The sequence below is a fragment of the Schistocerca serialis genome, chromosome 1 (genome assembly GCF_023864345.2).
Source record: "Schistocerca serialis cubense isolate TAMUIC-IGC-003099 chromosome 1, iqSchSeri2.2, whole genome shotgun sequence".
NCBI classification, from domain to species: Eukaryota; Metazoa; Arthropoda; class Insecta; order Orthoptera; family Acrididae; genus Schistocerca; species Schistocerca serialis.
In genome coordinates, this window is record NC_064638.1 from 454,661,917 (window position 1) to 454,734,005 (window position 72,089).

Genomic DNA, 72,089 nt, shown 5'->3' on the forward strand with positions numbered 1-72,089 from the left:
TCATGTATCCCGTGCCACCCAACGTGCTCTAGAAGGTGTAAGTCAACTACCCTGGCCAGCAAGATCTCCGGATCTGTCCCCCATTGAGCATGTTTGGACTGGATGAAGCGTCGTCTCACGCGGTCTGCACGTCCAGCACGAACGCTGGTCCAACTGAGGTGCCAGGTGGAAATGGCATGGCAAGCCGTTCCACAGGACTACATCCAGCATCTCTACGATCGTCTCCATGGGAGAATAGCAGCCTGCATTGCTGCGAAAGGTGGATATACACTGTACTAGTGCCGACATTGTGCATGCTCTGTTGCCTGTGTCTATGTGCCTGTGGTTCTGTCAGTGTGATCATGTGATGTATCTGACCCCAGGAATGTGTCAATAAAGTTTCCCCTTCCTGGGACAATGAATTCACGGTGTTCTTATTTCAATTTCCAGGAGTGTAGTAGTAACTGCGCAGGTGCCCCAGGGAAATGTGTTGGAACGCTTGCTGTTCATAGTTAATTTTAATGAACATGCAGTCAGTATTAGTGTCAACCCAGTCTTTTTGCAGACGGCACAGTCACCTCTGATGAAGTACTATCTGAAAGAAGCAACAGAAATACTCAGACATTGGTAATCTTTCAGAGGGATGCAAAGATTGGCAACATGCTTAAATGATCAGAAACGCATCATCTTACACTTCTATAAACGGAAAGTGAAGTATCCTATGGTTACAATATCACTGAGTCACAGCTGGAAGCGGTCAACTCATACAAATATATGGGTATAGCACTTTGTAGGGATACGAAATAAAACAATCACATAGGATCGGTTGTAGGTAAATCAGGAGGCCGACATCGGTTAGTTAGTAGTATACTAAGGAAGGCCAATCAGTCTACAAAGAAGATGGCTTACGAAACACTGCTGCCGTCCATCTTAAAATACTGCTTAATGTGTTGGCAGAAGAGCCAACACCGTGTTGCTAGAGGAGGCCGAAATGCACGCGTTAAGCTCACGCAGACTGGCGTGAGGTCTGGAATAGTTAAAGGAATTTATAGAAGCAAATAAAGTACGTAGTTGCTTGAATACTTAACTTTAATCCATAATTGGAGAACATCGCTCTTGTTGATACATTCATAACAATCTCAATATAAACTGGTACTGGCGCCTTGCTAGGTCGTAGCAAATGACGTAGCTGAAGGCTATGCTAACTATCGTCTCGGCAAATGAGAGCGTATTTGTCATTGATCCATCTCTGGCAAAATCTGCTGTACAACTGGGGCGAGTGCTAGGACGTCTCTCTAGACCTGCCGTGTTGCGGCGCTCGGTCTGCAATCACTGACAGTGGCGACACGCGGGTCCGACGTATACTACCGGACCGCGGCCGATTTAAAGGCTACCACCTAGCAAGTGTGGTGTCTGGCGGTGACACCACACTGCTCAAGTGTGTAGAGCTAATAGGGGATATTGAGCGTACACAGAGAAGGGGTACAAGTCTGTGCAAACGACTTCGACCAATGGCCACTTGCTCCATTGGAGCGGTACACGTGTATGTAATGTGCTCGATGTCAACACGAAGACGGTATTTGTTTTTCGGTATGCTGGAAGAGAGACACATGGTAAAATTTTGTAGGAGGTTCTATTTAAAGGAGCGGTATGACTGTTTAAAGTTTGGATGCAGATAGTTCATAGTTTTTTCACCTACTCTACATGTTGCAAAATAACGATGCGGACTGCTCTCGAACATACTACATTACTGTATAGATACTGATCTAAATCGGTAGTTCACAGTCTGATAAATGTAATCTGTGCTCTGCACTCGCTGGTAGCACACCTCATCTTGTACTCGTCCAACCCGACGCTCGGAGTCACAGCACCAAGTTCCGATACCTGAAGATTGGCATATAAGAGCCCAAAACCGGTCGTGTTCTAAAAAAAGAACGTTACAACTGCGGCGGTATTTTCAATCTCTGGTGAATGTAATGCTCTCATGCATAACAATTTGTAATTTGAACATGGGGAATGCTTTCAAACTACACCGATTTTGCTCATAAAATTAACAGAAATCGACTGTACCTAATCTCGTGAAATCAAGACTGTATTTATTATTATCTTCATAATTGCTTGTTTAAAAATAGATTTTTCTGCTCGTCATACATCATTTCATACTTCATATCCTCTAATTATAAAGTTGACACCACATGAATTATAGCTTGTAGTGGAACGTGGAAGTGATAGTGTTTTTGCCGACATGTTAGTAGATTGCGTGAAACATGCTGTCCTATGATGGGCAAATTGCTTACGAAACTAAAATGGAATAATAGACTGCTGTTGTGAATGATTGTCTGCTGGATGACAGAAACTTTACACACAGGTCGGAAGATGCGAGGTATGGGTCCAAAAATGTCGGATGGGTATTTAGAACAATGAAGCATTTTTCATTAGCTGTAGTAGTGTGTATTGGCTCCAATTCCTTGGCTGCGGGGTGATTCTTGAGCAATGCAGCGGGAGGCGTCTGTAGCAAACTCCGACGTCAAACAGTGATAAATAGTCTTCAGCTGTATGCTTGCAGGTAATGTACTTATTAAGCTACTCTCTGTCGAACATCAGCATCTCTTCAGTTGAATGCCTTCCACTCCAGCCTTTTTCCCACCAGCTTGCAGGTGAAGGGTAGAGCTTGATTGCATCTGCCAAAAGTTTCGAGTGGAATTCTAAAACTTTTTCCCAGCGGGATAGAACCAGTTTTATGGCATCGTCAATTTTTGATCTGTATTGCGGTTTCAGGCGCGCCTTGTGTAGAACTTTGCATATAGTTGTGTAATTAGGTCCAAGATTAATAATTAATTACATCATTAAGACTTATCTTTACATCCGTTCCCCAACCAAAATACATAACGTACACCTTCCTCTCCTGCATCTGGTCAGTTTCCATGTGGGGGGTGTGCACTTGTGCTTTCCATCCAGAAGCACCGGGGATCGAGTCCCAGAAAGGGCACTGCAATTTTTAATTTCCAGCTAATTCCCAGGGAGGGGGGAGGTGTGACACCAGTATAGTCCTGGGACCAAGAAATTCCTACATAAAATTGAAATTCTCGCCAAATCGAAATTCTCGCCAATACGGTAGGGGGAGGAGGAGAGGTGGAGAGAGGGATAGGGTGGAGATCTTCAAGCCGGCTGGGGAAAATCCATGTCATCTGGGGTTGTGGAGCGGGTAGGGGTGGGATGGAGGGCAGTTGATCAGTTTATTTAAATTCCTTATTAATTTGACATGAAAAGTGCACCATTAACCCCATCTCCATACCACTAGTGCGTTATAGCCCCATCTGGTGAGGCCATCTGCCTACAAGCACTGTTATGTTTCATGATTTACATCATAACGTAAATCATGTAAAGCTGTGCTCAACTTCCGCACATTGAGAAACTGTGGTTTCAGCATGGCAGTGGTTTACTAAGCATGGTGGTGTGCCCTTGACTTCTCCCACCTCTGAACGGATAGAGTCAGTTAGAGGGGGGGATCTACATTTCGACACCTACTCTGAAATATGATGCAACATGACTTGGCATTATTGTCATTGTTATAGGTGAAAGGAGGGGTAATTATAGAGAAAGACATTAGGCCATCTGGGCATCGAACCATAAGTCTAAGTTTTGTGGCCTGGAACTTAAGCCACTGAGCCACAAAGGCACCTTTCTGGACAAACCATTAACAAGTTATTTTCAAACCAGGAACTGTGCTTATCCAAGGGAACAAATACTAAAAATACTAACTTTTAACAAGAAGTAAGCCGACTGGTGTGGCCGAGCGGTTCTAGACGCTTCAGTTTGGAACCGCGCGACCGCTACGGTCGCAGGTTCGAATCCTGCCTCGGGCAGGGATGTGTGTGATGTCCTTAGGTTAGTTAGGTTTAAGTAGTTCTAAGTTCTAGGGGACTGATGACCTCAGACGTTAAGTCCCATAGTGTTCGGAGCCAACAAGAAGTAAACAAACAAAATACAGTGGCATCATATGTTATTTGCTACTTAATGTACAGTTAATTCATGAGTAAATAACTTTGTTCTAACGACCAGCTTATTCGAATTACTATCCAGATAGAAATCTCTTTTCACCACAAGACTTTTCGCTTCCTTTCTTTTTCTGTTCACACGGGGGTTGCTCAGAAAGTAATGCACTGCATTTTTTTCTTCACCATTTCTTTATTGAACACGCGAAATAGTGGTGTTTTATCTGCAGACCCTACTTTTTCACGCAGTCACCACCCCGTTCTATGGCCTTCCTCCAGCACGAAACAAGAGCGTGTATGCCCTGTCAGCACCAATCCTTGCCTCTGTGGGGGTAGAGCCAATGCTTCACCGTGTGAAGCACCTGCTCATCGTCCTCATAATGTCCACTATAGCATCCACAAGGCCCAAACAAGTGGAAGTGCAAGGGGGCAAGGTCAGGTGTGTCAGGTGAGACATCCGTATGGAGCTCCTCCGAATAGACTTCTGATGACATCACCCTCTGCGCCCAGCGACTAACTGTGCTTATGGTGACAGCAGATGCTCCAGAGACTTTGCACAAGCGTTTGTGAATATTCCCTACAGTTTTTTTTCTCTGCAATAGAAATTCACTGACGGTACGTTGCTTGTAACGTACATCACCTACGGACGCCGTTTTGAAACCGTGCTGCAGCTACGCTATCTGTCGGATGTGACGGCAACTTGGCACGCGCACTCAGAAGACTTCAAATAATACATTCATAACGTTTGGCATTCGTTGCATTGTTTTCGGCTGAGAAAATAAATGCACTGCATTAATTTATGGCCAACCCTCGTATATCAAATGTAATGAGTCCTACTATTTCACTTGCTCGATTTATTCATGAAAGCCTATGGTGTGGTTTGAAGCTTTTTAGTTAATTGTAAACAAAATTTACGATTATAATCTGTAGTCTCACTCTCAATGTATCTCTCTTTAATTTTTCTGATAAAATATGTCTAAACGTCAGTGCGATTTAAGCAGCTGTCTGAAAGTGAGCATTGATACATCAGCTATTATTTCACAGAAATATGCAGTTCCACAACTGAAACAATGACCCTCAATAACATTCAATATTAGGTTATCACTTTAATTTTCGTTATACTGTGGTAACACTTGGTGAATCTCGAGCATACAGCACACACATTCTCCACAGAAAAACACGGAAAATCGTCTCCTACAAAGAAATTCTAATTTTAAATGCGTCTGAAGTCTTGCCGGATCCAGTAGTGCTGCTACGTTGTGTCGAAGCTGTGAGTGCCTTTGAGGTAACACGCAGCGGCCGGAGCAGCGTGCGGGGTGGGTGAGCCAGATGAATTCCTGTTGCTGTGTGTTTCCTCAACCGCATGGCGAGGCCACGTGGTTGTTACCTGTCAGTCGGTGAGTGAGTGCCGCGTGATACCGAGTGATTGAACTGGCAGCCGCGTGTTTCCGCCTGCGCGTGCATAGTGAGTGATGTAGACGAGCAGTGTCCACCCGGCTTGGCCACGCACCTGCACTGCTCTAGCTCTTGTTTTCATTTTGTGCTTCACATGTACAAGTCTTTCCGAGTCGATGGGTAAGAGTGTACGAGTTTTCAGTCAGCAGTTATTTGAACACATGTGTGTTCACGTAAAATCCGAAAGTATTCTTCCTTTTCTGATTTAATTATTTTTCTTAACATGGGATTGGAGGTAGGCGGTTATATGGTAACTCCAATAGCAATGGATCAGGTTTTCCCTTTTTGTAGCCGATTGCTGTAATTGTGGGACAGAATGTTTTAATTTTTGGCACAGGGCAGACTTTTATGATAACTGTAGTAAAGGGGGAGATTTGATTTCATTACAAGGTTTTTTCCTTGTCTGGGATTTTTGCTGCTGTTGAGCTGAAATGGAAAGAATGAATGATAATTAATTGAAACCCTCAGTTGCTGACAGGATTTGTTGATATACCTCGATGGGGACAGCTGAAATGTGTGCCCCTACCGGGACTCGAACCCGGGATCTCCTGCTTACATGGCAGACGCTCTATCCATCTGAGCCACCGAGGACACAGATGAATAGCGCGACTGCAGGGACTTATACCTCGCACGCTTCCCGTAAGACCCACATTCCCAACTGTCCACAATCTACATACATAATGTTCCTAATAGATCTGTTCTTTCGAGAACACTTACTATCTTCATATACTTGTATAGTTAAATGGCTACCGGGCCATTGACCTTCGTCTGTGCGAATGCGCACAGGTTGCCCGAAGCCTTACGGGAATCGTCACCTTAGTGTCCGGTAGTAATGAGTGGATGGGCAAATATCTTTTAGGAACATTACGTAGGTAGATTGTGGACAGCTGGGAATGTGGGTTTCACGGGAAGCGTGGAAGGGATAAGTCCCTACAGTCGCGCTATTCATCTGTGTCCTCGATGGCTCAGATGGATAGAGCGTCTGCCATGTAAGCAGACGATCCCGGGTTCGAGTCCCGGTCGGAGCACACATTTTCAGCTGTCCCCATCGGGGTATATCAACAACACCTGTCGGCAGGTGAGGGTTTCAGTTAATTATCATTTATTCTAGAGAAGCTGCGCGGTCATCAATGGTATCTGTTCTTTCGAGAAAAGTTACGATCTTCATATATGGATAAGGATGAGCCCCAACAAATTCAGTTTGTTGTGGAGTTTTTGATACAATGCGCCGTCGTTGCCATCAAAGCGTAAGAATTGATTTAAATAATTAAACCAGTCAGTGTCAATAAATGGGCTTTACAATGCTGCCTTACGGATGACGAGCACCTCGGGATTTGCACATACACTTTGAACGTCGTTTCTAATGCAGCGGTACTAGCAGCAATGCCTAATTATACAGAGTGACTTCTTCCACCGTGTACAAACTCTAGGGATTGATTGATAAGAATATACGATACAAAAATGGTCTAATGAACTTACGTCTGAAAATATATGGTTTTCATGCTAGAAACCATTTATTCCATCAAATGCAATAGGCATGGAACTCCGTCGCACAAACTGACATCCAGCACGTATACAACTCAATGCATACATGTTTGCATGCTGGCATTCAACATTCTGGCGGTTACATCATCTATTACTGTACCAGCATTTCACATGTAGAATAGGATATCACGCGCGTACATTATCTAGTGATTTTACAATGTCGATCACTTAAATATGTTACCTAGACGAATGCATTCCCGAAGTTACATTACTCTACATTGTGTTTTGTTGTTGCGGTTTCTTTCCCCGCCACTGTATTACATTCTTCTAGACGTATGACAGTATTTTGCCTGTCTCTTACGTCTTTCATACCAGTTGGAGTACGAATATCTTTTTCATTGCTGTCTCTCCCAAGAATCTCAACAATTCTGAGGGACTGCCATCCACTCTAACGGCCTTATTGTCACGGAGGCTTTTCAGTGCTGTGTCAAATTCTTCTCGTAAAATGACATTTTCCATATCATCATCTACTTCCTCTGATGTTTGTGTATTAATTTTAACTTCGCTTCCCTTACAGAGAACCTCTAGGTATTTCTTCCACCTTTCAGCCTTCCTCCTAATATCCTTCTTTTGGGTTTCTCTTTTACTCCTAGCCAGGCATGTATCTACAACATTGCATTTCTCGTCTAGTCATTCCTGTTTTGCCATTTTACGCTTCCTTACAACCTCATATAAGAATGTATTCCATTTTGCCTGTTTAGTTTGCAGCAGTTTTCTGTTTTCTCATTTGATGAATTAGATTCAACATCTCGCTTGTAATCAAAGGGTTTCTACGTATTGGGCCTTGCCTTTTTTGGCTTATTTCATACTCTGCTGCTTTACTCATCTCCCAAAGATATCCATTCGTCTTTTGTTGTATCTTTCCCCCCTGTTTCAGTCAATCATTGCTTAGTGCTTCTTTGACACTCTCAACAACTTCTGGTTCTTTCACTTTATCCCGGTTCCATCTCCTTAATGTCTTACCTTTATGTACTATCTTCATTTTTCCCCTGCACTTCATACACAATTAATTATACTGAGATAGCGTTTCGTGAATGTTCATAGATACAGTGAGGGGCTACAGATGCATATAAAGCTGGTTGACCATGACGTCTACAGACGTCAGGAGAATGAACACATACCACAATCTTGAAATCGTTGACAGTGTGCTTTAGGCCCTTGTGGGAAGCGGAACATGATATAAGAAAATTTAATGAATTAATTCACAGTAAGATAACAATGTCAGTGAAGGGAAACTTATAATAACCAAATGAAACAAAATTTGGTATACAGATTTTATTATTTCAAAGGAGTTCTTCATTACAATACAACTTAACAACGCACAACTACTGAGTGTTCTTATCTGTCACTAGAAACATTTTGGATTTCAAACTCTGGTTTCTAAATATCCATCTTACTGTTATATACTCTGTCAGAAACCTACCGTTGTGTCCAGGCCTCCTCTTGTACGTATAAAATTTTTTATAATGATTTTTAAACCAAGTAGCAGCAATGATTACATTGAATTATGTGCAAAATTCTACCAGTGCATTTCCCCTTTCATTTTTTTCCCCCAGTCCATGTTTTCCTACCATTTTTCCTTCTGTTCATTTTTGCATATCCCAATTCCAGTCTTCTATTACAATTACATTGACGTCTCACTTAACTGTCTGTGTAATTACTTCTGTTCCATCATGCCTTCTTTAAATCACTTAATTCTCTGCAGATCTAGTCGGCATATAATATTGTACTATTGTAATGGGTGTTTTGACTGTTCTAACGTGTTCACTTTGCTGTTCATAGCAGTTTTCCTATTCATTATTAGACCTACTCCCGTATTACCCCCTTTTAATTTTATGTAATTCTGTGATGACATGACCAGGAGCCTCTTTCGCCCTACTATCGCACTTCACTTATTCCCAACATATCTCACTTGAGTCAATTCATGTCTCTTCTTGAAGTATCTAACCGGTTAAGCGATCTAACATTCCATTCTCCGACCAGTGAAACGCGTTTTGTTTTTCCTGATGAAATATCCTCCTGGAGATCCGAATCGTGGACTATTTTACCTCCACCGGGAGATCCTAATTGGGGGCTATTTTACCTCCGGAACATTTTACCTTTACAATGCCATTATCAACATACAGTAGAGCTTCATGTTCTTGGTAAATATAACGGCAATGTTTTCCCTCGCTATCAGCTGCTCGCAGTACCAACACAATGAAGATGTGGTGGCCTATGTTACAATGACAAATCATTCAACCATCCAGACTGTTGCCTCTGTATCTACTGCAAATGTTGCTGCCGCTCTTCAGGAACCATAGTTAGAGGAGGAGGAGGAGGGGGAAGGGGGTGGGGGTAGATACGTATAAGAACATATAAATGTTATCTGAAAAGGACTCACATCGGTTGGTTTTCTTTTTCATTTGTTTTCAAAATCGTAGACAAATGTATAATTAATCATCTAATTTGCGTAACATTTAACTTATTCAGAGTATATTCTTACAAACTAGGTTTGGTATTTGCTCTAGAGTGAAAAGACGAAGAAATCTTATGGTCGTCCTACGCGCGAACACCCTTCGTATGGTTTTCTGTGCTAGAACTGATTCGAGTCTCTTAAATCCTCTCTATAATTGGACTGTTTGCTCGAGTTCTTTGTTCATAGCTATAATCTACGGATGGTCAGTTAGTTGAAATGATTGGAATTCGTAGTATAAATAGTAGATAGTATTTTATTTTTTGATTAATGGTTAGTTAGGTTAGTGTTTTTTAACGTCCCGTCGACAACGAGGTCATTAGAGACGGAGTGCAAGCTCGGGGTTAGGGAAGGATGGGGAAGGAAACCGGCCGTGCCCTTTCAAAGGAACCATCCCGGCATTTGCCTGAAACGATTTAGGGAAATCACGGAAAACCTAAATCAGGATGGCTGGAGACGGGATTGAACCGTCGTCCTCCCGAATGCGAGTCCAGTGTGCTAACCACTGCGCCACCTCGCTCGGTCTTTTGATTAATATTTCCGCTAATATCGTGTTGTTTAACTGTTTTGTGCGGACAACACTGAACGAATTTAAACTCTATTGCGAAGTTTACACTTTCATCTTGGTTCATCATTGTATACATGGATTTAAATATTTTTTCTTGCCCTGGTCTGATATTCTGTATTCGCGGATTTTTTTTGTTAAAATACTTCATTTTTTGTCGGTAAATTGTTCGCTCACATAACCATTCTTTGTTTACGTAAGTTCTCTCTGTACTTGGATACTCTTTTTGGTGATTTGTTCCAGTATCTTCACTAGATTACGTAACTCATCGATTAGGACGAATATGAAGGAGTGCGCTGTCAAAGCGATGTCGATATTAATAGACAGGGACTAACAAAATGGTTTTCAATGTTGCCGTCAAGGGACGACTTTGGCAGAGGATGAAGCAGTGGACCTTCAAATCGATAGCAGAGTAACCATATGTTACTTATGCGATTCTTCAACATTTCTCGTTAGACGAACGTAATAGGCATCAAACACACGAACGCTGTTATGAATTTCAGGTAACTAGGAATCTTGTAATAGATATAGCAATCTATGCCATTAGGAAAACCAATAAGTACGCTATAATTTAATTTGAAGCCTGTGGAGTAATTTCTTCTTCGACGCATAGATATGGCTCAGCACTAACTTTTCGAACACAACTGGTGGTGCAGTAGGCGTACTCCATAACTGGCCATATCATGAGTCTTAACAATAATGATACCAGGTTTTTTTATAACATCGGGTGTGTACTTTTATTCCGGCGTATATACTGTTGCTGGACTGCTTGCGATTGAGGTTGTTAATGTACTAAGGTCTTTCCTTTTAAGAAATAATTTTTGTAATAATCAATATTAGATAATTGAGGCACTGACAACCACAAGTGTCCAGAGCACAGAAACAAAATTTTGAGAAACATAGATGTTTGTGAAAATCAAAATTATAGACAAACCACCAGTCTCATAGGTCTACACTGTTTTTAACCAAGACTCAACGCCCTGTACTTCCTATGAAAAAATAAAGTATCAATCTTGTTGCGAAATATTAATTAACATTTAAGATTACATTAAATATTAAAGTTAATTCACGAACTTTTCGTATGTAGGCTATTGACAATAGTACATTTCGATTGGTGTAAATTTTGTAATTAGTGTGTCATTAGAACCAGAACATTCTCCAAGAGAACTTTTTTCGAAAATTACTAATGAGCGACACGTACTAAACTCGCCACACCAAAATTATGACGTGTTGCAGCACTTGATTGTCCTTGATACAATTTCCGTTGAGCACATTCCGTAGCTTGAGGTTCAGAGAAAACTGCTGATACACCTCCGATTATGAAGTGCTACTAGTACTACGTACATGATGTATACACTAAATTATGTTGTCAACCTTAGACAGCAACTGAGCAGCGCTTAGCAACAAAATTATGCTTTGTGCTTCGGTGCTTTATGGAAATGAACGTACAAGAAATCAGTGAGATAGCGTTTCGTGAATGCTCATAGATACGGTGAGAGGCTACAGATGCATATAAAGCTGGTTGACCATGACGTCTACAGACGTCAGGAGAATGAATACATACCACAATCTCGAAATCGTTGACAGTGTACTTTAGGCCCTTGTGGGAAGCGGAACATGATGTAAGAAAATTTAATGAATTAATTCACAGTAAGATAACAATGTCAGGGAAGGGAAACTTATAATAACCAAATGAAACAAATTTTGATATACAGATTTTATTATTTCAAAGAAGTTCTTAGTTACAATACAACTTAACAACGCACAACTAAAATAATATATATTTATATATGTATATTTTATAATTGCACATGTCTTTTATTAATATCATTCTCAAAGTTACAACATTTCATATCTGTTTGTATGCCAAAGAAAAGGGGATTTACTTATCTAAAAAAAGTGTTATTGTTCTTGAACTGACTTACGTCTCCTCTGTCTCTCATGTTTTGTTGTCGAACAAACGCCTTGCCTAAGAGCCCAAATATCGGTATAAAATGTACAAAACGAGTAGACGAAAGACATTTCTCTTCAATGCATACAAGAGTATTGAGTTTACGTTATATATACAGTCAAAAGTCAGAGAATGACACATGAGACGAAACTTCATCCTACATTTCCAGGTATGAATCGAGTCAGTGTTCGTGTGAAACTAAATTCAAATAAGAGATCAGAAACTTAAATACTACTAATAAAGCAGATAACTAAAAATTCTATTCTATTATTTCCTATTGTTAGAAAACGTAATTATGAAAAGAAAGGAATGGTGATAATCACATAACTAAGCTGCCTTGATTAATGCTAATGCTTCAGAAAATACCGTGCCAATTATTGCATTTGTATTTCAGTCATTTACGGTAGGAGCTTTGCACTGAGGGGAGGGGGGGGGGAATATTTACCCATTGAATAATGTGGTATCACAACATTCCCATTATTGGCATCTGGGCCTTACGGAAAGAGATAACTGAGAAATGTCTACATTAAACGTAGGAAAATCAGAGGTGAAGCGCCTCGTACGCTGTTGAGTTCACTGGGTCAAATACAGTACGATAGTGTCACTAGATTTTTTTTTCAGTTACAGGACTGCATTAGCTCCTATATATTTCCATGCACTGATTTTGAGAAGCATAATAATTTATGGCATATCCTTAAGTACGAATCCCCTTCTACTTTATAGCTACATTGTTGCTTATTGTAAAGTACACATATTATTGCTAGGTAAGTAACACAAAAATATTTCGTGGTAAAAATATTCCAGTACAATTATATCACCTTTATAAATTGTTAGCCATGAACCTCAAACTGTCACAGTCACAACTTCTATTCCTGTCTTCGTTCACATTTCGCATATAACAAAGTCCATTTCCAGAAAACAGAAATAATACATATGCATCGTTTAATGAACCTCACCAGTATTAGTAACCAAATGACGAATCACTGGATAGCGACAGGATCAACACTTTGAGTACTCAGTCTTCAAGTATTATGAGAGAATCATTTTTCTTTGTATAAGAAATACAGATGAGAATGGGGTAAAAATACTGAAGCAATTTTAGTGTTTGCGCTATAGAGTCGTTCCTTATGTGGCTGTAATAGAAGCGTTTGTTGTTTTAAGTGCAAAAGCAACAGCGATTGTAGATATTAATTATTATCTGCGTACTATTTAAGTCAAACAGCTACTAAATTGTTAATACACACATTTACAGGTATATGAATCTGTGGATACTGTAAAAAGTGTATACTTGGCGAACTGTAAATACATATATGATAATCGTTTCTCGGAAGCTGGATGTATCCAGTAATGACGCTCATCTTTGGCCTGTTTGCCATGAATCTAATAGTTGCAGAAATTCTGTAAACCGCTTGTACCCCATCTTTCGTTCTCAGTGTAGCCTTCCTGGGAACGGCAGACAATGCCTTAATCAGTTTTAACGTTGTACATCTCATAGAAATTACCTTTTCCTAATGTCTCGTACATCTAAGGTAATCGCGTAAAGTATTCAAGAACAACAGACAATTAAGAAGCCAGTATTCAATGCATTCTGTGGAGCTCAACTAGGGGAAATCATACATAATGTATACCGCTGTATCACCAAAATCATGTACATTCGAGAACAACAGACAATTAAAAAGCCAGTATTCAATGCATTCTGTGGAGCGCAACTAGGGGAAATCATACTTAATGTATACCGCTGTATCACCAATATCATGTACATTCGAGACCTGACCTAGGGAAACGTCGTATAACATTAAAAAACTTTATCAGTTGGAGAACTGTAAAACGGAACAGAACGTTAGTCTCACCATAAAGAGGATATGAGGTAGGTATGTGACTGAAAGGCCTGAGTAAGGAGAGATATACAGGTGGCAATCGTATGGAAGGTATACAGTGACATTTTTTGAACTTTTTTTGGTGTAACGGCTCTTTTTGCACTGACTTTATGAAGGAAAAAAAAAACATCCTGAGCTGTCTCTTAGTCCTCTATATTTTGGTGGTACAGGTTACCAACAGGACACTGCTTTTAGCTCTAGTAGGAACGGTGGAGGAAAAGCGACTCACTTTTTCTAAAATAACTCTTCTGATAACTACTTTTAATGAGGCAACCAAAGGATGGCTCGTTTGTCAGTGTATTTATATATGTATCCATTCTTCGACTTGAGTCTTTGGGTAACATGAACAATAGATCAGGGATCATGCAAATGAAAAAGTTGTTTGAGGTAGGTATTAAATAAATGTTACACTAAGGTAATAGGAGTAGATAAGATTGTTATTATAGTTAAAAATATCTGGTGTTTACACAAATATTGTGCACAAAATTACAGAAAAGCTCCTCTGAAGGAGCCCATGCATACCGGAATATCAGTGTAGCAGATTTTTGAGTAAAGCGTAACTATCTAAGGTTTTCTGCATATTTAGAAACCTCTAGAGACAGCACTTTATTTCGGGGATGGCTGCGATACGTAGTTTAATGCTACCAGAAGCAGGAATTGACAAAAAAGAAAGTGTTAATCTGCAGGCTCTAGTGTTCATTGTCAGTGAAGGTAAAATTTTCTAGGTTGTTAGTCTGCGTCATATTTCTGATCGATCGACGTTTCGATCCCTCTGCTGGAATCATCTTCGGGATCTTGTACTGTTTAGCTTACCGTGAAAGCCACAAGTTCCTCAAGAAAATCTCAGCATAGGATCGAAACGTTAATAGTGTAGAAGAAATACGACGCAGCCTAGCACAAAAGAAAATTTTACATTTAAGATACAAAGTGTTTAGCGTAGCAGGGAATGTAATATCTTGCAATCACTATTCACTTGAAGAGAAACATGTTCAAGGTGATAATAGTAGCTAGAGGACCGAAACACTTGTTTCATTCCATTATGACAACCACCAAATAATGTTCACGAGTGGTAGTGCTGATTCTGTTTGGCAATTACTTAATGGATGAGGAGGAAATAAAGTGTCACAGTAGCACTGTCGGAAAACGTAATACGCATAACAGCTTGAAATGTAGCCGCAGTTAATGAAAATGTTAGCTAACTTAAACGAAAGATGGTGGCATTGCGGAATGGCACGTTTGAATACGTTTAAGACGCGAGTGCATAAATAATTGTCTTTCCGGGACGAATTTGCAATATCCTCTCTGTTATTGTGTCCTATGTATGTCACAGGTATAGCTTTGTTCTCTTGAACAACAACCACATGCAGGGGTTGTTTTCTTTCGCAAATATTATGTCAGACGCACGACGATACTCTTCTTCTGAGAATCCACAATGTCCCCAGAGTTGTGAAAAGAAACGTGACATTTTCTTCACGTGTGCTCAACTTCTCCGAGATTACTTACCGGAAACAACTGTTTGAGAAAACTTCACACACTCTTGCTTACTCATTTGCAATCTGGGATTTGTCAGTCACAAACTATGAGGAATTTTAAGCGCCTAGCTTCACCACTGCATTCCTAAAAGCTGAAAACACACGCTGCTCAGTATGGAAAATGACATTTTGCAACAAATCACGTTTCACTTCTTACAAATGTTAACAACTTTCTTTACAGTCTGGAAACAAATTCCTATAAAAAGCACGACCAGTTACAAAAATATTTTAATGTACCACAGTCCAGCAAGATTCTCGACGACTCAGAAAAGAACAGCACTTCAATCACTTCTTAACAAACATAGGGAATCTAATTATTGCAAAGTAACAGCGGCAGGCGGTCGCACATCTCCACGGCCGTGGGCTCAACTACCGTCTCTGCTCGCTTACGTAGGCCTACGACACAGAACACTGTGCGTCGGGTTGCACTTACTTGCTAAACAGGAAGTAGCTATTTAGAATACATTTTTTATGGAAATGGTACTTTAATATATCAAATAGTTAGAAATATCACGCTGTTTCTGAAAACAACGAAGAGTAATTTGAGGGCCCATTGGAGGAACGAGACCATGCCACTTAGCAATAGATTTTTAGTTTTTTGGATTCATCTTCGAAATATGATCGTCTGTCATCCTTTCTGTTACATTACAGTCTTTACCCTATACATAGGTGTCTACGAAGCACGTCCAATGCACGAGTGTAATGAACCGAAATTTGAATATTTCATCACCATTGGGAGATCCATTCGTATATTATGTTTTTAATGGTACACGAAGTAGAGTACTAGTTGATGAAAATACATTCTTATCACTAAATCTCGTTACCCTTCTTACACTGAATATAGGATTACAAAAGTCTGGCAACGCTCGTTACTTCTCAAAAATGTGACAGAATGTAGTACTTCTAACTGTGCCCGTTGTGCTAAAGGTTCCACGAAGACACCTTTCTCTGATGTGAATTTTACAGTGATAAGATTTATTTTCCCTTTGGCCCTGCCACTTATATAGTGTTGCTGTATTAACGTTTTCCTTGCTGCCTATTCTGAGAGTAATTCAAAGTATATGCTTTCATAACATCAGAGAAGCACCGAGGACAGCTTGTCATGCAAGAAAATGATTCACAGAACTTCAGAGTTAATAACGTATCGTGAACAGCTGAATAGTAAAGCAGCCTAAGGATTAGTAAACATATTTAAAAAAAAGAAATTATGGTGGTGAATACTGTAATCATGTTGTCAAAGGCGATCAATGACGCATCAAATCTGCCTCTCGTATTTTTATTTTTTTTTTTATTTTAGTGTAGTTCGTAAAAGCAATGGCAGCATATATCGAAGGAGGAGATTATTAACAAGGAGCAGAAATAAGGACCATAAAGGGGCGTTGAGGAGGCTGAAGAGGGGGTTGATATGTCTTCTGATGAGCAGATTTTTCATCTGTTTTGGAGATGCTGACCGAGTTTAAATCTCTGTGACGATAGATCCACAGGTCTGAAATGTTGGTCCACTTAGAGTATGACCAGAAGATGAACCTGGAAACTGCTCTGTAAACTTGAATGCTACAGATTATTTCAATAAAACCTTTATTTGATAACATTGCAATGTAGAAAACTGATTACTTTTTTCAACCACTTAATCGGTCATCTCCATATCAGGATACAAATATGCGGTATCTACATCAACTGTCTTGATGTTTGTATCCTGGGTGAAGAAGAGCGTTTGAAACTAGCTGTCCCAGTTCTCTGCGTTGCTACCTTGGGAATAAGGGTTTCAAAAAGATCAAACGTATTCAAGTGTTTTCTTGTTTTGTAGAAGACTGGCTTGTTTGAACAGTTTTCTTACATAAATAATGCTTTATATGCAAACTGTAGTTTCAAGCAATTATGCTTGTCTGCAAGTGAGTATTTCAGCTCCACTTGGTATAGTTTAATATTATCTAATATATAGTTAATTTTCTTCGGACACCTCTGTCGAATGAATGAGAACAGGCTAACGAAACAAATATTTCTTAATTTCTGCAAAAGGAGCCAAACGTTAGCATGGATTACAGAAATAAGAATAGAACTAGAAAGAAACAACATCAATGAACCTAAAGTGAGAAAAAGTTTCGAACAAATATTTGTATTTCACGTGTATGAGCACAAATATTGTAGGTTGTCGGACAACCGGTTTCGGCCAGCAGTGACACATTGAGATATGCTGCAAAAATAGAAATAAAACTAACGAATGTCTACAGCTTAAAACAATAAAACAGGCCATGAAGGTCATAGGCGTGAAATAAATTTACTGTCAGTTTTCGAATTAGTGTTCCATTCTCGACCATGTCGAAACTTGTGGGACAAAAAGTTTCTTTTTAAGAATAAAGTCTCTCAAGGTACAAAAAATAAATGTGGAATAACGTGGGCGGAAGAAAGGAAAATACAATATAGGGAGAAAATGCGGTACTGCAAAAATAGGAATCAACATAGAACGTACGTGATCCTAGTTGGTCAATAGAGAGGTAACTAAAGGTTGCAGCTACTTTTTTTAACCTTCTTTTGGCAGCTAAAATTATTTTATTGTAACTAGTTATTACATCATGTATTGAATTGCTTTTGGAAGTGGATAATCTGTTTCTAACATCTACCAGAACCCTTACTGTTTGAGCGTATTGATCCATTTTGTCTCCTGTGTGTATAATGTTTTTTTCAAATTTTAAATAATTTAATGTATATATGGCTCGATTGTTTAATAACGTAACAATGTTCAACGGACGCTTGAAGTGGGAAGACTTATCATCCAAGATCAGTCGCCTTTAATAAAAAGAAAGTGGGCAGAGGCAGATTTTAAGTTACTGGAAGTAATAGCTGCCATGTGTGATGAATGGAAAAGCTTATGTTTGAAAGACATACTTGTGAAATAATAGTGGAGAAGACGGGAGCTATAGCTGCACGCTCAAAAATTAATATGTCGTCCTCTGTATGTACTACATAGGGAAGACTATTTCGGTACAAGAGCAAACTCACATTTCTCCCTGGGCAACAAAAAATCAGTGTAATCCTTCAGGTTTTCTCGGCGAAATTTGTGGTTTACAACACTTCGAATGCGCAGCAGAGTTGTTATTCCATCTTTCAAAAGATATTTCAACAATATCTTTAGTTCCCTTCGTCGGTTGAGGTGATAGTTTCGTTACTTTTTTGTTTTGATTCTAGTTGGCTGTGCCAAACGGTCGCCGTGTCATACTTTGCCATGTGTCACCATTTACCATTTGGACGCGAAAGGGTTGACGTTCAAGTGGGTCTTCAAATGGTCTGACGAGGCCGAGATCATCCCGTCGCAGCCTTCCCACCGAGAAAAAAAATTCCTGCTAGTATCGGGGAAGGAACGTAGATCCTCATAATCGTAGTCAGACACGCCAATCTCTTCGCTACACAGGTGGACTTCCCAGAGAAACACTTGTACGACAACTGCTGGACTTGCAGAACGCTTTGTGACATTACCCTGTTTTCCAGTGGGCCCTCAGCGGTAATTGGCGCGCACGTGTCGGTGCCTAGCGTCCTCAGACGTAGACGATATGCGCGGGCTTCTTGAGGGAGCCATTGATGGCGCCGGGGTACTGTGGCGGTGGCGGCGTGGCGGGGGAGCGGTACTGGTGCCCTCGGTAGAGCGCGGCCGCGGCCGCGGCCGCGGCGGCCGCCGAGCGCTCCTCGTCCCAGCACGGCGGCAGCGGCCGGTGCTGGAAGCCGCCCGACATGGCGGCCGCAGCCGCTGCCGCAGCCTCCTCCTTCTTCGCCTTTATCCGGAAGGTGTCGACCGCGGACGGCGCGTCCGGCGGACGGTCCTTGCCGGACACCAGCATCAGCACGGCGCCGTTCTGCAGGTGCGAGTGGTGGTGCGTGTCGGTCGTGGCGGCCAGCTGCTCCTCCTTCTTGCGGCACCACTTCCAGTTGCCCATCACCAGCAGCAGGCCGCACGTCACCGCGAACAGCGCCATCACCACTACTGTCACGATGATGACCGCCAGCCACGACGCGTCGCATCGCACCTGCCGGGACAAACGCAGATCTTCAGTGGCAGCTACGAAGCTCGACCAGGGCCAGTTAATAAATGTCCTATACAACCAAATAAAAAAAAAGGATTTTATTTTTGTAGCAGGAATGACGCCTTCAGTTCACTATGTACACTATCTGATCACAGGTATCTCGATACACATTAGTGGACATTAATATGGGCTGTGTCCACCCGTAGCCCGTATGACAGCTTGAACGATGCCGGGGACGCTATCAGTGAGGTGTTAGAATGTCTGTGGCGGAATGACAAATCATTGTTTCTCAAGAATGAAACCAGAAAAGACAGACTGAGTATTTATTTCGGGCGCTGGGGGTTTCGCGGGGGGGGGGGGGGGGGGGCGGCGCGGGAGCGGTGGCAGGGGCAGTTGGGGGGGGGGGGGGAGGTAAGGGAAGGTGGTCCGGCACGAAGCCGACGTTCCAGATTAGCCGTACTAAAATTTGCTGTTTTGAAGAGCGCGCCGCAGCGCGTAGCATAAGCAGTCGCCACGTCTACATGGCGGTGGCGCCGCTGTGGCAATCGCAGCTTTGGTGTCTCCCTCTGGTGGAAAAGGGAAAAAGTTGCCTGTTTATGTGCATTTAAGGGGCGCTATGAGCTCGGCAGATGGGGGCAGGCTGTGAGTCTCGGCGAATCGGTCAGTTGGTCAGCCGGGTCAATGTGGGGCAGTCAGTGTCTGTCGTTCGGAGTGCCAGTGTGCTCCGAGTTTGTTAAGGCAATGGACATTGGCGGTTGGATTGATCGGTAGGTCGGTCTCTTCCCGCGGAAGGGGTGTGAGGTAGCCTGAGGGCATGTTTCCTCTGCAGGGTTGGGTCCGACCGAGTGTATCGCTTAGTCAATGTCGGTCTGCCAGGAGTGCCAGGATCTCTGTCGTTCGGATCGACCTTTAAGGCCGGTTGGATCGATCAGTTGGTCGGTCGTGCACTGAGACACAAAATGCTTTGTCCGTCTTGAGCGTCGGCGCATGCGAGGTCGCCACGTCAGTCCAGTGGGCCGCGCCGTATAGTGAGTAGTAGTGGCTTCGCAGCCGATACGAGAACAACAGGAGTCAACCCACGACATCGGTCTGGCCGGCGCGAGCTGCGACGCCGTGAGACGGGAGATCGGCGTGCCTTCCTGCGTCCGTTGAAGCGGCTCGCAGCGGACGGCTCGGGAGAGCGTTTTGTGGGTGCTAAGCCAGGTCTTCGCCAGTTATCGCATAGAAGTTAAGTGATTCGTGATGTGTGTTTCATTGACTTGTTAAATTCTATTTGTTTTCTTGGTCAGTCTCTCGTCCCCAACTTGTTCGTATGTTTCCCGCCCGCATTTGTTATGCAGTTAGTGTCTGTCTGTCGGTCTGCCGTACGTTAATAGCTGCCTCTCTCATGTTTCTCGGATTCGGTTTTAACGAATTTATTGCTTAATGTTTTTATCTTGCCTATCATCTTGCGAGGTGGTATATGTGTAATGTAGAGCATGTTGTACATTTTATGTAAGTCTGCATTTTATGGGTTTTATTTAAATAGCCATTTTAGGTTATAAGGTTGCCACCCTTCCACCGTAAGAGTCCTTTAAAAAAAAAATGCACTCTCGGTGGCAAATAATTTGAGTGTTGTACCATTTTCATCCCTCTTACGGGGTGCATAGTTTACGTGTTTGTGTGAGTTGTTAAAAATTTTTTAGTTTAAAGTAATCTGGTGTGTTGCAGATTTGCACCAGTGTACTCTTTCAGAAGTTGTTGTGAGCGGTCATGACTACGGCCGTGTTGAAAAGGAGCAGGCAAGCTTCTCAGCCCGGAGGCTCCTACTGTTAATATTGTTCTTTCTGCCTCTATATAAAATTGTAACTTGATATTCCGAGGGCACTTTTCTGCTTATAATTTTAAATCTGTTTGTGAAAAGACTTTTAAGAATAAAATTCACATTTGTTAAAAGTAATTTCATTTTCCATCAGTTACTTCCTGGCAACTACTTCCACGCTCACCTAGTATGATTAAATGTGTTAATATTCTTGATGAATCGCTAGTAAATAAAGTAAATTATTTAAGAAAAAAATTTGAAAGTAAATTCACTGTTCACCAGATGTTCCACTGAGTTCACATCAGGACTTTGGACTCGTCTATTCATTTCAGAAATGTCCGCAGACTATTGTCTCACAGATGCTGCTTTACGACAGGGTGAATTGCAAGGAAGCTAAAATATAGGGGAGATGATGTTGTCTATACCGAGTACAGTGTCAATTGAAGGTTGTCCGCCAGCTCTGTGTTAGAAGCTGCTTGTCCATTAAAGTCCTCTATTAAACCAACCCACTTAGAGTTAATGCGTTGAATTGACCTACTTCATCAGTCGAAGACGTAAAGTCTGCGACTGAGTCCGCGATCATATTGTGGAACTTTATTTGTAAAGGTCCGTAGCGATCACACTGATTTTGCAATTCACTATTAGCGGTTTCGGCGACAGCCATCTTCAGATCCGCTACAAGTAAAAAACTGAGATGCGACCAACTAACTTCAATTAGCTGGAGAAAATATATAAAACGCCTAGTGATATATTAGAAAAATATAAAAAAATGATCAACAGCCATTCTTACCAGCCATACATACCACAAAACATTTTGATGTAGGTGTCAATGTTAAAATCTATACACGTAGGTAAATAATAAATGCTGGTGACGTCTTGGATGCTTGTGATATTTATACAAATAACTGAAACCAGCAGAGGGCACTACACCTAGGGTACATAAGTAGCCAGTATCGTAAATTTAATAGTTAAAATGCAGTATGCGTAGTCCTCAACTGAAATTTCTTCACATGGCAAAATGAGCGTCTGACAATAAAACAAGAACTGATATTCAATATGCGGAATCAGAACAATACCTAAATTCCAAATAAAAGATATAAAGAGTAATAATGGGGAGCTCCTAGCCTGGCAAAATAAATAACACACAATTGTGTAAAAGCCAGAATGTATAGTTTAAAAATAACATCACATCTATAAATCGAAACCTTCCAGTATGAAAAGAAACAACTAAACCATAAACTTAAGTATAAGGTAACTATGGAAAGAGTGACTGTTAATTAAAAGCTTGATATTTGTAACAGATCTGAAGAGGGCAGTAGCCACCACCGGTATCAGTGTGACCAAGATGGACTTCTACAAATAAAGTGAACTGACAGTCAGCTACGAGTATATGTTTTGAAACAATATACCTTCGTGGATGAATGCTCATCATCAGACAGTTGAAGACTTAATAATTAAAGCCAACTGTAGCTCTTCGAGCAAGACGTACATCGCAGTAAAACAGCCTAAAGTTTTATTGCTGTTTTAAGTGAGATCGAAGAGCAGCACTGCAATACGAACGCTTCACTAAGACTCAGCAATTTGGCAGAGACAGGTTCAATTTTTCGGCGAAAGAGCATCTACCTATATTCTAACCTCCTCTGTGCACTGTCATGCTGACAGAAACAATCTTACCCTCCGAACTGTTTCTCTGCTGTACACATTATTGTAAAATATGTTCTCTAGTTTCCACTCACCCACTGTCCAGTGGCGTTGCTCTTTACACCGCCTACAGATTCTCTCTAACTCTGCTCTTTACCCCGCCTACAGATTCTCTCTAACTCGCTAAGTACAGTAACTGTGCTAGCTGCACTACTGGTAGCACTTAGAAACTAACTCGTGATTCTTTCCGCTGACTTCATGTGATTTTTTACAACAACTCTTGGCACTGTCCGACGATTCCTGTCCGCCATTACATGAGGCCCGCTGGTCTTTGTTGAGCTCTGGTCATTCCTTCGCGTTTCCTGCCCACAATCACATCGCTAATTGTCGATTTGGGTAGCTTCAGAAGGGTTGACATGTTCCTGATGTATCTGTTACTCAGATGACATCCAAAGTCTAGTCCACGTTCTAAGCCAGTGTGCTCGCTTGACCAACTCATTGTGCTCTTACAACTTCTCTACTGACAGCAAAATACACCCCCTGCTTTCTTCCATACTGTCGAGTTCTCCTCTCGTGGCGTCTAATGGTCAATTCCGCAGTATATAAGGGTGTCAGTATTTTTGAACAGACACCAGGGTCTTAATTTTATTGCAGTCGATTTCGGTGTTTCATTACACTAACTTCAACCCCCTATATGACGCCAGTAAAGGAACCTGGAGATGTTGTAATGGAACACAGAAATCGATTGCAATGAAATTAAGACCTCTAATTGCAGCTGAAGGTAGCATCCCTAATACATAAAGCTGCACTAAGAGTTGTCGTCACATTACCCATCAGAAGATGGAAGTACTGTAGGTAAGAAATAATCGTCATTTGGTTTTGAATTTATAACAGTAGCCGAATTTGGAGTCTAAATTATGGTAATTCGGATCTCCAGTACGACTACGTTACCAGTTTCGGATCTTCAGCTTTACAATTCATACAGTCTCCGCCATCTTCGCTTTGCATCACCTCATTTCACAGATGTATGTATAGGGATCATGGAATACACTGGACGTTAGCATGTCATAATAAAAATAACTGTGTATACAAAACTGCACTGACTGACATTGTTGATGTTCATACCACAGCTGAATGATATGAGACGATACAAAGCGCAGATAGGGGAGATTGGGTGAACTGTAACGTTGAAGATCCGAAGATGGTAACATAGTCTTACCGAAATCGGTCATCTAAATAAATAATTTACTACAGATCTTAGCTGTATGGAATTTTTACGGATTTCGTTACACTAAGATCGCCCCTATCCTGGAAATGTCAGGAATTTGTGAATAAATATGTATGGTCAAAAATTGAATTGAAGTTATATCGCACATAAAAAATGAAGATACTGAATATTTTTGAGTTTAATATATGTGCATGTTATGAATGAATATAAAACACTTAACCTTGTGTCTTTGAAACTTAAACTTCTGTCACAAACTATTGAAGAACCATGCAAATAAGTAGTGGACTTTTCAGTAAAATACATGTACGAGCTTGGTTGTTCAAAGAACTTAGAACTAATTGGTATGGGAAGTAAGCAGCAATTTAAATGCAATCCAAGCAGAAAAACAGCGACGCACCCCTAAGGAATTTTCCGAATCGGTAGATGTAATGTACATTTACAAACAAATGATCACAATTTCAGAAAAATTTGATGATTTATTCAAAAGAAAGAGCTTCACAAGTTGATCAAGTCAGTAACGCGTTGGTCTACATCTGGTCCTTCAGATATTCGGCTTGGGATTGATTGATAGAGTTGATGGATGTCCTCCAGCGGGGTATCCTGCCAAATTCTGTCCAACTGGCGCGTTAAATCGTCAAAACTCCTGAGCTAGTTGAGGGCCCTGCCCATAAAGTTCTAAACGTTCTCACTTCGGGAGAGATCCGATAACATTCCGGCTCAAGGTAGGGTTTGGTAGCACGCAGACAGGCAGCAGAAAATCTCGCCCTATGTGGGCGGGCATTTGTTGCTGAAAAGTAAGCCCACGATGGGTTGCCATGAAGGGCAACAACGTAAGGTGTAGAGAGTGTCGTCAATATACCTCCGTGCAGTAATAGTGCTCTGAAATGAAATAGTACCCCTGGTTGTCGGGCTCCATATCGGGTGACCATCAGGTTCGTATTCCTAGGGTATCCCCAGCCAAGTCTTAGGCCTGGAATCTCATTGACTGGAGCTTCGAAGTGAGCCCCGGTGACTGGCGAAAACCTGTCTGGAGACGCCTTTGACAGTACTGGAATACCAGCGTGACTGTCGCCCTTCCTTCTGCTCGACAACCAAGAGTGGTGGTCTCGGGTGCCATTCCCCGAACCTCTCTGCCATTGAGAACCTCTGGAGCATCATGGGTAGTGTCTTCCAACCATTTCGGGGTTTTGACAATCTAATGTGCCAATTAAACAGAGTTTGGCACGATATCCCTAAGGAGGACATTAAACAACTCTGTCAGTCAGTGCTAAGCCGAACAACTGCTTCCATCCGTGCCAGGGGCGGACGAATTCGTTATCGACTTGCTCAATTTGTGAAACTCCTTTTCTAGAATAAATCATCCAATTTTCCTGAAACTGCAATAATTTGTTTGTCTGTACACGTGCATCACGTTCATCGATTTCCGCCCCACTTGCATAATTCCTTCATGACGCGTGGTTTTTTTGGCTTAGAGTGTTCTTTGTGTAGGACGAGATATTTGTTTGTTGTTTCGTACACTCTTCACTAAAAGTAATGTAACATGCCCCATCAGCTGCAAATAATATTGAAGGCAAGAAAACATTTTTATTGTGCCCTTCTGTTCTGACAAAAGTAACTCGCAAAACATGTCTCGTACATTTCTTGCCACCAGTGATATTTGACGCAGTTGTTTAAATTGTTTAATATTATTTTAGTTTAAAATAACATAAAACATCATTGTTGAATTCAGTTTAACCTAAATCAAGGTACCCATAAGCTTTTCCACTAGCGATATAGTTGAATGGAATTTGGTGTAAAGTACTCTCAAGCGCGCAGCGTTTTTTAAAAACGCAATCAAATGTAGACTCAGACAACCTCGTACATTCATGGAATTTATCACAATATGATCGTAAACTCTCATATAACGTATTAAAGTCTCCAAACAATTCTCTCCGTGTCACTAGAATACGCAGAACTTCTTTTACACTGAATAAATCGACGTTCATAAATGTATTTAAGACTCATGATTGAAATCGACGAGGGAAGTTGAAAATTTGTGCCGGACCAGGATTCGAATCCGGGTCTCATGTTTACTAGGCAGATGCTCTGACCATCAAACCATCCAGAGATAGTGATCATCGCAACTGCACGACTACCCAAGCACGCCTTCCATCAGACCCAAATTTTCAACACATCCACACACTACTGAAGTACTGCCCCAGGCCCATTATCCTCATTATTCGCGGCATTTCGCCGATTCCCTTTAGAGTTCGAGCCTGGTGTGAACCTGCACTGAAGTGATCATTCGCCGTCCCGCATTGCCACAATCACATCGGATAGTAAACCGTCCGGCTCATGTTTGTCTGCTCTCTGCAGAGAGCCACTACACAAAGCCAAACAAGGTATTGATGCTCAGGGCACTAAAGCGTCGACTCGCGTGCTGACCTCATCGAGCGCTCTAGCCGCTCCCTGCCATGCTGCACTCACGCTGCAGCCTCGTTGTTTCTCAGAAGGGTGTGCATGGGATTCTGGCAGTGAGTGGACTTACATCGGACTCTGGCACGTCGACGATGAGAAGGCCGCGGAGCGCCTCCGGCTCGTGGCAGCGGATGCCGTCCACGTCGAGCCTAGGTGTGATGTCGGGCGCAGGGGTGGGCGGCGGCGGCTGCTGGCTGGGCCCCGCCGTGGCGCCGGGGGCGGATGCGGCGGACAGCGTCGTCAGGTTGGCGGCGGACGCCTGCAGCGCCGGCGGCGGCGGCGGCGCGTCGCGCTGCTTGCGCGCCAGCAGCCACAGCCAGAGCAGCGAACAGTTGCAGTGCAGCGGGTTGCCGGCCAGCGAGAGCGCGCGCAGCCGGTCCAGCGGGAAGTGCTCGGCCTCGAGCGCGGTGAAGGCGTTGCCGCGCGCCGACACGCGCTCCAGCGCCGGGTTGCCGTGGAACAGCCGCGGCGGCAGCGACGACAGCCGCTCGTTGTCGTCCAGCTCCACCGACTGCAGCTTGATGTTGTCCACGAAAGCCCGCACGTCCACCCTGCACCGGCAGCGGAATTTCTTATCAGTACACAATAAAGTTCTCCACGCTCGAACAGTAACCACTGATTTTGTTTCCATTTCAATTATTGCATATTTAAAGACTTGTTGCCTAATTTTTAATAACAAGTGGTGTATTTTACAGTTCTTTAGGTAATAACACAGATGGTTCCGTATTACTAGCAAATATTGTTTTCAGGAACAAAAAATAAAAGTAATGTCAATGACTTTAAAAATGAACACAATCAGAATCGACCGCAAAACGTATATTATATGGTAACAGGTTTCGGTCAGTTTTTGACCACCTTCAAACTCTCATCCTTTAATTGGCAGATACGGAGAGGGTGTTATAACTTCAAGAAATTCCACGGCTGAGTTAGTGGGGTTACAACACCCACTCCACTCATTGCCATAGCCTACCGTTATGGTGTGAGAATCTTAAGATGATCAAAAACTGACTAAGACCAGTTATCATAAAGGAAATATTTTTGCGGTCTAGACTGTTTGTGTTCATTTTTACTGTTCTCCACGAGAAAAATATTCTCAGTAATTAATGACAATGAGTTACTATGTGTGAAACACCGACTAGAAGGAGGGACAGGATGACAGAACATGTGCTAACACATCAGCGAGGTACTTCCATGGTACTAGAGCTGTAGAGGCTAAAGACTGTAGAGGACGAGTAGTGATAAAAAAGAAACATCTGCAATTTTGTTTTGGAAAAATTAGACATTAATTTTATTATTACTGAAGCTCTATGTTGTCAAATCTTCGCCAAGGGGTTTGTTTATATACTACAATAGAAATTACTGAGGTGTTTGATGACCTGTGCGGTTACGTAATCTCAAAAGTTGCGTCCCATAAAACAAGCCACCGTCTTCTCCTTTAATCCGAAATTCAGGAAGATATATACCAGTCGGCTCCCGCCGACTCCTCCTCACGCTCCCCCCCCCCCCCCCTCTTACCCAAATTTAAAATTTCTGTGGCGCCCTCAGTCATTCTGGTGATATTATTTGGGCGTTTTCTTCAGGAACACAATGACGGAATTTCTAGCCCATTCTTGTCGAGGGAGCGAGTGCTACGTCTGCAATGAATAAGCTTCCTCGAGTTTTACTTTCCGTTAGCGTGAAGGCCTGAGACGTTCATACGAGTACTTGGCCCGTAGTCACACTCGAACTGAAATGGACCAAAATTTTCGTTGCCTAAGTCACCCTGCAGGGATTTAGGGAATTTGAGGAAGAATCAAATCTGGACGGTCCTGTGAGGATTTGAAGGCTTCTATCGCTCTTACACTTCCCGCTGAGGAAACCCGTGTCAGTTCAGCGTGCCAGCACATCTCTTTTAAGACAGGTTATAAAATCAGGTAGCTAAGACATTAGTTTCATACGCGGAAAGAAGTTGTGGAAATAATCTACTGGAAAACTCTAAGGTGCGGCGTCTACCTGCGTAGTTGTCGGAGCCGGCTGAGACGCAGCTGCCGCAGCTCGAAGAGACTCTGGAAGGAGACGGCCTCGATGGTGTCGAAAGTGTTGCCGCTCAGGTCGAGGTCCACGAGATCCGCCAGCTTCGACAGCTGCGACGTCGGCACCGACGTCAAGTTGTTGTCGCTCACGTCCAGGCTCTGCAATATAAGAAGGCGGCGAGCCGCTGTGAAACGAGGGCCGGCGCCTGTGTGTAAGCGTACCGTGTCTGCTCAGGCTTAGTTCTTTGTTAACCCGGCAGACGGTTGTTGAGCAATGTAGTGTCGACAACATACTTTTCAGTTGAGAGCAGATGCGTTTTCGTACGCTTGGGTCGGGTGGAAGCAATTAGAATTTTGAGTTCGTCGCTTGGAACAGTAATGGATACGAACAGTAATCGATGCATACTAAGAGTAATGCAGTGTAACGCCATTAATGCAAGAATTAGTAGTATGTGCTAGGAGATTGTGTTAAGAAAGTTTTATTCTGATTAAAAATGCATAACTGAATAAAGTTAACCACCACATATGAATAATAATTATCATACAATGTATTACATAAAAATTTTCGTAGTTTCCGTGGGGATAATGCAGACTGACGCACACCATCCGTATCTTCATCTGTACTCTACTAGCCACCTACTACGCAAGGTTGTATTTTAACCACAGTAACGAGTGCGAACTTCAACCGTAAACTGTAAAAATGCTTGTTAAGTAAACAGAGATTTATTTATGCATTCTGTTCGTTCTGAGTTACGAACATTGAGCATTCTCGTACTATTGACAGTCTCAACTGAATTTAATAACAGCCAAGCTGTATTTAAATCGGAACAGCACTAGATGGTTAGTAGACTGTCTCAGCTCTTAAACGTCGCCTGTCTACCTGTTTGTGAACTCTGCACCTCGGTTGCATTAATTTTACTAGCCTTCAACTAAATTTGGAGCATCAGGGAGTCACACCTAGTGATACGTGGCTGGCGACCACGGGGCCCCGAGCTGAGTCCTGGCATTGCTTCCACTTACTTATGCCAGGCTCCTCACTTTTATCTTTCCTATCTGGCCACCCTCGGCCATCTCTTGTTCTTTTCCGACCCTGACGCTATTAGGTTTCGAGGGCTAGGGATCTCTCATTTTTCAACCTATACTTCAGTGTCCGGAGGTAAAATAGTCCCCCATTCGGATCTCCAGGGGGGACAACTTGAAAGGAGACAAAAAATCAAAACGAGAATTGGTACCTGGAATGTCAGTACTCTGCTACAAGCAGGAAAACTAGAAAACCTTAAAAGAGAGATGGAAAAGAATCATATAATAGAGAGAATAATGGACGAAAATAAGAAATGCTGCAAAATAGTAATGGGAGACTGGAACGCCATTGTGGGAGAAGGGAAAGAGGGAAACATAGTAGGCAGTCATGGTCTTGGAAAGATAAATGACAAAGGTGAATGGTTAATTGACTTCTGCAGGGAAAGGCAGCTGATAGCGGCAAACACATGGATCAAGAACCACAAGAGGAGGCTCTACACTTGGAAATCACCAGGGGATAAATACAGAAACCAAATCGATTTTATACTGGTAGAAGAAAGATACAGGAATGGAATCAAGAAGGTGCACACATTACCAGGTGCAGATATTAATAGTGACCACAACTTACTTATGGCAGAAATAGAAATAAGAATGAAAAAACTGAAGAAGGCGACCATGGTGAAGAAGTGGGATTTAGAGAAGATAAGATCCAACAAAGAAAAAATTACAGAAATGCTGTCTCGGGACTCTCTAAACACATTACGAGACAAATAAGCACCTGATAATGCCAACGAGTACTGGAATATGCTGAAAGAAGGAATCATTAAGGCAGGACAGCAAAATATAGGATATGTAAAAGGGAAAAGGTAAAAAAAACCATGGGTCACACAAGAAATTATTTCCAAGATGGAGGAGAGAAGAAAATTGAAAAACAAGAACACTGAAGATGCAAGAATGATATACCGAAGGTTAAATAATGAACTGCGAAGAGAAACAGAGCAGGCTAGGAAAAACTGGCTAAAAGAGGAATGCGATGAAATTGAAGAACTGGACAGGAAGGGAAGATACGTCTTACTACACAACAGAGCAGGAAGTGCTACTATGGAAATTTTGAGTAAAGACGAAGAGGTAGTGTACAAAGATCGTGACGATGTCCTCCAGAGATGGGAAGAATATATAAAAGAGCTATATGACACAAATAGCAAACCAGAAACTCTGGAACTTGAATCACACAACAGTGTAAGTGATGACGAGAAAGGACGGATCATCGTAATGGAAGAAGTAAAGTCTGCCATAGCTGCAATGAAAAATAGCAAAGCGGTAGGTACAGATACAATACCGGGAGAAATACTAAAATGCTTGAACCATGATGGAATAAGAGAAATATTGAGGTTATGTAATAAAATATATGACAGTGGTGAATGGCCTGAGGACTTTCTGACAACAGTAATGATTCCATTACCGAAAAAACAAGGAACCAAGAAATGCAGCGAGCACAGGACAATCAGCCTCATTTCACATGCAGCCAAAGCGATGTTAAGAATAATTAATAAAAGACTTGAAAAAGTAATGGAGGAGAATCTTGGCGAGGAGCAGTTTGGCTTTAGACCGAATACGGGCACTAGAGATGCAATAGGGCTCCTACGAATCTTGGGAGAAAGTTTTCTTGAAAAAGGAAGAGACCTATATATGTGCTTCATCGATCTAGAAAAGACATTTGACAATGTGGTTTGGGACAAGCTGGCGACTATAATGAGGGAAAAGAGAGTGGACTGGAAAACCAGAAGACTTATGAACTCATTATATCTTAATCAAAAAGTTTCAGTTAAAGTGAGAGGAGAAAGTGCAAACTGGATCAGACTAGGAAAAGGAGTAAGACAAGGATGCTGTTTATCACCTACTCTTTTCAACCTCTACTTGGAAAATATGATTGACCAATGCTAATTAGATGACAAAGCAGTAGAAACTGGAGGAAGAAGAGTAGGGTGTTTGAGATTTGCTGATGACATGGTCCTTCTAGCCACAGGGGAAAAAGAATTACAGGATTTGGTGGACACCATTGCAACTAACGGAAAAAAATATGGAATGAAAATTAACACAAATACAACAAAAGTATTGGTACTAGGAGAAAATAAGGAAATAAAAATTATGCTGAATGGAGAAACACTAGAACAGGTGCAAAATTTTAAGTATCTTGGAAGCAGGATAGACACCGACTGGAAGTTCACCACAGAAATTAAAACAAGGATAGCAATGGCAAAAGAGGCGTTTTATAAGAAAAGGAGAATCTTCTGCAGCGGTCTTGACAGAGAACTCAGAGACTCATAAAATGTCTTGTATGGAGTGTTCTTCTATATGGCGCTGAAACATGGACTATGAGGAAAAAAGACAGAGAAAGGCTGGAGGCTTTTGAGATCTGGACATGGCGGAAGATGGAAAGAATAAGTTGGATGGACAGAGTAAAAAATGAAGAGGTACTGAGAAGAGTGGGAGAGAAAAGACAATTACTAGATGTAATAAAGAGAATAAAAAGATATTGGATTGGGCATATATTAAGAAAGAATGACGGACTGATAAAAACAGTTTTAGAAGGTTATGTAGAAGGGAAAAGGAAGCGAGGAAGGAAGAGATTCCAGGTACTGGATGACATTATGGACGGCACAAATTACAGCAGCCTTAAGAAGGAAGCAATGGATCGCAGAAAATGGAGAGGCAAAGGACCTGCTAATATAGCAGATAACTGATGATGATGAACTAAATTTGGGTGGATACTGGCCATGAAAAATCGATCAGAACGGCAACTGGAAGATTATAAGCCGTACATTTGACGTAAAGCTGATCACTATTGCACAAAAGATAGCCATAGTTCATAGAGGGATATACAAAAGTTCAGACGCGAGCCCTCAAATGTAATGTGTACTCAGCTACTGCGCCACAAACAGGTAAAGCGATTCTTCAATGTAAAACGAGTTAAGGAATATCAGAGGCTAAATGTTACTACCATTTTACTCAAATTATCGCCCTGTGTAAAGTTCAGTACATCGTTATGAGCGAAATATCTCTATCTTAGGTAATCAGAAGCCGAACTGCCCTGTTCTACGGCAGGTATGTAATGAGAGAGTTATCGCTGCTGTTTTTCAATTATCGGACCACTTTCCAAGAGTCACCACTACCGGGAGAGAGGGGCGGGGGGGAGGAGGGGGCGGGGAAGGCGATGCCGTAGCGGTGAGAGTGGAGAAACAGGGTGATGTGGCGTTAGGTTTTGGGAAGTGGGGGAGGTGCGAGCGGTGGACTGGGAGAGAGTGTGTGCACGAACCTGGAGGGACTGGACGCCGTCGAAGGCGGCGCGGTCGATGGAGGAGAGCACGTTGCGGCGCAGCGAGAGCGCGCGCAGGTCTCTTAGCGCGGGCAGCGCGCCCTCGGCGACGGCCTCGATGAGGTTGTCTGCGAGCCCGAGGCGCTGCAGCGCGGGCAGGCGGCGCAGCGCGGCGGCCGGCACGTCCAGCAGCTGGTTGTCGTCCAGCAGCAGCTCGCGCAGCTGGGGCAGGCGCTCGAGCGCGCGCTCGCCCACCGCCGACACGCGGTTGCCCGTCAGGTTGAGCGCGCGCAGGTCGCCCAGCTCGGACAGCGCCGCGCCCTCCAGCGACGACAGCTGGTTGTAGCTCAGGTCCAGCACCTGCACCGACTTCAGGCCCTTGAACGTGTCCTTGCTCAGCGACGAGATGTCGTTGCGGCTGAAGTTCAGCGTCACCTGCGTACACAAAAGCAGCCTCGTGTAAAGGCTCGGCACCTCGTAATCAACACTGTTGAGAAACCTTGAGAGGCCGATATACAGTAAGTGCTGAAACAGACGATAAGCACATATCATTCAGCCACAGCAGCAAAAACACAGCTTAAAATAATTATATCTAAAGGCTGTTATTGAAGACAAATACAATAGTGGCGATTAAAATTGCTACACCACGAAGATGACGTGCTACAGCCGCGAAATTTAACCGACAGGAAGAAGATGCTGTGATATGCAAATGATTAGCTTTTCAGAGCATTCACACAAGATTGGCGCCGGTGGTGACACCTACAACGTGCTGACATGAGGAAAGTTTCCAACTGATTTCTCATACACAAACTGCAGTTGACCGGCGTTGCCTGGTGAAACGTTGTTGTGATGCCTCGTGTAAGGAGGAGAAATGCGTACCGTCACGTCTCCGACTTTGATAAAGGTCGGATTGTAGCCTATCGCGATTGCGGCTTATCGTATCGCGACATTGCTGCTCGAGTTGGTCGAGATCCAATGACTGTTAGCAGAATATGGAATCGGTGGGTTCAGGAGGGTAATACGGAACTACGTGCAGGATCCCAACGGCCTCTTATCACCAGCAGTCCTGATGACAGGCATCATATTCGCAAGGCAGTAACGGATCGTGCAGCCACGTCTCGATTTCAGAGTCAGCATATGGGGACGTTTGCAAGACAACAACCATCTGCACGAACAGTTCGACGACGTTTGCAGCAGCATGGACTATCAGCTCGGAGACAATGGCTGCGGTTACCCTTGACGCTGCATCACAGACGGGAGCGTCTGCGATGGTGTACTCAACGACGAACCTGGGTGCACGAACGGCAAAACGCCATTTTTTCGGATGAATCCAGGTTCTGCTTACAGCATCATGATGGTCGCATCCGTTTTTGGCGACATCGCGGTGAACGCACATTGGAAGCGTGTATTCGTCATCGCCATACTGGCGTATCACCCAGAGTGATGGAATGGGGTGCCATTGGTTACACGTCTCGGTCACCTCTTGTTCGCATTGACGGCACTTTGAACAGTGGACGTTACATTTCAGATCTGTTACGACCCGTAGCTCTACCCTTCGTTCGATCCCTGCGAAACCCTACATTTCAGCAGGATAATGCACAACCGCATTTTGAAGGTCCTGTACGGGCCTTTCTGGATACAGAAAATGTTCGACTGCTGCCCCGTCCAGCACATTCTCCAGATCTCTCACCAATTGAAAACGTCTCGTCAATGGTAGCCGAGCAACTGTCTCGTCACAGTACGCCAGTCACTACTGTTGATGAACTGTGGTATCGTGTTGAAGCTGCATGGGCAGCTGTACCTGTGCACGCCATCCAAGCTCTGTTTGACTGAATGCCCAGGTGTATCAGCGCCGTTATTACGGTCAGAGGTGATTGTTCTGGGTACTGATTTCTTAGGATCTATGCACCCAAACTGCGTGAAAATGTAATGACATGTTAGTTCTAGTATAATATATTTGTCCGATGAATACCCGTTTATCACCTGCATTTCTTCTTGGTGTAGCAATTTTAATGGCCAGTAGTGTAGTATACAGTGCTTAATCACTCATTAACCCAGCATTAGCGGATAAGGTCATATTAGTCGGGTTACATAATTTAGTGTCGATATGGCAAAATCAAAGCCATCCCAAATAGGAAAAGTCATCCCATGTTAGAAGTTGCGATATTAATTGGTAACTTATACCTCAGACAGGCACGAAGTTTACAATTTGAAATTCCTTAAACACCAAGCTGCGTTACCAAAATGCCATGAGCGAAATAGATGGCACGTGTAAGAACACAACAACAGCCGGGGCTGCCTAGCACAGTGGCCTCCATTCAAGAACATTTGACATCAATTACAGGCCAGTAAAATAATCCAATTAGCTAATAAAAAAGTCATTCCCAAGGCATATCAGAGCAAAAGTTCCAGTACACAACTTGGAAGTCTTACGGAAACAAAATTTAATAGACTTTAATGTCAAATCTCTCTTTAACCACGGGAAAGCCACTGCAGTGTATCACCACGGAGACGAAAATAACCGCAGCGTAAACACCTGTCTGTTGTGTTGAGCACACCTCTGGCAGCCCGCTACCTCCGTCGTAACCAACTCCATGCTCCACTGAAGTAAATGTCGTGTGCCTAGGGTCTCCCGTCGGGTAGACCGTTCGCCGGGTGCAAGTCTTTCGATTTAACGCCACTTCGGCGACTTGCGCGTCGATGGGGATGACATGATGATGATTAGGACAACACAACACCCAGTCCCTGAGCGGAGAAAATCTCTGACCCAGCCGGGAATCGAACCCGGGCCCTTAGGATTAACAATCTGTCCCGCTGACCACTTTTTTTTTTGCATTTTTGTTCGTTATTGATCGTTGTGTTTGGTCGTTGCGAACGTCACATGACATCAGTTCATGTTCGTTTTGTTGATCCTTCCACTCAGTTTTTTATTACAGAGGCAAAGCAGCTCTGACCGAACACGCTGAGCTACCGTGCGGGCAACCACTCAGCTACCGGGGGGGGGGGGGGGGGGGGCGGAAGCTCCACTGATATGCTTAACGATGGGTACAAGGTTCCTTCAGGCCGCGGTCAGCCCTTTTCCCCTATTGCACCGATAGACCGGATGCCGCCAGATAACTTGTTTTTGATTCCGCTCCACATGCCTTATTGCCACGACCAAAGAGGACCAAACCCCTTGTTCGTGACGGTTCCCTCCAAAGGGGGCCACTCGTTTCAAAGACCAGCGGTGAAAGATCAGAGGCGACTACCAAAATAGATAAACCGCCACGGCTCACACTGTTTCAAAATACGCGTAAGCTTTCCTTATTGCAAGACATTCGAACTCAGAAATAAAGGGGTACCCGTCCAGAAACATAACCGATATGTACGGAAGACATATCTCGAAGACGGCGTTCCTCGTTCTGGACACACTTTCAGAGTCACTACGCTGACATATTTATTACAAATTAAACTATATGGTTCCAAATACCTATTGAAGTCTCACACATCTAGGATTCACATATGCAGACTCATGCGACGAAAGAAAATTGGTACTGAGGCCGGCATTGGAACACGAATCTCTGGCTCACTAGTCACTTGCGCTATCGACTACGCCACCCTGCCGCGGTGGCTTTGAACAACTGCGGGGCCCACCCTAGTTGGCCCACTTCTCAACCCCAACACTAAATGGGCTGCGCTGTCAATGGGAATTTGGGTTGAGGAGGCGGCATGCTGGGGTAGTCCCTGCAGTCGTGCAAAGCTACTGTGCTAGGTTGGCGTAGCTGTTTCCACATCTGAATATTGAGGAGGAGACACGGGTTCGAATTCCAGCCTTAGTACAAATTTTCATTCGTCACTTCATTCTACATATACAGGGTGAACATTAATAAAACCGACAATCTGCAGTGATGGATTCCTGACTGGAAATGGAGCAAAAAAGATCCTATGAACATATATCCGGAATGGGTCGGTGTGCACGCAACGACTAAACGACCCGCGGCAGAATCTTCCCATAGAGGGATTTCCGCTGGTGATAATCCCTGCACTCGTTGCCGGCGATAGGGATAGTAGCGGTTGTCATGCAGGACACGCAGAATCGTATTTTGGCTTACACGATGTTGGCGGGCCACTTGCCTGGAGTTTATACTTGCGTTTGTCTCATTATTGTAGAACCTGGTCCTCCAAATCTGGTGTACGCACCAACATAGCTGCAATTTACTGATGATTATTTTCTGCTTACTTGTGTCAACAGTCCTGCAGTTTTTTTTAGAAAGAACAGTCTTATTAAAAAAAAGTCTTCTTAAATAAAGGGAGCCCCAAAAAAAACGACTTTCTGAAATGCCTGCAAATTCTGTTCTAGTAAGTTGGCTGCACTGAACGTTGCACGATTTTCATCTCTTTTCTTTGTGGTTAACAACGGTTGTTCTCGCAGTGAAAACTTATTACAAATGTGGTGAATGTTGTGCAGAGACCCATCGCAAACTCCATGGAGTAATTGGTCACCGTAATACACCCAATAAATCGACGTGATGAACCGCTAAATTTCTGTAAAACGGTTCGCTTGCGGACATTAAACTCTCGAGTTATCTTCGAGTAAGATGTTCTGTGGACAACATCACCATGTGAGTGATAATGTTGGCTTAAGTACGGTGAAATATTTCCGACGACGTCCACAACAATTGGATTTCTCATAACCAGCATGCAGCGAATTTTAAAAGTAGATCTTCACCTTTCACTTACAAAATTCAGTTGGCACAAGAGCTGAAGCCAAACCATCACAAAAAGTGGCAAGCATTTTCCCACTGGATGTTTGACAAACAAAGAGCGGGAAGCGAAAATACAGGGTTATTACAAATGATTGAAGCGATTTCACAGCTCTACAATAACTTTATTATTTGAGATATTTTCACAATGCTTTGCACACACATACAAAAACTCAAAAAGATTTTTTAGGCATTCACAAATGTTCGATATGTGCCCCTTTAGTGATTCGGCAGACATCAAGCCGATAATAAAATTCCTCCCACACTCGGCGCAGCAAGTCCTCATCAATGAGTTCGAAAGCATTGTTGATGCGAGCTCGCAGTTCTGGCACGTTTCTTGGTAGAGGAGGTTTAAACACTGAATCTTTCACATCACTGTGCGTGAAACTTGCCCGCACGCGTTCAAGCGTTTCTTCGCTCACTGCAGGCCGACCCGTTGATTTCCCCTTACAGAGGCATCCAGAAGCTTTAAACTGCGCATACCATCGCCGAATGGAGTTAGCAGTTGGTGGATCTTTGTTGAACTTCGTCCTGAAGTGTCGTTGCACTGTTATGACTGACTGATGTGAGTGCATTTCAAGCACGACATACGCTTTCTCGGCTCCTGTCCCATTTTGTCTCACTGCGCTCTCGAGCGCTCAACGGCAGAAACCTGAAGTGCGGCTTCAGCCGAACAAAACTTTATGAGTTTTTCTACGTATCTGTAGTGTGTCGTGACCATATGTCAATGAATGGAGCTACAGTGAATTTATGAAATCGCTTCAATCATTTGTAATAGCCCTGTAAATAGTGTTCACTGATCAGGTGCACTTTCTACTGAATGGCTTCTTAGCAAACAAATTGCAGGATCTGCGGCACAGAAAACCCTCGAGTAAGTTTGGAGAAACCTTTACAACGAACGACTGTGTGACGGGGAATTTGAGCTGAGGGCGAAAATGGGCCGTACTTCTTCCAAGATGGCGCCGGAAACGCATTAACTGTGCACTGCAAACGCTACCGCAGTATGTTAGGAGTGCTTTGTGGTCTGAGATGGATCGTAGGAATGCTGGACAGTTATGATCTGAACAAGATGGTGCAGTCTGTCACTTACCGATTGCAACAATAGACTTGTTACAAGAGAAATTTCCTACCTGTGCGATTCCACGCAGTGGTGACATGAATTAGCGAGCAAGATCTTGCGATATGACACTATGTGGTTTTTTTCATGGGGGTATTTGAAATGTCGTATGTACATCAAGAAATCATCATTTTTAATTAGATTACATGTTTCGATAAACCAGGATCATCTTCAGATCTAAGTAGTTGCGTCAGCAACCCGTTTTATCTTCTCAGAATTACATACTCAGCAACCCGCCGTATCTGCTCAGAACCATGTGTCAGAGGACTGATGATGATGATGATTGGTTTGTGGGGCGCTCAAATGCGGGGTCATCAGCGCCCATACGAAGTCCCAATTTTTACACAGCCCAATTTTTGTACACAGTCTAGTCTAACCACTGTCACTAATGATGACGATTATGATGAAATGATGAGGACAACACAAATACCCAGCCCCGGGTTGCAAAAATCCCCAACCCGGACGGGAATCGAACACATTACAATAGAGAATACCGTGTTCTAATGTACTTGAGCTAAGTTTTTGTTCGTTTAGAGTATTTTATCACGGATGCATTTCATTTCCTGTGCTGTTGCTATGTTGTGAGTAAATCGGCGTTTTTGATCGACGTTTCAAAGGCTTGTGCTCAAATGGTATTCCTGTTTGACAAAATTTGTTTTCTTTGTTGTTATATGTCTTTGTTCGAAATATTTTGGTGAGGATAATTTTGTATACTTTTCGCGTTTTGTTATGATTAGATACTAATGAATTTCAGACGTACAACCAATCTAAATAACTTGACTGCATTCAATAATTGATCGTTTGAGTGAGAAGCAGCAATAATGGTTATTTTTGACACTCGTAAGTGGTGGCGAAGCTCATGATACTTCAAGTTTCAAAGCAGTGTACTGTTACTATAACACGGTCTGTTCTTTGTTTCACCAACTGTATGTTTCAATGGAAATTTCAATATTAGTCGTGTAGTATTTTACACATTGTTTGAGAGCTAGCTGTTTGTCTGCACTATCACTGCACTATGCTGCTCGGCCTCTCAAGGGAGGTTCTCTGAAAACTCCTAAGTGCTTCCGAACCCAATTTTAATAAAAGTGTTCTTCCAAAAATCATTACTTTTGGAATGGGAGGTTTGGACCGCGACTGTTTTATCATCGCAATTCCGAAATCAACTACTCTACCAACGAAATGTGAGGGACATTTAATAGATAATGCACAAGTTGGTATTACTGTGGATTGTTTGTTGCAATAACAATCAAAGTTACATCAGATGTTGTTGGGAGCTTGAGGAAGAAGCACATGTTTTTATTTTTTTGCTGTGCACTCTTAACATAAAACTGCCGAGAGGTAGAAACGGACCCTGTAGGAGTCAGGTAATGTGACTGTCGTAGACTAGAGGTAGTACATCGAGATCAATACTTCACGCGGCAAAAACCCGACGGAAATGCACAGTGCAGTCTAAGATATTTAATAGTGGATCGTAGTACAGTTTCACACTGGGTTCATCGTTTTAGTGGTGGACGTATGAGCACAGACGATAATACGAGATCCGCAAGGCCAAAAACGTCAGCAGATGAAAGAAGAGTGAAACTTGTAGCATTTGCTCTTGAAGAAGATTGCAGTGCGGTTTGTGAGGATCGCAGTGCGAATTTTGAGAAACTCTCCGAAGCCATGGGAACTCCCCCGACATCAGTATTCGGTATTCTCACAAGTGATTTGAAGAAGAAAAATGTTCTGCGAGATGGGTCCCACACTGTTTGGTTGCTAAAGAGAAGTAGAAACGCCTAGACTTTGCAACGTTGCTCAAACAACGATTCGATCGTGAAGGTAAAGGATTATAGTGCCGAATTGCCGCTATTAATGAAACCTGGATTAGAGACTTTGAACCGGAGTTGAAATCACAGTCCAATGAGTGGAGAGCTTCAGATCCTCCACGCCCAAAAGAAATTTTGACTCGCTCAAAGCACAAAAAAAAAAAAAAAAAAAAAAAAAAAAAAAAAAAAAAAAAAATTCAAATGCGTGTGAAATCTTATGGGACTTAACTACTAAGGTCATCTTACACATTACTTAACCTAAATTATCCTAAGGACAAACACACGCACCCATGCCCGAGGGAGGACTCGAACCTCCGCCGGGACCAGCCGCACAGTCCATGACTGCAACGCCCTAGACCGCTCGGCTAATCCCGCGTGGCTCAAAGCTCAAGCAAATGATGATTTTTGCTTATAATCATCAAGGAATCATCATGACAGATAGAGTCCCGTTTGGAACAAGTATCACAGCAGAGTATTGTCGTAACGTGACGTAAAACCTGGGCAGAAAAGTGCACAAAGCGCCACCTCTATTGCTCGAGGCTAGGCCGCTCATTCTCCACGACAATGTTCGCCCGCATATCAGCAATGTTGTAGCCCAAAAACTGCGCAGATACGGCTGGGAAGTATTGCCTCATTCTTCTTGCAGCCCGGACGTGAGTCCACCAGACTTAGACTTCTTCCTGAAGTTGACAAACCGTATGCGTGAACTTCGTTATCTTTCTCCGGAAGAGCTTTCTACCACCGGTACCCGAGCCATTCGACAGACGAACAGACGGGGTGTCCTGGATGGAATAATGGAGCTTCCAAGACTTTGGTATTCAGTCATAGAGAAGTGGGGAAACTATATTGTAGCGATGTAAAGAAATAGTGAAAAAAATATTGTAAGATGGCAAGAACTATGCCCCTTACATGAAGTCATTAAAGATCACCTAACTCACGTTGATCGAACAGTAGGGCTGAACAAAAAAGACTGACAAGGCACAATGCATCTTGCAGAGGATATAGTATGGACGTATTGGAATAATTAATGTAGGGTGATGGTTTTAAAGTAATTCACACGACATGAAAACTTTGTGGAACCGTGTCGGTTTACTGGAGGCTAGTTTACCACAGGGAAGTACTCAAAATTGACCGTGGCCGACGGGGGAACGGCTAAGGGAAGCGACAATAGGCAGCTTAGGGCGGCTCAAGCTCTGAGAAAGCGGTAACGGTGCGCGGCCTCCAGCCGCCTTAAGATGAGTGACAGTGAGTGGGTGGTTGACCCCGACTCCATGCTGGTGTACCGGGAAACAGACGGAGAACTTGTACGCCTGTTGATAAATGTCTGTCGTCCGGTTTTCTGTGAAACATGCGAGAAAGCCGCGCAAAGCTACGGTGGAGCGGTCAGCAGAGGTCAAAATATGCGTCTTCGTGACTATAGCAACTTCACGCTGAATTCACGGTCCGCAGAGCCTGAAGTAAATCAGGTGAAGAGCGACAGAATGAAATACGCCGGCCTCCGATGGGAACGTAGGACCAAGGAATTTGAATTACTTTCCTGGGCGTCAGAATTCCGGAAAAATTGGTGTTTGTGCAGACGCTAACCTTGATGGGTGGCCTGGGAGGAGCGAAATAGCGGAAGTTGAGAGGAAGGGAAATTTTGTGGGAATTTGTTCACGTTCCAGAGGAGGCATTGGTTGGCGCTGGGAAGCGACGCATAATTAAAGAGACTTGCGCTGCAATTGGCATAAGTGATTTTGCTGGAGGGGAAACCGAGGCGAAGAGCAGACTGTGAGAAGTTTCCGTAGAGGTCTTCCGTTCCCAGCTTGCCTAGAGTGCGGACGTGGCGTTCTTTACTCAGCTTGCCTGAGAAAGAGTGAGCATCTCTGCAGTTTAGGACTTAGCAAATAGAACGATTGAGCTTGGAGATAGAAAGTTTTGGTTCAGCTATGTACTGAGCAAGATAGCTAGGAGTGAATAGACGAGCGCAGCCTTGCAGCACCACGAGGTCGGCCGACGTCCACACAACGACGCCGCTCCGCCACGCTGTATTCGGTGATATTGCGCCCGCTCCGGCCACTGATTAATGTGTTGGATCATGTCGGCAAAGTTTCTACGAGGGTTTCATGGGCCGTGTATTGTAGAATTCTTCTCGCACTTCGCATTACGCCTGGGTCAGTCGATAGGAATTACTTTTGAGTTATCGAGCTTTACTCCACGCAAACGCAATTCATTACCACTGCCTGATAGGAGAGTCTTGTAATGAGATGATTGAAGGTCGGGAGTTAAAATAAATTTGTGCTAATCGACTGCATCTGTTTTCAATCAAGTAGTTGAAATCCCAAGTCACTTTCTTAATTAATTTTATGTTCAACATTTGCATCAGGTGGTAAATAGATGAATATAACATCAATGTGCACCCCCTTTGTAATTAAAAGTGATCAATTCAGAATAAATTAATGTCAACACTGCCACCGCAGTTCAATCAGGAGTCACAGGGCCATATTACTTTTTTGCGTTATCCGATATTGCGGCAGTTTTGCACTCTCTGTTGATCTGTTAGTCAATTAGTTGGGGTGAACACACGCCAGAACCAGCGAAGTGACGGGTGGGGTGTTACAATATTTAAAAAAATAAACGTGTAAGTAAAAAAAATAGCTTGCGAGATTTATAAAATGTCCTTCGTATCATTGTAAAGCACAACTCAGAAAAAAACACAGCCGGTAGCACAGCTACTCACCAGCTTGGTCTGCAGTTTGAAGTTGTGCGTTCCGAGCGACGATATCCTGTTACGGGACAGGTCGAGATGGCGCAGGTTGGAGTAGAGGTCGAGTGTGAAGTGGACGTTGCTGATGCGGTTGCCCTGCAGGTTGATGCGCTTGACGTCGGGGTTCAGCTGGATGGGCACGACCTCGAGGTTGGCGTCGGTGCAGGAGGCCTCGAGAGTCTCGTCGTCGCACTGGCACTTGGACGGGCAGATGGCGGCCGCCGCAGAGTCCGCCGCCAGCAGCGCCAGCGCCAGCGCCGCCCCCAGCACCGCCAGGGGCCGCCACCGACAGCTCGCCGTCCGCCACCCCGCTGTCCGCCTCTGCCGCGGCGGGGGCGGCTGGCCGCTACCTGCACTCACCGCCATTCTCACGTCATGCTGGAAGCCCCTTTTGTACGAGCGGTTTCCTTATGCAATACCAAGCGACTCTAGAGCAGCGCCCCTGGCTTTGTATTCCTCCACTGAGTTTCGCCTGTTAGACGTGGTCGTTTTTGTTTACACATCAGCGCCAAAAATGTGTGTCGTGTGAGCTGACATTTGTTTAGTTTGGCACCTGGACGGTGAAAGCGACGTCACGAAAAAACCGTAATACGGTAATAGAATGTACCAGGTGTACCGGTAAGAAATGAGCGTATTTTTGTGAAAATGAAACACTAATTTTGAATTGAAAAGTAAAGACATTTTATTCAAAGTACTGACCATTGCTTTCTATCCATTCTGACCAGGTTTCTGGTAATTTGTGGACACCACGCCAATAGAAATGTTCGTCTTTTGAAGCAAACCAATCAGACACCCAATGTTCGACTTCTTCATAGGAATCGAAGTGTTCCTCAGCCAACGCGTGTCCCATTGATGAAAACAAATGGTAGTCGGAAGGGGCCAAGTCTGGTGAATACCGCGGGTGGAGTAGCAGCTCCCAGCCAAGTGTTTTGATTGTATCCTGAACCAGTTTTGCTTTGTGTGCAGGTGCATTGTCGTCTAAAAAAATTATTTTGCCATGTCTTCTGGCCCATTCTGGTCTTTATCCGATCAATGCATAGTTCAAATTGACCGTTTATTGTCTGTAGCGATTAGTATTCACAGTTTCACCGGATTTAGAAGCTCATGATACACCACACCTTTCTGATCCCACCAAACACAGAGCACTGTCTTCTTGCCGAATCGATCTGGTTTTGCAGTCGATGTTGATGGTTGTCCCGGATTAACACATGGTTTTTCCCGTTTAGGATTCTTAAAATAAATCCATTTTTCATCGCCAGTAACAATTCGATGCAAAATTGATTTTCTTTCATGTCTTTGAAGCAAAATTTGACAAATGGTTTTTCGGTTTGCCATCTGTCTTTCATTCAATTCATGTGACACCCATTTACCACACTTTTGGATCTTTCCCATAGCTTTCAAACGGTCAGACATTATTTGTTGTGCAACATATAGCATTGCTGCCATTTGCTTCTGACTCAAAGTATCATCTTCACCCAATATTGCTCGCAATTCGGCGTCTTCAAACTTTTCTGGTGGTATTCCACGTTCTTCATTTCTTACATGAAAATCATTATTTCTGAACCGTTGAAACCATCTTTTGCGTGCTGCTTCTGATAGAGCATGCTCACCATAAGCCTCGACAAGCATTCGATGCGACTCTGCAGCACTTTTTTAAAAATGAAAACAAAAAATTAATGCTTTCTGCAAATCGTCACTTTCTGTTACAAAATTCGACATTGTTAACACGATGAAAACATATGATGTTGTTTGTTCCATGACTTGATGTATACTAAATATCTTTGACAGATGTCATACCAACCAAACAAAAAAAATTAAGGCTCGTTCACAACAAATGTTCCCTATCGACACATTTGTATCTTAAAGCTCATTGCATACCGGTACACCTGGTAGGAACCGGCAATGTGCGCTACTTGTACCTGACTGCCGCAGTGCTCGAGTCGCGGGCAGTCTAAATGAGAAGAGCTCACCCCCAGCTAGTGCCAGAGATACATTGAAACGCCAAAGAAACTGGCATAGGCATGCGTATTCAAATACAGAGATACGTAAACAGGCAGAATACGGCGCTGCGGTCGACAACGCTTATATAAGACAAGTGTCTGACGCAGTTGTTAAATCGGTTACTGTTGCTACATTGGCACGTTATCAAGATTTAAGTGAGTCTGGACGTGGCGTCTTGTCTGCGAACGAACGATGGAACACAGCATCTCCGAGATAGCGATGAATTGGGGATTTTCCCGTACGACCATTTCGTGAGTGTACCATGAATATCAGGAATCTGGTAAAATATCAAATCTTCGAGATCGCTGCGACCGGAAAAAAAAATCCTGCAAGAATGGGACCAGCGACGACTGAAGAGAATCGTTCAACGTCCCAGGAGTGCAAGCCTTCCGCACATTGCTGCAGATTTTAATGCTGGGCCATCAACAAGTGTCAGCGTGCGAAACATTCAACGAAACATCACCGATATAGGCTTTCTGAGCCATAGGCCCACTCGTGTAACCTTGATGACTGCACGACACAAAGCTTTACGCCTCAACAGGGCCCGTCAACATCGCCATTGGGCTGTTGATGACTGGAAATATGTTGCCTGGTCGGACGAATCTCGTTTCAAATTGTATCGAGCGGATGAACGTGTACGGGTATGAAGACAACCTCATGAATCCACGGACCCTGCATGTCAGCAGGAGACTGCTCAAGCTGGTGGAGGCTCTGTAATCGTGCTGGGCGTGTGCAGTTGGAGTTATATGGGACCCCTAGATACGTGTAGATAGTACTCTGACAGGTGACACGTACGTAAGCATCCTGTCTGACCGCGTGCGTCCATTCATGTACGTTGTGCATTCCGACGGACTTGGACAATTCCAGCAGGACAATGCGATACCCCACATGCCCAGAATTGCTATAGAATGGCTCCAGGGACACTTTTCTGAGTTTAAACACTTCCGCTGACCACCAAACTCCCCACACGTGAACATTATTGAGCATATCTGGGATACCTTGCAACGTGCTGTTTAGAAGAGATCTCCACCCCCTCGTGCTCTTACGGATTTATGGACAGCACTCCAGGATTCATGGTGTCAGTTCCCTCCAACTCTACTTCGGATATTAGTCTATGCCACGTCCTGTTGCGGCACTTTTGTCTGTTCACGGATCCCCTACACGACATTGGGTATCTTTGGCTCTTCCACGCAAATATTGGTGGGCCATCGGGATGTCATGTTAGGATTCTACATAGTATCAGAAAGGCACGGACTACGACCTTACTTGTAGAGAGCCACTAATTTGGATGGCTAATGGGAAAGTGGCAGAAATGGCAACACTATTAAATAAAGGTGCAAAAAATAAACAAAGACATCCATTGTGAAATCAGTACAGAACGTGTTACGCCGATGCCAAGGTAGCCCCTGAGGGCTGGCAACCCATATTACACCACAAAGGACGGGGTTGTCTTTGTCCAAGGCGTACCAAAAGCACCATGGTAAAGACCGGCTATTTTATATACAAGATAATGGAAACAGACATTCCGAGCACTACTTCCTGCAGGGGGAGCTCGAGCCACGGCCTGCTGGAAGTATCACTACGCCAAAACCTGATTGGCTGCAGACAGCTATTTAGGGGCTAGAACCAGCCCCAAAGTTCAGTTCACTCCGGAGGCCGACCTCGTGGACTTCGACCGCTGAAGATTACGTCTTCGTCTCTGAATTTCACTTTTATTAGTGTGTATGTGCTACCACGAACCTCTGTGGAAATTTAGAAAACTTTTGTTTGCCTCAATTAGGAGACTTTTAATGGCATTTTTATTGTCAGCTTTCTTTTGCTGTTCAGTCGTCAACTTTGTAAATTTACCTAAATAAAAGTTGTGTTTGTGAAAAATTGCTAATTGACAGTCACAACAGACCGTGGTAAACTTAATCGAGGTTAGCCTCCCTGATATAAAAATACTCAACCGCGAGAATTAGGTACAGACAACAAAAGAGCGTTTGCTGGCACTGCTGCTCTCCCGTAGTATCTTGCGAGCGCCAAACCGAAACGGCAATGGAATCCGAGCGTCATTACTTGATTTGGCCCGAAGTAGCGACCGATAAACTTTACCGCAGAATGGCGAAGCGTACCTATAGATAAGATGCGTTCCCGTGCGAGACGGCAACTGGAGGACCTTCCAGAGAGGCGTTGCAGAATGTCACGGAGCGGCGGTTTGTTAGCTGGCCGGTCCCTCATTCTAGCGGGCCTACGGCTGGTGTCAACTTGCTGGGTGGTCAAGTGGCTAGCTGTCGTCTGCTGGCCTGTAGAACTGGCCACTTCGTTTTTGACGCATATGTTTTCTAACATGGTGCAGCTTCCGCCATTATATTCGTGTGCACCTCAAGACCGAGAAGACACTACGTTTAAACTTGAATCTTAACAGTCGCGGCCACAATGAACAAATTATTAATTCCTCTCCAATTGACGGCAACCGAAATCTGTTTACAGATTTCGTTTTCTCTGTATGTAGGGAAGTATTATTAGAAGTTTTCTTTGCTTTCTGTAATTATTTCGATATTTTAATTCGAGGTTGAATTTTTAGATACATCGAAATATTGATGGAGCAGCAGTTTATTGTTCATCAAAAGATACTGAAGCTGTCACTTGTTTTCCTATTTATTAATGACTTCTCGACTCACCCTGTCTTCTTTGCCTTGAGCGGTTGCACACGCTCTTGTCACACCACGTAGCGTTCTTGGAAGGGTTCGTAACAAGATGAGTTAGAAATGATGATCGAACCTCTGACGACACAATGGCAGAAATCATTGAATGCTTATGATTTAATCCAAAGTCGACACGTCAAGTGCACCGAGAATATTTTAACCAATGATGAAATCTGGAGGATATCTTAGTGTGTAGATTGTACGAACAGTTATTCAGAGCTAATCTCTGTGCTTTATGGTTCTTTAAACTATGTGTGTTAGATTGTATTAGGTTTGAGATAACCTGGGCTTTATTTAAACAGTTTACTAGTTACAGCTTGGTTATCTTATATTGCTAAAATTGTTTGTGCCACAGTTGTTCGGAACTAGTTGTGTAGTTCCTGTCTATAGGGTTTGAGTCCTGTTGGCAATTTGTGAATATTATATATGCTGTTTATATATAATTTATTTCGTACTGTGGCTCAATGTAAGGTTCATTTTTGCTATCTGCTATTTTAGTTTAACCCATGTTGGCTTTGTAGTTTAAATTTTATTTATGCATTCTTTTATACAACTAGCCCGAATTACCACAACTCAAAACCGAGCTACGTACATTGGTTACATTCTTTCTCTGTTGAGATTTGCTTTCTACATAATTCCAGGCTTGTCTGTGTTTCCTAGTCTTTGGATCTTTAAACAGACAAGCGCTTCCTATCTAAGAGAGTTCGAATAATGATACTCTGATTTACGTAAAGTATAATTTCGCATTGTTTTTATAGTTGTTCAGTGCCTGTAGTGATCTGGTTTGTTCATAGGTGTTAACTGAGCCGAAAGGATAGGGAACATTCATCCGAACATTTCAAAACATCTAGATTGACCCTGCGGGAAAATAAATACTCACAGACACATAAAACATTACTCTGGAGGCAGTAAGAAGCACCTTTTTACTTTATCTTTTTAATTGCCAAATAAGATAAAAATTATTTTTCTCTGTAAATAGATCTGACTTTCTCACTGTTGAAACAGTTTTCAATAAAAGGTGCATATCTAATTACTTTCTTATTGTGTCATAGTGGAGGCTTCTTCTCTGCCGATTTAATGTATAACGTAAATATCTTATTGTTTCTGGATATTTCGTGTCACTTACGCGAGAACTTTCGAGGGAAAATACAACCTTGCAATGTGTCACAAAAACGAAGCAAACAACGAACTGAAGATTGAAAAGACACAAAAGCATGAAATCCATGACTATAACATGAGTGAGCTTGGCGAGAGTTGGTTAACTGCGATATTGTTGTACTGTGTTGTTCAGAAATACGATATAAAGTTCCTTCGGACATTCATGACAACAGTTAAACTGTCTCCTCTGTACAAGAATACTAATGACTGTCGAGTGCACTTTGTACACACGTGGCTCACGACGTATGGACGTTTGAGTGAAACCATGAGTCGTTCTCGGAAAGCCTGATGGTAAGGAGACTGCTCGCGATAAGCGGAAAACCGGGGCTCCCGCCATTTCATTATACATCTTATGGTTGTCCATATTTACGACTGCGAGTACATTTGATGAAAGAGTTGGTTAAGTTCCGATGTTACCAGACGACGCCACAGACACGTCTTTCCGCGCATGCGCAGTCTGCGGCACACTCAATATTCTAGAACACACTCGCCACAATCAATTGCTCATTTACGTCACAGACTCACTTGCGACGCGGTTTGCGGCTGATTTACACGATGGCACGTGGCCCGCGTCCACCACGATCAGTCGATTTTGACCATAAAGTCGCTCGTGCTAAAAGGGCTTTAGAGGAGCAACTTTCTCGTCAAAATGTACTGATCGTTGAGGGTATGCGTTATGTGCCAGCGTGTAAATCAGCCGCGAGCCGCGTCGCGAGACGGTCAGCGACGTAAATGAGCAATTGTTTGTACTGAATATGATGTTTTAGTTCCTATGACGAACAATCCGCAGGTTACAAACAAGAGATGGAGTCTTCTTCTGTTAATATAGGAAATTAACCAGTTATCGCTTCGTTGCGTCATAGCAATGGATTATGTGTCTACATTTCACTGTTACCTTTGTTTTAACGACGTGTCGTAAAGTATGGGCGAGTAATTGATTATTTTTCCTACGACTGTTTGTAGCAGTTTGTTTCCAAAACGTGAAATAAGGTATTGGGCTGCCCTTCCTATTTTTCAATGCAAGAACCAAAATGTGCAGATTAATAGTAAATTGAATGTTAATAAGAACCACCATAACTGTAGTCCAGGAGCATTTATTAAGCCGCAGCCTGGATTGTTCTTAATGAACTTCTTTAGGTGACACCTGAAGATCACCAGTAGTCTTCGTAACTAATTCTCGCGATGTGGTGGAAATGTGCCGTTGTCATAAACCAAAAATGTCTAATCGCCATTCGTAACGCTAAACCACACATTCTAGAACTCGATACATTGGCGTAGTATATAAAGTGCAGTAGGCTAGTATAGTGCAGCACATTGTTGTTTCCTGTATAAACTAATGGCCTTGTTTGTACAAGGCGGTCGCTGAAGTGTTTCAATGTGCTAGTCGTGTACCACAATGTGCTTTTTAGCGTCATGTGTACTACACTGCTTTTGGCGACGACGGTAGAGGAAGCCGATGAAACGAATGTGAACTGGCAAGTAAGCCGAAAAACAAAAAAGTGAAAAACTATATTCTGTAAATAACAAAGTTTTGTACTCACCGTTGTGGTGATGAATGAGACGCAATTTACTTCCCGCTCAATTTTCTTAAATTGTCTTTCCAGACTCAACAGGGAAAGACAAGGGCAATAAACATACAGAAACAAGGATATCTTCAGGAGTGCCCCAGGGAGTGTGATAGGACCACTGTATACACAAATGATCTGACTGTGAGCAGCAATCTTTGGCTGTTTGCCGATGATGGTGTGATGTACGGGAAGGTCTACTGGGTTACTGACTATACGGGGATACACGATGACAGACAAAATTTATAGTTGGCGTGATAAGTGACACGTAGCTCGAAATGTAGAAAAATGTAATGCAGAAAAATGATAATGCAGATGACTATAAAAACATATTACTCGTATTTGAACACAGCATTAGTATTGCGCTGCCTCTCACAATCGCGTCGGTTAAATATCTAGGCGTATCGTTGCCAAGCGGTATGAAATAGAACGAGAATGAAATGACTGTAGTAATAGGACAAGCGAGCGGTTGATTTCGGTTTATTGCGAGACTCGTAGGGAAGTACGGGTGATCTGTGAAGGAGACCGCGTATAGATCACCACTGCGATCTACTTTTTAGTACTGCTCGAGTGTTTGGGATCCCCACAAGTTCTGATTAAAGGAAGACATCAAAGCAGTCCACAATGGGCTGCTAGATTTGTTAGCCGGTCGCGGTGGCCGTGCGGTTCTAGGTGCTCCAGTCCGGAGCCGCGCTGCTGCTACGGTCGCAGGTTCGAATCCTGCCTCGGGCATGGGTGTGTGTGATGTCCTTAGGTTAGTTAGGTTTAATTAGTTGTAAGTTCTAGGGACTGATGACCACAGCAGTTGAGTCCCATAGTGCTCAGAGCCATTTTTTAGATTTGTTACCGGTGGGATTGATCAACACGCAGGAATTAAGGAGGTGCTTTGGAAACTGAAACGAGAATCCCTGGAACGAAGGCGACTTTCTTTTCGAGGAACACTGTTGACAAAATTTAGAGAACCAGCGTTTGAAGCTGACTGCGGAACGATTCTACTGCCGTCAAAGAAGAAAAGAAATTAGGGTTCGTGCGGAGGATTATAGGCAGTCGTTTTTCCCTCGCTCTATTTGCGAGTGGAACAGGAAACGAAGCGACTAATAGTGGTACAAGGTGTCCATCGCCACGCACCATGCAGTGGCTTGCGAATTTTCTACGAAGGTGAGGAAGTCGCTCAGACGCTGATATAATTATGTGTCTATGAAACTGTAGTTGTTACATCTGTTACACTGTATATCGTAATTTTTTTCTGTTTCCGTCTTTCCCTTAGTTGCTCTAAATTCGTGGAGGTATGTACCGTCTATGCAACTAAATGAAGGCAGTTCGTTTATTGCCATTCGCGTTTCGCTTCTTTTATTTGGGAAGCGTCATCAGTGGCCTGAAATACATGTTTCCTTTTATACGTACAATAATCGTATTATGTGGTAGATATAACATGCTGATATATTACATTTTGTCTTGTTTTTCTCTTGTTTTTTACGTTAGAAGCAACATTTGTAGCACAAGGTCCGTACTGTGAATGCATCGTTCGGTGTTTTACACAGTACTGAACTTGTGCTACAAAAGTTGCTTCGAACCTAAAAAACAAGAGAAAAACACGAAAAAATGTAATATAGCAGCATGTATATCTACCACATAATACGTTTATTGCATGTATAAAAGGAAACATGTATTTCAGGCCACTGATGATGCTTCCCAAATAAAAGAAGCGAAACGCCTATGGCAATCAACAAACTGCCTTCATTTAGTTACACTGTATATATTTAGACAATGGCTAGGCGTGCATTGTATCTATCTGTACGGCCTGTCCCATAGTAGTTACCGTACGCTGAAAGCAGTGTACAGATGAATGTGACATTAAATCGTATCACTCTAGTGCCTGTGAATACATGTAAGCTATTACTTCTAAGCATTTTGTTTTCTGTCACCGCAACTGTGACTATAATGCGCGCAGATTGCTAGTAGATGCTACACACAGGACACATGTATCGTGGCAGATGACCCACAGCTTAGCATACGTAAGATTCTAGTTACTATCGACGTATGTAGACCTCTATGCTTATCTTCGGTTGTATAAATAAACAGTGATTAGTTGATAAGTATTCTGCGTGACATGAATCTGTTCACACTGTTAACACTATTACAGTGCTAACACAAATGTGTACACTCCGTAGCACAGTTTTTTGTAGATTGACGACGTAATTAATATTACGATATGATGACCGTACCATTGTGAACTATTGACGTCTTTATGTTACGTGGCTTCCGTAATGAATCCATCACTGTGTTAAGGTACACTTTTATTTTCAGTGTATTGTTGTTGGTTTTATCACATGCATGATTTTATATTTCGTCTAACATGATGCTGTGACTACTTTTATGTAAGTGACATTCCATTACGCATGTGTTGATGTTAACACTTACATCAGTTAACAGATTTGTGGCATTTTAAGTCTGTAATGTTACTTATGTATAATTTTGTTTGGTAAATAGAAATCTAATCATGGATAAACGGCTGAAACTCACTGTATAAATAAAGTATTTTACCAGCAGCTCAGGGTGGCAATATGACGTTTTTCAAGCACGAGAAGAGAAGACAGGACAGAAGAGGGTTTCAGTTTCGGTTCGTACTATGGCCATGCATAGAAAGTTTTTTATACTACAACGATTTTCATCGTGCATTCACTCACAAATCTACCCTGCGGAGAAACTGAATGAGCAGTATTACCAAGGCTAGCACATTCTAGATTTGACTTACGCGGGAAATAATGAAATTACTGCATTTGCTGCTGCAGTAGTGATTATCTACCTTATTGTTTGGGAAGTATATCATCAGCCGAATTGTGGAATTATACATGTCGTATCGGTTTCTATCAACGCACGACTCTGTTACACAGTAAAATGTAGACAGGCGGACTTACCGAAGCGCGCACCACGGGCGTCACTGGGCGTTGATGCCGGGCTCTGCTGCTGTGACCCATGATTTAAGGAGGCGGGCCGCGGGGACCCGGCGTGGGCGGCGCCCTGGGGGCGCGCGTCGCCCCACCACCGCCGTGTTGTCTGCTCATCCTCCATTCCACGGCGTCGCTGCGATCATGGGCTCCTGCAACACCAAAAGCCGTGGTATTGGCAGCTTCGTCTTCGTCTCCGTCCTTCGCGCCGGTTTGCGCCAGTCCCAGATCAAATAGCGCCCTGTAACGAACCGAAACATCTCCGGGCATAATAAGGAACCCGGAGCCGGCAGCTCTGTGCTGCGGCGCGCAGCAGCAGGGCACGTACGCGGCCTTGTTTTATGTCTGGGAACCAGATTGCGCCAGCCGCCGGCGCGGGATATGACATTCAGCATGAATTTAAATTGGGAGATGGCGCGGTGGCAGCACCGTCGAGAGATTGGAGAAACAACTGAAGGGCGAAATAAGCTCCGGAGAATGGGGGGGGGGGGGGGCGGCCGCTCGATAGCCTCGGAGGAGTGCACGTTTTTATAGGGGACATAAAATAAACAGACTCCCGACACAATACGATCGGATTCCGTATAGAGACGGGCATAAACCGCTCTCCGTCGGCCTGGGACCTCTTCCCCCGACTTCTTCCTGCCACTGCGGCAGGCGATGGTCCCACTATTCTTGCTTCTCTTTCTCGAGAATAAAGTCGGCTGTACGAAGTAACAATCTGTCTGTTCTTAGCGTATTATCACCGACACTTTAGTCTGGACGTAACGGACTGCAACATCCCTGGAAATATAAAATGATGCGAAACTGCTTTGGATCTTCTTCCTTACTTGACTTTTCGAGAACTTGCAATAAAACGGATTAAAATTGTTTGACAATTGAAGTGTGTCACTTGCCGCTACGGTGTTGCCATTCGGCTGGTGGTTATCGCTCGGTTATAGGCGACACACAAACACGGCGACTCACTTCACGAATACAGTTAATGCGTAACGCGGAGCAGTGTTGGAAGCGGCCGCCGCGAGGTATGACGGGATTGCGATACGCTCTGTCGACTGCTGATTTTAGTGACCAATAACTGAACTGCGGGGGGCGATGCGTTTTGTAGCCCTGAATTGAAACTCAGAGTAACGTAACCTCAACATAGTGATATGGAGCGACAGAACTAAAACTATAATCGTTTTTTCGCGGCGATAAAGGTTACCTTTACGAGCAAACTCATGAAATAAATATTTCAGTTTCAGCGCTAAAAGCAAACTGTAATTTCTCGCTGTATTTGATTACTTAAAACTATCCTCACACTGGCTACAAAGTTGCAGCGTCACGAACCAATGAGCAGTCCTTGTTGTCAGTTGGTTACAGATTATAAGCAACGCAGGCAGATTCCAAGCGAACAAAAAACGATAGGAAGGAAAGTAAGAGCAAATAAAAGAGTCAGTACAATGATGAAAATGACACGCAAAGTATTAGAAATAAAAAGAATTGCATTTAAACCAATTAACGGAATAGTCTGTTGATTAGGTTAGGAAATAAAAAAAAAAATAGTGCATTTGACGAGGTTTGAACCTACGACCTTCTACACGTTAAATTCATGCGGTGGACACTTTTTTTTATTTTTTTAAATTTTTTTGTGAAGGGAACCTTCCAGGCGCCCAAACGTAGGGGTGGCGGCAAGGTGGGCAGAGGTCGCAACCCGAGGCCTCGCCACCATGTCCCGTTCCCATCCTCCAGGAACCAAGGAAAGCGTACGGACTGTGGAGTAGAGGTACAATGAACATCGTTTATTTATTTGTTTTTTTTTCGTTTTTTTAATTTTTATTTATTTTTTACTTTTGTCATTAATACGACTGAACGACCGAGAATATCAGAAAGCAGCGTCACGCGAGGAGGGGGGCGCAACAAGACGTCAGACTAACTGAGACTATTAAACATTGTTTCTCCGAACGAACATTCCGATCACTTGTGAATATATCGGTTCTAAGTATGGAAGAGACGGGGATCAACTCTTCATGACAGGAATACCCCAGTTCTGGGGTGGTTTAAGGAAAACACTGCAGAGGAAATTGGAACAAAATTGTCCTTATTTTGGATTGCGGACAACTGCACAATGATGTTCATTAACGAACTGCCAAAAGCCAAGTATCTTTTCTCGCCATGAGCAAGCAAGTAGTGTGCTGCGGGTCCACAAATCCACCCCACAGAGTTCGTTTTCGCTTGCGGGAAGTGTCCCGCGTCCGGAAAGAGGAGGGCGGTTGAGTGGGTGTCTGAGGAGTCGTACGGTTAATTAGGGACAACATCTGTCGCACCAAGAACCAGACAGCTCTCGACGATCTGCACACCAGAACGTCCATCCTCAACATCGACGTCGTCCGCCCAGGAGAGAGACGTGTCACCGGCCGGTTCAGCGGAACATTATCGGAGGTGCGCCCACAGGTAGCGTCAGATACAGAAAGTGAGGCTACCGCATCAGACGCAGACGGGGGAAGGTCGATGTTCGGAGGTGGACACTGACTGAAGATGGAGGCAGGGAAGGACGTCGGGTCATCAAGTGTCAGGGCATCAGAGTACAGCGCACCATCAGTCGTCAACCTGTGCAGACTTCCGATGGACGCAGTCATCAGAAGGAGTACGACGTTGTCTCCTCCGTTTCCTCGGCGACCGTTGCTTCCTAACATGCTGTTCCGTGTCGGATGGCGGGCGGATATCCTCCGACATGCAGGCTGATGGTAGAAAAGCGGAGGTAGGTACAGCTCCATGACCAACGACTACGTGGTCGAGACAGACAGTTTGTGCCTACTGACAATCGTCATTCATTTGTATTGCCTCCGGCAGGGGTGTAGGAGAGACAGGCGGAACGGTCGGCAGCATGGGTGTGTGTGTCGTCCTTAGCGTAAGTTAAAGTTAGGTTAAGTAGTGTGTAACTATAGGGACCGATGGCCTCAGCAGTTGGTCCCATAAGATCTTACCACAAATTTCCAAATTTTCCGAAACGTCCATCGCGTCGTCGAGTGGAGTCGACACCGGTACCGACTGATTCAGAGGGGGGGGGGGGGGGGGGGTAGCAGGCGGCACTGACACAGACGCGTAAGACAGAGGTAACACAGTGGGCGCAGCAGGAAGAGCGGCGTCTCCGGACGGCGTCTGAACCAGTCTACGTCGGAAACATTCGGACATGGCCTACCTCGCCACATCGTGAACAGGTGCGCTGCTGGCCATCGTACATGACGACAGCCCTGCAGCTGGCAATAACCAAGTAGGAAGGAACGTGTTTCTGCAGTTCAGTTTTTACCTGACGGTAACCATTGAGGACACAGTACCTTGAAAGGGTACAGTACCGCCCGACATTGAAAATAGGTACAACATACTTCATTATTTTTGTCAGAAGAACACTTTTTTTTGTAAATAACTCAATTTCAATTAATACAGCGAAGCCGGATACCAGTGTGGGAAAGAATGACAATTTATTTATTTAATTGATCACATGTGCACTCCCACAAAGTAAATCCCTACATCCAGTTTGGTGAGATCTGTGAAATGAACGAATGTATGGTCGTCTGCTAACCGCAGATAGTGAATGTGAATATATGATCATCTTTGAGTCGATCCTTTAGCCACCTTTGGTGGGACCAAAGAGATGAAATTTGCCTGAGCGCCTGAAATGTGGCTGACCAATAGGGTAGCAAGGTGCCTCCCCACTTCGACAGAGGTGTGAGAGGACCTAGAGAACGGCCATGTTTCAGCACTCTGCCGCTGGATCTTGTGCTGTTAAGACCTGTTTTGGTTGTGCTTCGTAATGATGAAAGAGTGGAGACATGGTATGCATGTGGAATGTTTAAGAGTAGTTTGAAATAATAATTTCCCTATTTCAGGAATTAAATGTCAGGCAGGTAATATTAAAGGGATTGTAGTAATCTTCAGAAGTGACCAACGGTCACAATGAAACCACGTGTAGCAATAAGTTGAAATACTTCCGTGTGCTTAAGTTAAGCTGAATTACTAGCGTGTGTACAATAAGTTGAAATATTTAAGAAATAGCGTGTGTACCGTAAGTTGAAATATTTAAGAAATGGCGGGTGCAGGACTTGAAATTAGAGACGAGTACTTCCACGTGGTGAGTACTGTGTGAGTCTCAATCTGTGTATGAGACAAAGGATAACGAGAAGTACTCGTCCATGGTATCAGTTGAGGACTCGCGTGTGTGATGAATATGTTCTTAATGTTACCTTGCGTGATATAATTCCGTGTGACGCTAGATTCAAACTCTGAGAGAGAAGCAAGGTGAGTCGGCCGTCTGTCCAGCAACGCCACTTGGCTTGCATTGCACAGGAAGACGTGCATATATCTCCAGAGTTCATAGTAGGAAAGCAGAATTACGAAGTGGGGCAGTGTCGTGTGAAACTGGGATAAATATTAATTGAAGTGGGAAAGCTGAAAGTGATAGTGTTGTGACTATTTGGTGTTTTATATTTCTTATTGCAGTGTGATGTATGTCATGTAATTTGGGTATGTGTGGTTTGCATGGGAGAGTAGCAAGGTAGTTTCAAAAGATTAGTGGGTTATGCTTGTTCCTTCGGTACCGCTCGGTCTGGAGGAAAGTTTAGTGATGATGATTGTGAGAGTCGAAGTGTGAGGTATAATAAAAGATCCACCATCCTATCCAGAAAGTGCACTGTAGCGTTAAAAATAATTACGAGACCATAATATAGAGATTCACCATTGTAAAGCCATGCCCACTGGGCGGAATTTCTCATGCGTTATTGTTTTAGGTTGTAGAATTTGTGTGTTTAGGTTAGAGAATTTATCGGAATAAATAAGATAGTGAAAAGAAAAAGATTGGTGGACTTTTCCTTCGAATTGTATGTTCTCATAATGTCCCGAATTTATAATGTGTGCGCCATTCATATTCAGTGCGGTGGCCACGTGTTGACAAAAACCGTTAAATAAAAGACAAAAAGAAAATGTGGTATTGCCAGTGCGTAGTGTACAGTCAGAGTTCTGTAAATTACTGATAGTCAGATGCGTGTTTCCGTTGCGTATTAATCATATGGGAGGATAACTTGTAACTTAAGTGTGAGTACTAGAGTTCATGTTACTCGATAAATAAGAATGAATCCACTCGCTTGGCAGACCACTCATCTTGCAGGCCTGACTGCTTGATGCCACAGTATGAGCAAGGCATGTGGGTGCCTCTCAACCTTTTTAACGTCTTCCACGCCTCAGCCACGTGACTGACGACGTTGCCGTAACGTTTAAAAGCGGCCGCCACAACGTACTACGATACTACAAACAGAATTTCGAAAACCCGCAACGTTCGGAGTTCAAATCCAGCCTGATTAACCACGACGGTCCCTACATGTCCGTCAGAGTATCGGAACTTGAGATCGTTAGCGTAGCGCCGCACAACGTCGGCGCGCAGCTCGTTATTCGCCAGCTTTATGTACAGAATAGTATTGAGGATCGAAAAATTTGTTCCGAGAACATCTTATGGCGGGAGACGCATTTCTTCCCGTATAAAGCGTTCAACCTCATACTCCTTCGGTCATCGTGATCTAACGGAAAAGTTAATTTAATTGTCGCTTGGTGGTAAGAAAATCCCACGACAATCGATGAAGTCGGACTCGGAAACAAGTCACTATGAGGATGTAAACAAACCCGCGCTCGCCAGTAAGCAGCGCAGCAGGCGAGACGCAAACAAGGCGTGTGACCCTCGCCACAGCCAAAGGCCGACTACCACTGCACTATGCTTCACCTTGCATATAATTATTTTATTTTGTCAGCCAGTTGCAACGATGAATTACAGCCTTCAGAATTTAAGTTTCACTCAATGTTGGGTGAAGGTTATCTAATGCAAGCCGATCTCTGTGGTTGTAATAGCAGTATAGGTGACGCGGAATCGCGTCTTATAGCAGTGTTTGGTTAGTACTGTGTCTAAAACGCGTGTAATTCGTTAGCATCGTTGTGTGTGTGTGTGTGTGTGTGTGTGTGTGTGTGTGTTTACAGAAGGGTCGGGCCCTAGGTTCAGGATCCAAACGTATCAAGAAAGATAGCCGGACAAGAAATTATTGTGGCACTCTGGGAACGGCGCGCGGTTCGGCCATGACGTTGAGCGCTCCGATTGGAAGAAACCAGCGCCAACGCGTGAAGTGTCAACTATCAAGAGTAATTTTAATAGTATAGTGCTTAACTGCAAAAAACGGAGACGAACCAGAACCAGAACTAAAGGTACTGTCAGATTATCAAAAATCGATCTGGTACATCGATTAACTTTAGTTTAGTTGTTAAACGGTATTTCGTATGCCTTTTTGCTATGACTGGTCTGGTACCAATCTCCGCTTAGACATAAAAACACCATTAGAAAAAATAAGACTACACATCAACCAGGCGAATCAGAAAGTACTTTCCTTGCTGGGAATAACTGATGTTTTTGATGACAAGAAGGGTATCCCGTAGTAAGTAATTAATTAAAGAATAAATAGTAATTACCGAGTCGTGGACTCTGCCACATAGAGAGAGAGAGAGAGAGAGAGAGAGAGAGAGAGAGAGAGAGAGAGAGAGAGAAAATGAGGAATGGGGTGCGTAGAATATCGCCAGGTTCAATTGAGTAAGGATATGAATAAGTACTGTGTGGAATCTTAAGACATCGCTCTCAGTTCGTGTTGAACAAAGTATTTCTATTAATGCGGTTATGACAGTTACAAGTTGTACCACTACTGACTCCATCCCAACTTTTCGGCTGATGATCAACCCTTTTAATTAGCCCACACTCTTTGCCAGGAACACACAAGAGGCGACTCTCCTGCTATCCCTCGGCACTGAACTACGATCGTGCACGACTTTGTGGTCTCCAGATCAAATACCACTAGCATGCAGTCTCCATCAATAACACCCGCCTTATTTCATTCTTCGTGAAGAACAGTCCATCGTACGTAACAATATACCATGCTATGTTACATTTTCCACCAATCTGCAGATGTGTTCTTAAGAACTGTCCTATCTGTACTCTTTAACTTCTATTAAAAGGTAACGTTCCAAACGCCTTCCTATTGTGTATCTACTTCAATACCCTGACGACATTATCTTCCTCCACGTCCATCCCACCCTCCTTTCACCCCAGCGATACCTCCAATGACATTTCAACAATCTCACCCACTGGAGTAGCAATTGCACCTTTCAATCAATATAATAACGCGGACAATAATTACAGGAAAATCCATCCACCTGTTCTGCTCGCAAGACTTGTACCTAACAGTCCACAACTGTCCAATCCAACTAACAAAAATTCTAAACCGTTTACGACTAACACTCAATAACCACTAACTTGGAATCTCCATCTAGCAACCATCCAAAAGAAATCCCATAATACCCGACAACTGCTAATGTCACTGTGCAGTTGAAGATGTGAACTAAATTTCACGATCACCGACAAACATAAGCACTCATCCGTACCAATCCCACCTTTGCGAGTGTTGCACGGACCTCCGATTCTCGAAAGTTCTGTCGCTTTCTCCAATTCATTAAATGAAATGCATTCCCCTTACATTTTCACACCAATTACCCGTATCCTGTGCCATCTTATAAAGTTCTCTAACCCCATACATAACAGGATTTCGCCTGTCGTACGTCTTCCCTGAACTACAGTCCCAAAACCCAATGTGTATCACCCATCGTTGAGAACGGTGAACTCTTGCTGCGCCACTGTCGAATCCAGATTTCCTTTCATCTACAAACACTCCAGTTTGCAGGGCATTTTTAACCACCTCCCTCTCTCAGACCGTAAATGCTCTCTGACATCTACCTAACTTATCTGTAACCTGCCTTAACCATTCCAACCAAAGTGAAAACTCAAACGTACCCTCGTTCCAGTTGACTGAAATCCCACACAATGTCTACATTACATTTATCTGTTCCTTACCCCATCGCGGACATGTTTACTCTTGAAATTCCGAAATCGTACATTCCAAAAGATTTCCCCACGGTATAGTACATCTTGACACAGACGTCTCCCAAAATTATTGCGATGAGAAAAATCAGAGAGAATGCTCATAATCAGGTTTAACGATAGTGGCTCTTCCGACACATCATTTGTAAACTGAACAGAAAAGGCGGGATGCTGCTATCAGAAGTATGCTCCCTCAAACCATAAGATGGCTTGCTGAGAATAGACACCACATCCTCTTCCATGCAAAATCATCTGCCATACGTTCCACACGTAAATTCCTTATATACAGAACAAATTTGTACTACGCAGCGGAGTGTGCAGCGAGATGAAACTTCGTTGTTAATAAAAACTCTATGTTTCGAACCGGAAATCGAATCCTTAACTTTTGTGTCACGTGGCAAAATGTTCTAAAGAGTGATCTATCAAGACCCACGATACATTTATCTGTTGTTCTCGTCACTGAGCACGTTACCAATACCTCGCCGTGTACGAGTATATCATGACCATAGCATCAGGTTACAGTTTTATATTTGTTTAACAACAAAATTTTCAACTGTCACCAATATTACAAGTCCCGCAATTGTAACATCGACAGTAGGGTACTTTCAACTGGAAAAGCACATATCAAAAACTTTTCAGTCTTCTCTGGCATGTACATACATATCACGCTGTGGATTTGTTTGTGTACTTAATAGTGTATACAAATTAAAGGCTGGAGAGTCACAACTTGGAAGCTGCCTATACCGGCACAACAGAACGAAAGTGAATAACAAATAAACGTATAAATTACAAGTAGTATAAACATGTCCCAAAAAATATAACTGTGGGGCTTTATGCACGATTTATGACTCATAGATTTCCACTTGAAAGATGGTTAAAGCCAAAAGTGGCAAATCGTGGGCAAAGAAGAGAATATTTGTTAATAATTATAGATGACGTGGAAATAAATAACAGATCGAGATCTGTTTACGAAGCCTGTCAACGTTTGCTTTTTGTATTATAAATACTCAGAACTCGATATGCCCGGTCTTGCTACTCATACATAAACGTGTGTTGTACACTCCAGAAGGACACATTGCGAGAATTTCACGAACTGAACTACACTAATAATCGGCAACTGCATACGCAAGATCCTTAAACTTTTTCAGTACTGTTTGGCGAAAAGAAAGCAGTCTTTCTTCCAAGGATTGCCATTTCAGTTCACGGAGTATTTCCGTAATACTCGAGTGTTGATCGAACGGAACCACAGGAGACAATTCCGTTAGGATGCCGTGAATTGCTTCGATGTCTTCCTTGAATCCGGACCGAGTAGGGATCCCAAACACTCATTTATTAATGAGGTATACTTCCTTAGAATTGAGCCGGCCGGTGTGGCCAAGCGGTTAAAGGCGCTACAGTCTGGAACCGCGTGACCGCTACGGTCGCAGGTTCGAATCCTGCCTCGGGCATGGATGTGTGTGATGTCCTTAGGTTAGTTAGGTGTAAGTAGTTCTAAGTTCTAGGGGACTGATGACCTCAGATGTTAAGTCCCATAGTGCTCAGAGCCATTTTTCCTTAGAATTGTCCCAATAAATCGACATTGACCACGAGTCTTCTCTAGTACCAATCTCATTTACTAGTTCCATTGTTTACTGTTTTTCAACATTACTCCTAGGTATACATCGTGTCAAGTAGCACACCTCTAATAACGTATTTGATAATTACAGGATTGTTTTTCCTATTTATATGCATTAACTTACATTATTCTACATTTAGAGCAATCCGCCATTTATCGCACCAAAAAGAAATTCTTTCTGATTCATTCTGTGTGCTTCTGCACACCTTCGACGACAATACTTTTCCGTATTTGTACATTAAAGCGTCTTCAGCAGTCGCAGATTGCTGCTCATCCTGTCCAGCAGATCATTTATGTATATAGGGGATAAGAGCGGTCCTACCATGCTCCCCTTGTCTCTGATAAACACTCGTCATCTAGGGTAACGTACTGAGTTCTATTGCTTAAGATCTCTTTGACCTACACACGGATCTGAGAACCTAGTCCTTTTGTTCTGACCTCTGTAAGCAGTCTGCAGTACAGCGCTGCAGATTTCCGGAAATCTAGGAAAGTGGAATCTACCTGTTGCTCGCAGGATATCATGCGAGAAAACTGCAACCAGAATTTTGTGCTGGTGATACTGATTTGTGGATAGACGCTTTTCTGTCTTAACAAATTTATTATACTCGAGCTTAGAACATTGTCAATAATTTTGCAGCAAATCGACGTTAACGATATTGATCTATAATTTTACGGATCCTTTCTTTTATCCATTCTTCTATATGGAAGTTATCTGCGTTTTGTATTTCAGTCGCTTGGAACTTTGCGCTGGGTGAGAGATACATGTGGTTAAAGGAGGGCTGACTATATTTCTTATACTAGAAACATGTACCACAAGTACAGGGTTTACATAAAGTCCGGAAACACTTTCAGTTATTTATTGCACAAGAACCAAACATTCTACAGATATAATACATATGTCATTTTCAAGAGAAAACCTGAAAGTTTTTTTTTTCATGTATACCGCCACAGCGTAGTTTGGTAATTTGCCGATAGTCAGCGCTAGTCGCAAACATGGCGAGTTCAGGTGCGGAGCGAGCTTTCTGTGTGTTGGAGTTCGACAAAAACAAGTGTGCAACAGCTGTTCAACGGATGTTTAGAACCAAGTACGGTAAGAAGCCATCAACAAGGAAGACCATTTACCACTGGCACAACAAATTCATTACGACGGATTGATTGTGCCAGGCACAGAGAAGCGGACGTCTCAGTGTGAGTGAAGTGAATGTGGAGCGAGTACGAGAGACACTCATAAGGAGTCCAAAGAAATCGGTTTGTCGTGCATCTCGTGAACTCGAAATGGCTCCCATGACAGTGTGAAAAGTCCTGCGACAGAAACTGTCTATAAAACCATTCAAATTGGAGCTAGTGCAGAAGCTCAATGACGGCGACAAAGGCAAGCGTTTTGAGTTTTGTTCGCAATTGGACGGCCGCTGTGACCGAGCAGTTCTAGGCGTTTCAGTCTGGAACCGAGCGACCGCTACGGTCGCAGATTCGAATCCTGCCTCGGGCATGGATGTGTGTGATGTCCTTAGGTTAGTTAGGTTTAAGTAGTTCTAAGTTCTAGGGGACTGATGGCCTCAGATGTTAAGTCCCATAGTGCTCAGAGCCATTTGAACCATTTTTTGTTCGCAGCTGCAACAACTGAATGAGGCTGGGGATGGCATTGTTGATCGCTTAGTTTATAGCGACGAAGCCACTTTTTACGCTATGGGAAAGTGAAGAGGCATAATTGTCGAATCTGAGGTACAAAAGACCCACACGAATGCATTGAATTTGAGAATGATTTGCCTAAGATAAATGTTTTTTGTTCGTTGTCACGTCGAAAACTGTACGGGCCATTGTTCTTCGCCGAGAGCACTGTCACTGGATATTCCTACTTGGACATGTTGCAGCAATGGCTGATGCCTCAAATGCATTCGGACTCTCCGTTCATCTTTCAGCAGGATGGGACTCCACCCCATTTTCATCGTGAAGTTCGTGGGTACCTGATCACGGAGCTGCCGCATCGATAGATTTTCCGTGTTACAGAAGGGGACAGCTGTTTCATGAAATGGCCTCCTCGATCACCAGATTTCACTCCGTGTGACTTTTGTCTGTGGGGACACATTAAACATCTGATGTATGTACCGCCTCTAGCAGAGCTTAGGGAGAGAATACGGGAAGCGACTGCCACAGTCGAACAGTCGACGATGCCATGCTGGGACAGGTATGGTTAGAATTCGATTACCGTATTGACCTCTGCCGGGTCGCTCATGGTTCGTGTATCGAATGTTCGTAAAATAAAAAAAAAAAAAAATAACCTTTCAGTCAGAGTTCCTCTTCAAAATGCAATAAGTATGGCATCTGCACAATGTTTAATTCTTGTGCAATAAATAATTGAAAGTGTTCCCGGACTTTATGGACTTTATATACACGTGTATTATGTCGTACAGTATGACCGAAATACCGATGCTCCATTGAGAAAAAAATTCCGCTTTCGAGGTTGGCAGCTCCCAGCTGTGAAGCGGGGGTTTGTGCTCCCCGGGTCGTCTTTCTCATCAGAGCCCACCTCCCCTGCCGGCGTCTTCTCCCTATCTTTGCTCACGCAAGAGAATGGAAATTCTATGGCATCTCACACCGAGAAGACCCACCCCATGTCCATAATTCTGCATTATGATTTTAGTTCAAAATCAATTTTCAGGCGCTTCGGGCATTTCAGTTTTCTCGAAGGTCGCTCGTGAAATTAAACTGCTGCCCTATTTATATGTTTTACGGCATGCGAAAGCGTTTTAAATTTCGTCATAAAACAAAGCACCACAATGCCTATTTCCATATTCCCTTCGTGTTATTTGGGGGGAAAGAAAATATGTGCCCCAGAGCAAAATAAAATAAGCGGTTTAGATGGGGTTGCGCCCTTCCTGTTACCACGGCGCGCCATTACTATGCATGTCCAAATTATTTCTTCTTATTCTGTACATCTCGCACAATGAGGCTTGTTTTGAGTTTCTGAAAGCTACATAGGAAGAATCCAATGTGAAAATTTTTTTATCTACCGAAATACTGAAGCGGCTATGATTTTTAAATGGAACGATGGTATTTCATGATCGATATTACCATTGCAAAGGAGCGAAGAAAATAGCTACAGGGCACAGATACTCATAGAACACATTACCGTCCACCATTTTGTGTATGAGTTTAAAAATAAATCGCAGACTCGTAACAGCGGTAAATGATTTACAAGGTTTAAACAAGTTTTGCGTTCGTTCATTTAATATACACCGCTATCACACACACACACACACAGAGAGAGAGAGAGAGAGAGAGAGAGAGAGAGAGAGAGACACGCGCAAGTGCCTATGCTAAAAGAAAAGAATGACATTTATAGTCGTTATGAAGACTCTATACATGGCAGATAGCATAAGAATTAATACTAGGGAATAGTAAACTGGGTCAAGTGCACGTGTTAGTAACATCGCAATGCAGCCAGCTAGTACTTTAACTTTGCTCCTACCACTTGCTGTACCACCGCTGGCCATTCTAGATGCTAAGCTTCGTTATAGTATAACCAGCGCACGTAGTTGACGAAATACTTATTCGGTCTGTACCCCTACCTACGGTTTCGCACGGACTTCTCATTTTAACCATCTACACTCCTGGAAATGGAAAAAAGAACACATTGACACCGGTGTGTCAGACCCACCATACTTGCTCCGGACACTGCGAGAGGGCTGTACAAGCAATGATCACACGCACGGCACAGCGGACACACCAGGAACCGCGGTGTTGGCCGTCGAATGGCGCTAGCTGCGCAGCATTTGTGCACCGCCGCCGTCAGTGTCAGCCAGTTTGCCGTGGCATACGGAGCTCCATCGCAGTCTTTAACACTGGTAGCATGCCGCGACAGCGTGGACGTGAACAGTATGTGCAGTTGACGGACTTTGAGCGAGGGCGTATAGTGGGCATGCGGGAGGCCGGGTGGACGTACCGCCGAATTGCTCAACACGTGGGGCGTGAGGTCTCCACAGTACATCGATGTTGTCGCCAGTGGTCGGCGGAAGGTGCACGTGCCCGTCGACCTGGGACCGGACCGCAGCGACGCACGGATGCACGCCAAGACCGTAGGATCCTACGCAGTGCCGTAGGGGACCGCACCGCCACTTCCCAGCAAATTAGGGACACTGTTGCTCCTGGGGTATCGGCGAGGACCATTCGCAATCGTCTCCATGAAGCTGGGCTACGGTCCCGCACACCGTTAGGCCGTCTTCCGCTCACGCCCCAACATCGTGCAGCCCGCCTCCAGTGGTGTCGCGACAGGCGTGAATGGAGGGACGAATGGAGACGTGTCGTCTTCAGTGATGAGAGTCGCTTCTGCCTTGGTGCCAATGATGGTCGTATGCGTGTTTGGCGCCGTGCAGGTGAGCGCCACAATCAGGACTGCATACGACCGAGGCACACAGGGCCAACACCCGGCACCATGGTGTGGGGAGCGATCTCCTACACTGGCCGTACACCACTGGTGATCGTCGAGGGGACACTGAATAGTGCACGGTACATCCAAACCGTCATCGAACCCATCGTTCTACCATTCCTAGACCGGCAAGGGAACTTGCTGTTCCAACAGGACAATGCACGTCCGCATGTATCCCGTGCCACCCAACGTGCTCTAGAAGGTGTAAGTCAACTACCCTGGCCAGCAAGATCTCCGGATCTGTCCCCCATTGAGCATGTTTGGGACTGGATGAAGCGTCGTCTCACGCGGTCTGCACGTCCAGCACGAACGCTGGTCCAACTGAGGCACCAGGTGGAAATGGCATGGCAAGCCGTTCCACAGGACTACATCCAGCATCTCTACGATCGTCTCCATGGGAGAATAGCAGCCTGCATTGCTGCGAAAGGTGGATATACACTGTACTAGTGCCGACATTGTGCATGCTCTGTTGCCTGTGTCTATGTGCCTGTGGTTCTGTCAGTGTGATCATGTGATGTACCTGACCCCAGGAATGTGTCAATAAAGTTTCCCCTTCCTGGGACAATGAATTCACGGTGTTCTTATTTCAATTTCCAGGAGTGTATATTAGGCCGTTACAGTTACTGATTAAGAAACGAGTACAACCTAATGAGCTTTAAAAATAAATGTGTGTGAATGCGCGCGCGTGTGTGTGTGTGTGAGAGAGAGAGAGAGAGAGAGAGAGAGAGAGAGAGAGCAGTTTGAGTATGGCCTCTACTCGCTGCAAATGCATCACTGTCTCTCTGACGAGACAACTGGAAGCCATTTTTCCTCCTATTGTACATTAATGTCAGTAACGAAACGATTTCGAGAACGAGTAAATTACTCGAGAGACCATTGCGAATTCGACGAATGACCTTGCCTGCTTCTAACCGATGTGTTGCAACGACTTTCTGCAGATCATAAATAATGCTATAGTCGCCGAACGGAAAACGTGCGCCGTAAGTCGTAAGCCGAGGCTGAAACGATGTGGAGTACTGTCAGTTCTCCATAATACCTTTCATCCAGATATTTCTAATCTGATTATAGATAGGTCTTTGCAGTATGGCTGGTTTACAAATTTACATTCATTTTCTACAGATCACCGTACATTCTGTGACAGAGGATACTTACCGCACTAATATCGCTTTCTATTTCACTCGCGGCTCTACTTGAGAAGCAGGATTGTCGGACTCTCTCGCTCTGAAAGCCGAAATTTCTCTAATCGGTCTCAGTCAGTGGCTTGGGCTAAGTACCAAGCATCTCCGCGGTGTTTTATGGAGTGAGAGCTTGTGACACTTGATCGTGATTCGTCTATCGGAAGAGGATGTTTAGGTCGGCTGCCCTCTAGTCGCTATTCGAGTGTGAGCACAAGGTTTCACCCACTTTCTCCTCACGTCATCGTCATCATGGTCATTATCGTCAGAATTATAATCAGCAACATTACCACCTGCAACAACAACAGCAACAACAACAACAAAATAAAAATGAAGCGACACTACAGACCTAGAAATTACAGTCACCTACACGAGGCTGTCGCATTAACGACACAGCACTCCCTCTTCGCTAGGAAATGTGCATTGTTCGCAGAGAAGAGAAGTCTTCCCAATTCGGCTTCTGTACAACTTCTTCTTCTCCTTCTCCTTCTCCTCCTCCTCTTCCTCTTCCTCCACTTCATCGATTAGGCTTTCGCACCTGTCTTCAGCGCGTTCTTTCCCTCGACGTGTTACCCAATGGTGCCTTGGAAAGTCTGGCATTTTCCATTCCTTGCAAATCAACGGTCCAGTTCTATTATTTAATTTATAAATTATGGAGTGCAGCAATCAGTCGTCCTACTTTTTGTAGGTTTTATTAGGCAAATCCAGATTTCGGCTAGTGCCCAGCCATTATCAATGCAACGTTTGCTAATCTCGATTCATGTTAGTTCCCTGTCGTTCGGGCGTGTCACAGTTCTTTGAAATTTTATTATGTACTGATTCTATACCTGGTTGTTTCATAATATCTTCATTTCGTATCAAATCTATCCACACGGAACTTGCTTGAGGGTTGAAACTACCCAGTGGATCAGCACTCGAAACCGGAACGTTTCCTTTCGCTGGCGATGCTCTTAGCGGGTGGACGGAAGTGCAGTGCTGTCTGGGAAAGACGTCAAACAGCATACAATACGCTGCAATCTGAAAGATTCATTCTAGTTACTGTACGAGAATCCCTTTATCTTTAAGTTTACAGTTACAACGCGAGGTGTAAGCCGAAGAAGTAATTGATTTCTTGATTCTTACCGAGTGTGCTGTTTCGGAGTTTTGAGAATGAGATTCTACCCTTTTGTGTAGTGTCACGCACTGAGCTTTGAGAGTTAAACTTCGTGACGAATATCATTGTTCTTCAGTAAATTTTTTATCCCTTTGTTCAATTAAAAAAAGTAAGAGTTCTAGACTGTCGAACAGTACTTAAGGATCGACCCAAGGGGGGTATTTTGGTGATCTTTTTTCATGTAAGGATTTATCCTCTACGTCTGTTGGGCGTTTCGCCTTCCGCGTGGCAGGATTTCATCTAGACAGATATTCGTACATATTTAACGTTTTCCACTTATTGCAGTGGCTGATCGTTGATCGTGTAAGTAAACGATATCGTCTCCGTTGATTCGCGGGATATTAAATTAATTTGACGGTAAGCTTCCAGTCATTGCACCTCGTGTAGACTCCTTGCCAGTGCTCTCGAGTTTCGTAATGGTGCCGAATTGACGTCACATCGCAGTTCACTACTGGTTGGTCTACGATAGCATTGAGAGCTTCCAGGTAATTAACGTAAATCGTGAGCAGCCGCCATCCTACCACACTTAAAACTGAAGTGCTCTAAGCGAGACGGCCCAGTGGCTATGGCTCTAAGAGGAGTGTAGTTCGAAGAGCCCGCATCTCGTGGTCGTGCGGTAGCGTTCTCGCTTCCCACGCCCGGGTTCCCGGGTTCGATTCCCGGCGGGGTCAAGGATTTTCTGTGCCTCGTGATGGCTGGGTGTTGTGTGCTGTCCTTAGGTTAGTTAGGTTTAAGTAGTTCTAAGTTCTAAGGGACTGATGACCATAGATGTTAAGTCCCATAGTGCTCAGAGCCATTTCTTTGTAGTTCGAAGACCCGCCCGGTCATCAAGATTTAAATTTTCGGTAGTTTAGCTAAATCAGTCACAGTCAGCGGCAGAGCGTTTCAGGACATAGCATATTTCATCCCCTATCCTTGTCTTAAAACACGATCTGGGTCTCTCTCTCTCTCTCTCTCTCTCTCTCTAATGAATTCAGCACCGATACGAACGTTGTGTCTCATCCTTCCGTACTAAGTTTCTTCGTAAGGTCCGCCGAACTGTTACTTTAATTCCGCCGTCGTCTCCTCAGTAACTACGACGTACCTCAATCCACTTGCTACAAATTTCTCTATCCAATTACGAAACAGTACCTATATTCGTGAGTCACCTGTATTGATTATTAGACCATTAGGCGAAAATGTATTAAAGGCTTTATGGGAATCAAGGAACATGGTACCAATCTGAGCTCCACTATTTTATAGACGTCTGGATGTCGCGTACAAACGTGTTGGGTTTTCACACGAATGGTGTTTACGGAATGTGGTCAAATCTTAAAAATTGTCATCATATACGAGAATAAAATAGTTTACGTAATTTGTCCTCAAACACAACAGTGAAACAGGCTTTCAGTTCTCCACTATACAAGAACTTTCACCACCTGTCATATTAGCTATTTCCCTGTATCATTTTCTCCCTTTTCATCTGATGAAATACAATTCCCATTTATACACTTTTTATTCAAGTTACGGATCCTTAACTGGTTTAAAAATTATATAGCTATCTTCCTGTATCACTGGAAAAATTTTGGTGGGACTCTGTTGCAACTCGTAAAGCACAATCCTCATACCTCTGATTAGCCGAAAAATTCTGTGAAAGACTGGCAGTCTCTGTCCTTCTGGGTCAAGAAAAGTCTTGCCAGTAGGGGGCGATAATTTTTGAGGTAATCAACCATGCCTTGTACTTCCCATTGACGTTGTCATTGTCCTTTGACAGTACCTAATATTTCTAGACAGCAAGAATTTGCTATACCTATTATAAGGATCCATTAACACACAAACGAAGAAGAACTGGCTTGGGAAGACACGATACTGTACACAGACTGGAAATATCACTGTCTAAAACAGAGTTTCGCTTAACAAAACGATCAAGCCTAAACAAATACTGTTGGCGGGATCTTTTTTTCCGGCAACTAAGCAATTCTGGAAACTCCCCCCAGGCCGTGGCTAAGCCATGCCTCCGCAGTATCCTTTCTTTCAGGAGTGCTAGTTATGCAAGGTACGCAGGAGGGCCTCTGTGAAGTTTGGAAGGTAGGAGACGAGGTACTGGCGGAATTAAGGCTTTGAGGACGGGTCGTGAATCGTGCTTGGATAGCTCAGTTGGTAGAGCATCACTTGGTAGAGCAGTAGCCCGCGA

At 43.5% G+C, this 72,089-nt stretch overlaps 1 protein-coding gene across 1 annotated transcript; it reads right to left on the minus strand.

Moving 5' to 3' along the window:
• Positions 1–13,753: 13,753 nt before the first annotated feature.
• Positions 13,754–53,738, minus strand: LOC126483197 (leucine-rich repeat and transmembrane domain-containing protein 2-like). The gene is made up of 7 exons (XM_050106601.1): positions 53,585–53,738; positions 43,229–43,605; positions 32,846–33,280; positions 28,490–28,668; positions 26,568–27,048; positions 19,089–19,373; positions 13,754–13,765 (listed from the first exon to the last, which is right to left on the minus strand). Exons 1-7 carry the CDS (start codon positions 53,736–53,738, stop codon positions 13,754–13,756), a joined length of 1,923 nt encoding a protein of 640 aa, XP_049962558.1.
• Between the last annotated feature and the right edge of the window lie 18,351 nt (positions 53,739–72,089).

Coding starts and splice junctions, on each gene's coding strand:
- LOC126483197 (XM_050106601.1), bottom strand. CDS start 53,738: ATGGAGGATGAGCAGACAACACGGCGGTGGTGGGGCGACGCGCGCCCC. Junction 43,606..53,584: donor CGCCCGTGGTGCGCGCTTCG/GTAAGTCCGCCT, acceptor CGGTGAGTGCAG/GTAGCGGCCAGCCGCCCCCG. Junction 27,049..28,489: donor CGGCTCCGACAACTACGCAG/GTAGACGCCGCA, acceptor CTGCCGGTGCAG/GGTGGACGTGCGGGCTTTCG.